The sequence below is a fragment of the Podarcis gaigeae genome (assembly GCF_964106915.1).
Source record: "Podarcis gaigeae genome assembly, chromosome: 16".
Lineage (NCBI taxonomy): Eukaryota > Metazoa > Chordata > Lepidosauria > Squamata > Lacertidae > Podarcis > Podarcis gaigeae.
Window position 1 is genome coordinate 21535158 of NC_139693.1, and position 60948 is coordinate 21596105.

The following is a 60948-nucleotide window of genomic DNA, read 5'->3' on the forward strand; positions in this document are numbered from 1 at the left end:
GTGGGAATGTTCAGGGGTGCAGGAGAGGATATATTGTGAGATTATATCCTAATCCAACTTGTGCTAACAAGTTCCCAAAATATCAGCAGAGTTTATGACATTCCCCTTTAAGTTCACAACAGTAACGTCTGCACAGGTTCACTAGAACCTCTAGAATAATTACCCTGGTAATTTCCCCTTTTGTTCCCTCTTAAAATACAAGACACGACACAGTCTTTATAAAAGTATAAAAGAGTTTACTCAAGTTCTGTTCACAATATGATCCCAGAAGGCAGACAGGCTTAAAAAGGTAAAATACATATAGAATATATTCTATTGGAAGATAGTCCTTTCCTCTCTTGGCTGAGAGCCAAGAGGGCATCTTTAGATACTGCTTCCTCGAAGGAAGATGGCAGAGAGAGAGAGATGGCTGCCTGCCCTGTGCTTTTGTCATTACCTGCACAGGTGAGGCCACACCCACCTCTGGTCACATGCGGAGGAAGTCTGTCCCAGGAAGTTTACCTGCTTGCTGGACAGACATCCCTCCCCATGTCTTAACATGTACACTCTAGGAATGTTGTCATTGACTGCTCCTGTGTTTTACATCCCACATCAGTTTCCCTGCCAGCCTAACACAGGCTAACTCTGCCTCAGTGCTGACTAGAGAAATATATGAAACCCTTTGATTCCTTCCAAGGTAAAACCTTTTCTCCTCCTCGCAGCAAAATTTACTCACCGGCACTCCCACCTGTTGGTGTATTAAGCTTTTTCATAGAATCAATGCCCACAGTCTCCATGAAACAACTCTGAAATCCCTCTTCAGAAAGCATTGTTTACATTGGTTAGGAAATCCCACCATGGGTGCCAATGAGGAACCCTCACCACCAAACCAAATACCAGCTTCAGAAAAGGGATTTTCCTGGGGATCTCAGCAGTGACAGAGAGGATTAGATTTCCTTTCCATCCCTGCTCTGATCCCATTAATTAACACTACGCTCCAAAAGAAAGAGAAAGTGGTTTACATTCAACACCTGCAATTTAGATGCAAAAAATAAAATAAAATGCACTCAGGTATAGTTTAACCCTGATATACTGTTGTGACTTAACTGGGCAATGCACTAGGCTTGAAACTCTGGGCCCACGCAAACTTGCCTTTGCCCCACTGCCTTCCCCCAGGGAAACTTGATCTTTACCGCTGAATTGGAGTAAATGTAAATCGGGTTTTCGCCGGACAGACCTTTGTTCTGATCTATCACTAAAGAGAAAGGGACGCAGGTGGCGCTGTGGGTTAAAGCCTCAGCGCCTAGGACTTGCCGATCGAAAGGTCGGCGGTTCGAATCCCTGCGGCGGGGTGCGCTCCCGCTGCTCGGTCCCAGCGCCTGCCAACCTAGCAGTTCGAAAGCACCTCCGGGTGCAAGTAGATAAATAGGGACCGCTTACCAGCGGGAAGGTAAACGGCGTTTCCGTGTGCGGCTCTGGCTCGCCAGAGCAGCGATGTCACGCTGGCCACGTGACCCGGAAGTGTCTCCGGACAGCGCTGGCCCCTGGCCTCTTGAGTGAGATGGGCGCACAACCCCAGAGTCTGTCAAGACTGGCCCGTACGGGCAGGGGTACCTTTACCTTTACCTTTTATCACTAAAGAGCATGTTTTCCTAGGGAAAGCAATGGGGCAAGGGCAAGCCCTCAAAGGATGTTCTGCTTCTTAAATAATGAGAGGGCAAGGGATTTTCTCTGCCTTGGCTTCCAGGTGAATAGACAACTCTTCCAAAACTCAAAGGATCTATCACTGCACCATAGAGCGGGAGTAGGAAACCTGTGGCCCTCCAGATGTTGTTGAACTACAACTCCCATTATCCCTGACCATTGATCGTGCTGGGTGGGGCTGATGGGAGGTGGAGTGTGACATCATCTAGAAGGCCACAGGGATTTCCTGAGAGGTCATCTGTTGAGGGCTGCATGCTGGCAGTGGGGAGCCAAGAAGCTCAGGGTGAGCTAACACTGTTGACAGGCATTGCTGGTTCAGAAAAATATTTCTGTGGACCACTAGAATGGACCACTAGAATGGACCACCATTGACCATAGTTTGAAAATCTGTAGTCTAGCAGATTGTAAGGCAGGTGTGGAAAAGCTTTGATCCTCCATATGTTGTTGAACTACAATGTCCATTATTCCTCACCATTGGCCAGAGCCGATGAGAGTTCAGCAACATCTGGAGGGCCAAAGCTAGTCCACACCTGTTGCAGGAAGTTGGATATTATGCTCTGTCACACCAACACATAGCAGTGAGTCAACTTGTGGTGTAGAGCTCTCACAAGAGTCAACATGTGTCATAGTTAGAACATTGGGCTAGGACTGTAGAGATCAGGGTTCAGATCCCCTCTTTGCCATGAAGCTCACTGGGTGAGTTTGGCTGTTGCTCTATTCTGCCTTAGCTAGACTTCCACCGGGAGTTCTGGATTCAAATTACAGTGGTACCTCAGGTTAAGTACTTAATTTGTTCCGGAGGTCCGTACTTAACCTGAAACTGTTCTTAACCTGAAGCACCGCTTTAGCTAATGGGGCCTCCTGCTGCCACCGCGGCACTGGAGCACGATTTCTGTTCTCATCCTGAAGCAAAGTTCTTAACCTGAAGCACTATTTCTGGGTTAGCAGAGTCTGTAACCTGAAGCGTATGTAACTTGAAGCGTATGTAACCCGAGGTACCACTGTACAAGAAAGGAGATTCCAGCTAAACATTAGGGAAGAGTTTTCTGGCAATAAGAGCTGTTCAGCAGTAGAATGGACAACCTCCGAAGGTGGTGGACTCTCCTTCATTGCAGGTTTTTAAACAAAGTTTGCCTGGACATCTGTCAAGGATTCATTAGCTGTGGTTCGGTTCCAGCAATGCAGAGGGTTGGACTAGATGACTCTTTGTGGCCCTTCCAACTCTACAGTTCGATGATTCCATGAATCAGTGAGGTAGATTATGCTGGGAAATGAAGATGAACAGGCTGTACCTATCAGCTATTCTCAAGCCACTGAAAGAGAACCATAAAAACATTCTCCTTGGCAGTTTATTACATTCTCTAGCCTACAACTGCCCTCCGGGAGATAGGAGATAATCACATCATTAAAGATACATCCAAAACCAGCACATTGCCTGATGGCGAAAGGCCTGCTTAGAGCAGAGCCGAAGAGCAATTGCAGACAAATTTGAAATTGGGCAAAATTTCAGCCCTTTTGAATTTCAGACAGGATCCAGTTTTGCACAAATGTTAATGACTGACTTGCCAAATTCCGTATTGTTATTATTTAGAAAAGGACACCTCAATATACAACAGGATCCAAAACTGGGAATGTAGTCTGTAAGGCAAGAGGAAGGTGATATAATAGTAATACTACTACAACTACTACTACTACTAATAATAATAATAATTCTATGGGGTGCTGTATGTTCTGTGTTTTTAATTTCTGTGTGCGTCACTTTGGATTTTTTGTGTTAAGCTGTTCATAAATACTCATAAAGAGGGACGCCAGTGGCGCTGCGATCTAAGCCACTGAGCCTCCTGGGTTTACTGATCAGAAGGTTGGCGGTTCGAATCCCTGTGACGGGGTGAGTTCCTGTTGCTCGGTCCCAGCTCCTGCCAACCTAGCAGTTCAAAAGCAAATCAGTGCAAGTAGATAAATAGGTACCACTGCGGCAGGAAGGTAAATGGCATTTCTGTGCGCTCTGGCTCCCGTCACGGTTTAGTCATGCTGGCCACATGACCCGGAAAACTGGACAAACACCAGCTCCCTCAGCCTGAAAGCAAGATGAATGCCGCAACCCCATAGAGTCACCTTTGACTGGACTTAACCATCCAGGGGTCCTTTAACTTTTTACCTTTATCTTACTCATAAAGAAAATGAACAAACTAGAATGTTTACTGGGGAGGGAACCAAAAAAAGGGGGGGAGCTTGAAAATGCATAAGAACTTGGGCCGATCTAAATTCAAAAAGAATGGGCAAAGGGAAATGGGTCACCTGACATTGTTGTCATTGTCAAGTAGCAGACCATAAGAGCTGAAGGAGCTGAAGGACTCAGCCTCCTGGCTTGATCCAGCTTCCCAGTCCTCCTAATAATGACAAAGTGTTTTTGTTTTTTTAAGGTCATAAATGAAAAGTAGGGATAGGCTAATCTGCCAAATTTGCTTTCGCTGAGATTCTCATTTCCACCCCCAAAAGAACCTTCAGTTCATTTCTTCATATTTCCACATCAGTTTGCAATTTAAAAAAAAAATCATGATATTTCATCAGCATTCATCAGCATTATTAGGATAAACACCTAATATACACAATTTTTCAAAATGGGTTTCTCTAATAGAATGCATTTTGGGAATTTCATTAATAATTTTTTCACATTCTTATGCACACCTTCCCTCTGTAGGTGCATTTTTGTGCCACATTCCTTTGTGGGAAAACTGCATTGCAAAATTTGGAGAAGTGCGGGTATCAAAGGATGGCTGTGTTTCGGTTCACGAATTGTTTCGGGAAAAGTACAAATGAGGTAGCTCTGACTTTCAATGCAACCTGAATCGAATTTCTCCCATTCCTGGGAAAGCCAACTGTCAGCTTGCTGAAAGCCTGGATTAGCAGAGCGGACCTCACTTCCAGCTTTTCACTGTGACTCTCTGGTCACAGAACTAACACAATCAAGCTCAGTCAAAACATATTCCTGTCATTCATCTTAATTTGGGAAGGGTTTGTGGGATCAAGAACCTGCCAGGGCTGTGGGTGTGTGTGTGTGTGTGTGAATAAAATATTTGGGGGATCCAGGTAAGCCCTGCCCCACATAATTGATCACATGACATGGCATGCGCACACCATTTGAATGGCAATGCCTATCAACTTTGGGGGGCCTGGCCCCTTCAAATATTTTACGGGGGGGGGAGGGAGCTTGGCCCCTAGGAGGTGGCACCTATGCCCCCATCTTTCACCCAGGCAGAGCACATCTGCAAATGTGAACACTGTTTTAGCACCACAGTAAGGTAAAGGGTGGATGCAATCCATGGCATATTCCTTCCTCTTCTTCCCACCTTGTCTTTTTAACACAGTTTGGAGAATCACAAATATTTTAGCATCTATCAGCACCAGCAGAATGTCAGTCCCTCTCTTGGGAGTGAGTTACTACAGGTCATCATGGGAGCATTCAGTGGCAAAGAGATGAGATGCCTCGCAGTGACTTGTGGACTTGGTTAGAGTACATCGGACTTTGGCCAGGTATGCGGAAACTAAGGTCCTCCAGATGTGCTGGACTCTTAACACCCAAAAGCCCCAGTCCAGATGTTGCTGGACTCTAACACCCAAAAGCCCCAGCCAACATGGCCAATAGCCAGGGATGATGGGAGTCATTGCTCAGCAACAGCTGGAGGACCACAGTTTCCTCGTCCATAGATGAGGGATACACCTCTAGATGATGTAGCAGTAGGTGTCACTTTCATTATCTTGAACCTCAGGTCTTTATAGGGCAATGGCTCAGTAGTAGAACATCAGCTTTGCATGCAGGAGGTCCCAGATTCACTCCCCAAAATCTCCAGGTAGGGCTGGGAATGTTCCTTCCCTGAAGCCCTGAAGAACTGCTGTTGACCAGTGTAGACAATACCAAGCTAGGTGGACCAAAGGCCTGACACAGTGCAAGGCAGCTTCCTGGGTTTCTATGTATTAAGAGGAGGCCAACAGCTGAGTGGTAGAACACCTGCTTTCCATGCAGAAAGTCACAGGTTCAGTCCCCCACATCTCCAGGCAGGACAAGGGGAGACTCACGTTTGAAACCTGGGAGAGCTTCCTATGTTGCTGTGATCGGGTTTCATTCAGGATTCACTGAGCGGAACATTTCTGAGAAATGTTCTGTCTTTTCCAGAGTCCCCACCCCAACAGTCTCCAACTGTTGGAGAACCTCCCCTGCCCCAAATACTCAGTGAAATGCTCCCACTTGCCACTGCTCCCCAATTTTATTAGATACATTTATGGAGGAGAGAGGGCCATCAATGCTTATTAGCTATGGTGGCTGTGCTCTGCAAGCTGCAGCTGAAGGCAGCAATGCTTCTGAAATACCAGTTGCTGGAAACCACAGGAGAGCTGCTCTTGTGTTCAGGTTTCCTACAGACATCTGGTTGGCCACTGTGGGAACAGGATGCTGGACTAGATGGGCCATAGGCCTGATTCACCAGAGCTTTTCCTATGTTGCTATCTACAAAAAGGTTGGAGAATTTCAGGAAGCTAGTTCCCTTCAGGCCTAGGGGCAGTTCCACTATGTTGTTGGTCCATTCACCCCCAATACATAAATGTGTGGGTTCCAGGCTCACTAGCCCGTGCATGCTTTCTGTCTTGTTGTCACACAACAGTGAGCAGAGAGAGAAAGAGAGGGATGGAGCTTTTATTATATATATATATATTCCTGCTGCTTTTTGCCTCTTTCCCACATTGCAATCCTTTGGGGATATCAAGGGCAAGCCAGAGAAGGGTTACCTGGAGAGAAGGGTTGCTAGGCAACCAAACACCCACCGCCCCCCCCCCCCAAGCAAGCACCAGAAAGCCAAAACGCGTTCCAGGCCTGCAACCAGATTAGCATATTAATGAGGTTGTAATTTCCCCGGAATTGTCTGCCTGTACACGTTTTGCTCCGGCTACACGCTGGCCCAGGAGTTTGCTATGCAAATAAACTGGTTTTTACAGGCTCTGGCTTAATTAACTCATCAAGTTCATATTCCTAACCACACACACACAGAAAAGTGAGGCTAACTACAATTTAATGGACCTGTGTTTTTACTCTTCCCTCACAACTCTCTGGGAAGGCCTTTGGTTGAAACATTCACCTTTTCTCTCACTTTCTCTCTTTCTCCCAAAGACCCTCTGGCAAAGTAGGAGCTGTCACTTTGACTTTTAGGTTGTCCCTATTTTCATTGGAGAAATCTTGGAGTATATGGCATTATCCAACCCTAAGCCATCTGAAAGCAATCCAGTACAGAGAAGGGTTTTTTAAATGTTTAATGTTTTATTATGTTTTTATATATGTTGGAAGGTGCCCAGAGTGGCTGGAGCAACCCAGTAAGATGTGTGGGGTATAAATAGTAAAATTATCACTATGGAAAGGGGATGTCCCTATTTTCAATAGAGAAATGTTGGAGGGTATGCTTTTATTGACATTCCACCATCAAATGGAAAATCCTAAATATTCCAAGAAAGGGAAGTTGCCTTTGGGTTCCATCAAAATCAGTTAGAATTCAATGGCAGGAATTAGCAGGGGTATGACTTCAGATTTGGGACCTGGGTGTCGGTGGGGAGGGTAGTGGGGCTGCAAGATTCTCCACGAGGCTTACAGATTGCTGTGATTTATTACTGATGCCCTCCTGTACCTGTTTACCCAGGAGTAAGTCCCACTGATGTGCTTGCGCATAGGAGTGCAGCCTATGTTTCTATCTCATCCTGAACACAAAGAGTGGCGCACAACCTTCTCTCCCCACCACGTCCTCATTTTATCCTCAAAACAAGCCTTCAAGATAGGTTTAAGGAGGGAGAGAATGACTCACCCAGGGTCGCTCAGCGAACTTGGAATTCCATAGGGATGCTAGGTGTCTGTCTCCACTGCACTCCACTCTGTAGATGGGTAGTCACATTTGGTCAGATCCTTAACTGGGAAGATAGCTATAGGGGAAAGTTTTTTCTCATGGACATCCAATAAAGCTTAATGTTGGAGTATTCAAAACAGCTAGAAGAAAGGACTTACTCATCTAGCACATAAACTATGGAACTCTCTTCCTCAGGAGGCAGTGTCAGGGAACTGCCATCGGAGCTAGAGGTGGAGGCAAGGCTCCAAAGCGATGCTGGAGAAGGGCCCAGCAGGGAGAGAGGCAGCTCATCGGCTGGGGAAGGAAATCAGCGTAACACCAGGGATAAAGGGGAGCAGATGGGGGAATCGGCGAGGGGGCTCCAGGACTCCTCAGCGGAGACCAGCGGGGAGAGCATGGGTCCTCCGCTGCCCACACCCACCCTGCGCAGAAGACTTCCGTGCAGGGAGAGTAGGCGGAGACTTGGCATCAAAGAACTTCTTTGCTGGAAGAGGTTCAAGAAACACCCACTGACGGATTATGCTAGCGACTGAACAGCCACGAAGTGAAGGGCTGTCCAGACAGAAAAGGTTTAACCAGGCAACCTAGCCAGGAGTGGCGGCAACTTATGCACGAGCAACCACTATAACCATTACAGGCAGCATGGGCTCCAACTCCTAGGGGCTGAGGTCTCCCCCCTAAATGTTGATGGGCATTGCCATTCAAATGATGTGTGTGTGCCACGTCATGTGATTGATTTTGTGGGGTGGGGCTTACCTGGGCCACCCCAATATTTTATTCAAGTTGGCACCCCTAGAAAGCAGTGACAGCCACCATCTTGGATGGCTTCAAAAGAGGACTGGAGAAATTCACAGAGGATGTGGCTACAAGCCATTATGGCTCTGCTCAGCTTCCATGGTTGGAGGCAGTAATGCTTCCTGAAGACTACAGGAAGGGAGAGTGGCCCTGTGCTCAGATCCTGCTTATGGGTTTCCCATTGGGACATCTGGTTGGCACTAGCCATTGGCCTGATCCAGCAGTCTCTTCTTCCATTCTTATCTTCTGCTTCCTCAAAAGATCAGGCTTTGCATGATAAGAAGAGTGAAGGGGGGAATGCAACAGAAAATGTGGAATGATGCTTGCTTTGACACAACGTCATCTAATCTCCCTGCCAAAGAATCAGAATGAATGGTCATAAAATAGCCACTCATCATCTAATCTCCCTGCAAGCGAACAAGGCTGGAAGCTCAATAAGTAGGTAATCTGGCACAATTATCATAGCATTAAAGTGAGCATATACATCATATACTTTCATTGGTTTAACAATTATTCTCTCTCCCCAAACAAACCTTGGGGACTGTAGTGGTTCTATGAGTCTAAGGATTTCTAAACAGAAATCTTAGTGCCACTGCCAAACTACAAACCCTGGATTTCTTGGAGAAGAAATCAAGACAAACATGCTGCATAGTTTGCCCTCAAACCATGTCCTCACAGAATCATAGACTTGTAGATTTGGAAGGGACCCTGGGGACCATCTCGTCCAACTTCAGAAATATGCAGCTGTGCCATACGGGGATTGAACCTGCAACCTTGGTGTTATCAGCACTATGCTTTAACCAACTGCACTATCCAAGCTTATGCTCAAAAGAAAGGAACCAATGGCAAGCGTGTGTGTGTCTGTGTGTGTGTAAAAAGGGAAAGGACCCCTGACAGTTAAGTCCAGTCTTCAACAACTCATCTTGCTTTACAGGCTGAGGGAGCAGACATTTGTCCGCAGACAGTTTTTCCAGTGGCCAGCATGACTAAGCCGCTTCTAGCAAAACCAGAGCAGTGCACGAAAATGCCATTTACTTTCCCACCGGAGTGGTACCTATTTATCTACTTGAACTTTGATGTGCCTTCGAACTGCTATGTTGGCAGGAGCTGGAACCGAGCAACAGGAGCTCACCCCATTGTGGGGATTAGAACCGCGGACCTTCCGATCAGCAAGCCCTAGGCTCAGCGGTTTAGACCACAGCACCACTGGCGTCCCAGCGTGTGTGTGTGTGTACCTTCAGACCTTTTTGTAATATCTTTGAATTACTACTTTATTTCAAAATGCAATTCTTCCTCCAAGGAACTCAGGGGAGCTTCCATTTTATCCTCACAACTGCCCTATGAGGTGTGTTAGGTTCAGGGCCACACTGGAATTCAGGATTTGAGAGTCCTCAGAGTAATGGCCTCTTGTCTGGAGAGTTTCCTTTTTCCATGCCAAAACCCTGTCCTAGAAGACTGGAAGTAATAATCAGAGGAGAAGAATCCTCTAAGTATGTCAAGAGTGCATTTTCTTCACCAGTAAGTAACTGAAAGTTGTTCCCCAATTTATCTGGGACTAAAACGTCAAGGAAGATTAGCATACATTCCTTAACACCTGGTATTCTCTCTTTAAAAGCATTAAGCACTTGGGACATTGTCTGAAGCATTTAGCATGAGAAGAACTCCTGAAGCTGCCGTAGCTCCCCATGTGTAAACCTTCAGGAAAATCGGCTGGACTCCTCTCCTGTTTCTGAGGCTCTGAACTGCACTCAGACTTCCCACATATGAAATGTCTAGACTCTGCTGCTGTATAATGTTCTTTCATTCCCTCTTCTCTTTGACTGAGATTATAAGAGGTTCAGAGATCATTCTGACATGCGGTCAGCAAAGCAGCTGAATAAAAAGTTATCCCTGGATTCCATTGGGCTGGTGGAAATGATTTGGCACTTTTGCTGTGGGGGAGGCTTAAGGTGGCAATGAATCATTGCAGAGCCACAAGAACATAAATGCAGACAGCCTAATGTGTTTAAAGTGAATTCACTGAATTGAGTATTAATAAAATGCAATCTAATCTTGCATTTAAGTGGCATAGGTAGGTAGGTAGGTAGGTAGGTAGGTAGGTAGGTAGGTAGATGATAGAGATAGATGATAGATAGATAGATGATAGATAGATAGATAGATAGATAGAGAGAGAGAGAGAGAGAGAGATGATAGATAGTAGATAGATGATAGATAGATAGATAGATAGATAGATAGATAGATAGATAGATAGATGATAGGCAGGCAGGCAGGCAGATAGATAAATAGATATTGGGCTGTGTACATGCAATACATTGAAAGCACATTGAAAGTACATGATTCCCCACCCCCCAATTATCCTGGGAATTGTAGTTTACCCCTCCTAGGGGTACAATTCCCTACAATTCCCAATATTCTTCGGAGGACGATATCTGCTTTAAGTGTGCATTAAATGGGCATTGTGTACACAGCCTAACTGTATTTGCCATCATTGGCTGGGATTGGAAGAAGAAGGGCAGGATATAAACCAACTAAATAAAAAACTTGCGGCCTTAAAGCATCTAGTTAGCCACTGTGAAATCAGAATTCTGGGCTAGATGAGTCTTTGGTCTAATCCTGCACTGCTCTTCTTATGTTCTTCAACAAGGCAGGATCCTGCAGGAATGCCTTCCCTTATAGTTCTAAAAGTACAAGGAGTGGTGGAACCTCCTTCTTAACATTAAAAATTAAAATCCTGGGATTGACCTGAAATTAGAGGCAGCGTCGTATAGTGGTTAGAGCACCCTCCTCCTCCTCCCTGCTTCCAAATTGGGTACTTTCCAAATGTTTTTTTCTACAACTTTCATCAGCCCCAGCTAGCACAATCATGCCATCTGAGGCTGATGGGGACCCTAAAGGTAAAGGGACTCCTGGCCATTTGGTCCAGTCGTGACCAACTCTGGGGTTGCGGCGCTCATCTCACTTTATTGGCCGAGGGAGCCGGCGTACAGCTTCCGGGTCATGTGGCCAGCATGACTAAACCACTTCTGGCGAACCAGAGCAGCACACGGAAACACCATTTATCTTCCTGCCAGAACGGTACCTATTTATCTACTTGCACTTTGACATGCTTTCGAACTGCTAGGTGGGCAGGAGCAGGGACTGAGCAACGGTAGCTCACCCCATCACGGGGATTCGAACCGCCGACCTTCTGATCGGCAAGTCCTGGGCTCTGTGGTTTAACCCACAGCACCACCCGCATCCCGATGGGGACCCTAGTCAAGGATAGAGGGCACTTGGTTGGGGAAGTGTATTAAGAGTGTCAGGGTAGAACTGGGAAGTTCTGAGTTGAAATCCTCACTCAGCCCATGAAGCTCATTGGGTGACCTTGGACCAGTAACTGAGAACTGGATGGGGCCAATGGACCATCTAATCCAGCATCCTGATCTTACAGTGACTGATCACTATACCTGCAAGCATGGTGTTTGTAGGACTTCTTCCTTTGACTCATCCTCTGCATGTTAAAAGTTCTCTTCCTGACTGAAGAATAGTCCAGGAGGAGATGCCCACGCAGAGTAACTGGCAACCTTGATTCCTCTTGGCCTTGCTTGGAGTCAGTCACAAGTGGGTAGCAAAACCAGTCTAAGTGGGTGGCAGGCTTTATAAATAAACCCCAAATTGTGCAAAGATGTTTTATGAACAACAAGTAAAGAAACATAGTTAAATTAATCAAATGATGGGGGATTAGAAGAGAAGTGGATAGCAGTGGGAATGGTTAATTTAAAAGAAATTATGAAATATTAAAATTAGTCAAAATAGAGGAAGAATTTGCTGAGACTAAATTGGAAATTTGAATACAGGAAAGGGAGATGTGAGGAAGTCAGGAAAGTAAGCTATATGAAATTAAGATCTGAACGTATATATTTTTGTTCGGTTTAGGTGTTTTTTATTGTTTATTGTTTGTTGTTGTGTTATTTTGTTTTGTTTGTTATTATAAATCTGTTGAAACTTTAATAAAAATCTTTTTTAAAAAATAATATATATATAAATAAACCCCAAATAATTGCTTTTGATTCTTGAAAGGTGACGAATACCACTTGCAACTTGCAACCCAACGTCGGAAATGCTCAAGTCTTACATTTCAGCTTTTGGGAACTGCTCTCTGTGGCTACCAGACAGTTCACCATGAGCTGCTCAGACAGGTTCAGAAAAGGGTGACTCAAATGACCAAGCAGGTGAAGCAGCTCCACTATGAAGAAAGGTTGCAGCATTTGGGACTTTTTAGAAGATGCCACAGAACAGAAGTTTATAAAAGGATGCATGGCATGAAGGAAGTGGATAAAGGAAAGTTTTTTTTTCTCTGTGTGTCTCATAGCACTAGAGCTTGCAAGCATCCAGTTGAAGCCGAAGGTTGGAAGTTTGTATGTGAATAGATGCTAGGAGAGAATACATTTATTGGATATTACCCTTCCCAGTGCTGGATTTACGTATAAGCTAAACAAGCTAGCGTTTAGGGCCCCATTTTCTTGGGGGCCCCAAATTAAAGGGAAAAAAAGCCTGGATGTACATTTCCAGAATATAAGAAAAAAACCAATAAAATAAAACCTACATACTGTTGGTTTGCATTGCCCCCTCCACAGAGGCTGGCCCCTCTCACTGTCCTCGGAGCTTGCATACCAGTAACCTCCTGTGGCTGATATCCAGACAGACCAGGGAGATTTTGATAGGCGACATTTTCCCAAGCGTGGGTAAAATGCACAACCCCTCCCTCCTGCTTCCGCAGGGGAAAGAAAAATAGTCAGAAATCTATTTACATGATGTTTATTTCTGACATTACAGCACTTGAGAAAAACACGTCCTTTCAGTTCAGTTCTTCCAGCAGGTCTGACAAACTTCCTGAGCATGTGCAGTCGGAAGGTTTCAAGTTACACTCTTCACAAAGACTTATCCAGCCTGTGAACGTCCTGGGAAATTCTTCTTTCCCACAGATACGCGCATCATGTGATGTCAACAATCTGGCTGTCTGCAGCAGTGATGTTTCCATATACTGACACATACAGCAACAGTGTTTTGTGTTGTGTAGGCTCCTATGATGTAAGTAATGGGCCCCGCCTGCTAGCCTGCTCCCTAAAATATCACTGGTTTGCTCATTTCTATATATAGGGTGCCTACATTCTGCATGGACTGGTTGCATGGCAACATGTAAAACATTACCTTCAGTAACTTAAGGGACCCCTGACCATTAGGTCCAGTCGTGGCCGACTCTGGGGTTGCGGCGCTCATCTCGCTTTATTGGCTGAGGGAGCCGGCATACAGCTTCCGAGCCATGTGGCCAGCATGACTAAGCCGCTTCTGGCGAACCAGAGCAACGCATGGAAACGCCGTTTACCTTCCCAGTGGAGTGGTACCTATTTATCTACTTGTACGTTGACGTGCTTTCGAACTGCTAGGTTAGCAGAAGCAGGGACCAAGCAACAGGGGCTCACCCCAAAGCGGGGAATTGAACCGCCGACCTTCCGATCAGCAAGTCCTAGGCTCTGTGGTTTAACCCACAGTGAAACCCGCATCCCTTCAGTAGCTTAGGGCCTCATAAAACCTAAATCCAGCCCTGACTCTTCCTCACATTTGTGAGCTTAAAAGAGAAGCTTAGATAGGCTAGTTCTAGCCTTTTCATTTAAGTAATCCAGGATGCTTTAAGGCAGACCAGATTCTCCTGGTATTTCCCCCTTTTTCCCCCTTAATAATCACACAAACAATCTTGTAAAAGGTAAAAATAACATTTACTCACTCTGAATACTTGAACAGTAACAGATACAGCAGCTTTGTTCAGTCAGGTTTAAGATGGTAATTCAGTTACAAAGACATGCTTAAGACTAGCTTAAGATGGGGTCTGACCATTGGAGCTCAGACATAGCAGATTCTTCTTCACGTTTCCAGCTTGGTAACGAGATGAAGAGTAAGAGTGTAGAGAGGCAAAGGAGCAAAGAGCGAAGAGGAAGTGCCCAGCTAAGTGAGGAGATTCCATTTTCTCCAACTTATCCTCCAAAAAACCCCTATCTCTGACATAGAATGCCTCATCATCTAAAAACAAATTATTGTTGTTGTTGTTGTTATCATTTATTAAATTTGTATACCACCCTTCATCCAAAGATCACAGGGTGGTTCACAATGAAAAAATGCAAACTGAGAACACAGAATATAATGGAGGGGTGTGCTTCAGAAGTATTGTTTTTACTCAGATCCAAAGAAATACACATTTACCAGCTGATTAACAGCTCGAGCCTGTACGGTTGTTGTTTTTTTCAGAAGTCAACCCTACTGGATTCAATAAGACAATCTCAGGAAGCTGTACACAGGATTATAGCTTAAGTAATAAATGAATTCGAACCACGATGTAGTAGGAAACACATGTTCCTGCTCCTTTCATTTCAATGGGGTTTGTATGGCAGAACTTAGCCATGGATTGCCCATGTCCTTTATGAATGATCAGATGTTATTATACCTGCAAACCAATCTTTTCTGCATGTTTTTTGTGAAGTACGTCCTACTGTGCTCAGAGGTCTTACCCTCAGATAAGCGTGCACAGGATCACAGCCAGCAGCAATGCTCCCGAACTTAACTGAGGTTTCACCAACACCGCTTACTGTTTGCTCTGATGGGAACGGGCAGAGCAACTCAGTCTAGCCTATCTTGCCAGGAACGTGAAGCGGGGTGGGTCACGCTGCAAGAAATCTGGAGAAAGCAGAGAGCGTTATTGGTGGTCGGTCCCTCTTTCGCGGACCTTATAGTTAAGGAACCTAGAAAACCAGGAACTGCCTTATACTGAGTCATAGTATTGGTCCATGTAGCTCAATATTGTCTACACTGACTAGCAGAGACCCTCCAGCGTTGCAGGCAAGAATCTCTCCCAGCCCACCTGGAGACACCAGGGACTGAACCTGGAACTTTCTGCATTATATACACACGTATCTCACAAATTCCTGCAAAAGAAAGAAGTATTTATTTCCTCCTTGCCCTAAACTCCGTCTCTTCTAGGGCTTAGCATCTTGGATGTTCTTCGTGTCACTTGTGATGAAAAGCTACAAGCAGACGCGTGTTAAGGTCTCCTGACATTTCCTTCTTCCCTTCCTTCCAAGGAAGCATGGCATCGGGGAACATTTAGCCCTTTCCCCTCCGGTCGTTTTCTGCTCCAGGCGCACGACCCTTCCTCCGCCAGCACTTGTTTCACCTGCGGGTGCCAGCGCAGAGTGGGAGGGAAGGAATGACCAGGAGGAAAGGGTCACGTAGCCTTTCCCCTCCATGGAGTTGCTCCTTAGCTAAAACTCCATCCTTCAACAATCGCCTTCCCTCTTCGGGGGGAAAAAAAGTCCTGGCGTCTGCAGTGTAACGTCTAGCTGGGCCCTGGAAATTCAGCCGGGGAGATGTTGAATTCCTCCCTACACCTCAGTGCTTCCGCTGCCCCCCGAAGATATCAGCAACACGTAAGAGTTAACCTTCCTGTTTTTAGTAGTAGCAGAAGTAAGATTGTCATCCTCTGGGCTCCTCGAGACCCAAAGTTTGCACATTTGTATTCCAGAACCCTAATTTTCCAGCCCTCTGAAAACTCCCTCTAGGACAAGCGGTCCGTTATGTTTCCGGGTTGTAGTTATACAACCTCCCGGCGTTTGTTTTTGATTACCTCCCCTTTTCCGTTAAGGGTATTAGCGTGGTTCAGCTAATGAACGACACGCTGCCTACCATAAACATTATGCAGGGGGTGGGGGAATGAGCTAAGTCATGAGGCAATAAAAGTTAGGGACGTCACGGAGCACTCTGTGGCTTCATTGTCGCCTAACTGAAATAATGAGGCTAAAATAGAGATTAAACACACGCACGCACAGACCCCAAAAGGGAAGAAAGGGATGAGCTTATGGAATCCTCATTACGGTCAATAGAGCGACTTCAGCACCCTGGTCAGCTCCCGAGCGCTCTGCGTGAGCGCGCCGGCAATAAAGGCAAGGAAGTATGATGGATCTGTGTCCATTCCCACCCCCACCCCTCCGCAAAAAGCTATCAGGAAGGGGTGGGATATGTCCCTCCCTCCCTCCTCTTTGGGGCAGTGAGAAAGCGGGCGGTATGTTATTTATTTCTTTTAAGGCGCAGGGTATTATTGTCAGCCAGGCGAGGAAACTCAGGTATTTATATACCAGCAGCGCTCCGGCAGTGTTCAGCTGTGATGGAAAGGAATAATAATTATTAGATCTATTTCAGATTAGGGCTTCACGACAAACAAAAGATTTAAATTACAGACCAATGGGGCGTGTGTGAGCGCGTTTCTTCATGAGTCTGCTTTGGTTAGGGGCTCATTCCCTGGCAAGCTTAAATATTAAATATTAAAGTAAATATTTTAAAGTAGGAAACCCATGTTTCTGAACACAATAATGAATATTAAAATATTGTTATTTATACTAATAATGGCATGGTCCAAGGGAATACAAACTCTCTTTAAATGGATGGGATTTTCTGTACTTGAAATACTAATACTAAACACTTTTCTTCTGGGATACAGCAGATTTTTAAATCCCTAGGTATTCACCGCCTGGTTGTTCTGGGTTTTTTGTTTGTTTGGGGTTGTTGTTGGGTTTTGGTTTTTTTTTTTAAAGGAGGAAATAAACTACAATATGAAGGTTTTCAAAAAGATTATTTTGGGGTGTCAGCAAAATTTGCCAGATTTCTACAGGTTCAAAATTCGTTGGAAGGATTTTGGTTATTTCACTTTCCATGGTAGAATTCTTCCCCTATTTTCAACAATGGGGAAAATGGAGGAAACAGGAGAATGAATCCCGAAGACAAATATGTGAGGATGTGACGTGAAGCGTCATTCGGATATTTAATGTGAAAATGCGAGGGGTTCAAACTAAGCCGGGAGAAAGAGCGCGTTGCTCGGGCTGTGCGATTTAACAGCGGCTGGGGGAGTAGGAGAGACAGCTCCTTCGCCGGCTCCCCGGCAGAGCTCTATGTCCAGAGCAATGAAAGGCTGCAATCCTTTGCCCGCTTACAAGAGAGTAAGCCCCATTGAACGCCATGGGATTTACTTATGTGCAAAGCCCGTACTCCGAGCGCAATCGGCCTCCCAAAGAACCGGCCTCATTGAATCTAACGCAAAAGATTGCTACCCATAATAACCCTTTCCTTCACCACCGTCACCACCACCCCACTCCTCCAAGCAGCTTCGTTCCAAGAGAGGCAAAAAAATCTGGTTTGGTTTCCCGCTTATAATAGGCAGAAGGGAGGAGGGAAAGAAACTCGTCTCATTACTGGTCCACCGATGTCTGCTATTGTCTACTCTGACTGGCAGCCCTTGAACACAGGATCTCTTCCTGAATGGAGATGGCAGGAATAGAAGCTAGGACCGCCTTGCCTTGGCAAGGCACGTGCTCTGTCACTTTGGAGAAAGAAAGAAGCTTACATTAAAACCCAACAATCCGGCCGGAGCTTCTCTTGCGCAAACCCACCCACCCAGAGCCGTTTCTTTTTATTTCGATGGGACTCTTCTGCGCGAGAACTTCCACCTCGCCCAGCATCCTGCCCCCGCCACAAGCCCTCCAAATCCCTCGGGTGCTTTTTAGGAGACCCGTGACACACACACACACACCAAAATTCCCCAGCGTTATGCTTCAGTCCTGATTTCGTTTCTTCCCCGCTGGGCTCTCTCGCGAGCGGAGTGGTATTGTGGGGAGGGGGAGTACTGTAGGAGTGGGCATCGCCTCGTCCACGTGAACTGCTCGACAACGCGCACCCCCACCCATGCAACAATCCCCGCAAGCCACACGAAACAGCAACATAGGACGTCCCCCCCCCCGCCTCCTGCCACCTCCCAGTCACCCACTCTCAGCCTGTTAACATTGAGACGGCCCTTTGGGGTGCAGTTCCAGCTCCGGGGGAGAAGGGAGAGGACTCCAGAAGGCCCCCTCCTCCGCTTCCCCACCTCTGCCACCCTTGTTGCGGATTCCCCTTGGAGGGGCAGCTGCTTAGCTCGGCCAACCCTCTCCGCCTTTCCCTCCCCCTCCCCCTCCCCCTCCCCCTCCCCTACTGCTGGAGAGCCGGTGAGTCGTCGATCACGGATTTCCCTTTTTCTCACCTTCTAAACAAAGGCAAACGAGGGCACCGCCGCGCAGGAACAACACGCAGTCATTAGCTGGAGCCTGGCAGGGAGAACGAGAAGGAGATTTCTCTTTTCCTCCACCGCTCCCAGCTCCCGTTTTCTCCACTCACACCCAGCCCAGACAACTCAGAATGTTCCATGGGCCATTCGCCTAGCTCGCCAGAATCAGCTCGTGTGTGTGTGTGTGTGTGTGTGTGTGCGCGCGCGCGCGAGTTTGTGTGTTATAGATAGATGGACAGATAAATTTGTTCTTGTCCACGGCCCATCGGAACGAATGGGGAAAAACTGCTCACCTTCCTTCATTCCAGTGACAGCTTGCCTGGGTTGGCGTGCCCGCAGCAGAGCCTTTTCTGTGGTGGCCACAGGTGCCAATTTGAACAAAATATTGTGGGGGCCCAGGTAAGCCCCGCCCTGCACAATCGATCACATAACGCAATGCGCACACACCATTTGAATGGGAATGCCCATCAACTTGGGGAGGGCAGCCCCCTCTTATATTTTATATTGACTCGTAGAGGTTGGCTCCGGTGGTGGTGGCCCCACAGGTCTATGACACCCTTGGCCCAATGACGTACGATTGACCCCCTTCCGTTCGGGATTTTTGGAGGGGGTGGTGTTTGTTTAAATCTACTGCATCCATAGAAGCCAACTCTTAGGGACCCGAGGTCCTTCGGCCCCGCCCCATAAAATATTGGAGCGCTCTGTCTGCCGCCGCGCTCCCCCCCCCCGCCCCCAGTCGATGGGCATTGTTATTCAAATAGTGTGCGTGTGCCACATCATATGATTGATTATGTGGGGCGGGGCTTACCTCCCCCCCCCCCAAATTATTTTATTCAACTTGGTACCCCTGACTCCATCTTGCTTTTCGTGATGGTTGTAGGAAAATGCTGCTGAATTTGTTTTTGTTTTTGTTTTTTGTTTTCAGATGGGGAAGCGGAAGGCCTTAAAGCTCAGTGGTTTGAGCATGCCCAGGTTCAATCACCAGCGTCTCCAGGGTGGTTTTGAAAAAGGCCTGAAACCCCGGCGAGCCGCTGCCAGTCAGTGTAGGCGATGCTGAGCTGACTCGAGATAAGGCCGCCTCCCGTGTTCCTGTAACTCTATATGGGGTTATCTGATGCCGGTTTGCTGGGAGTTAAAATAGCTGTTTGGGTTCAATGATCTGTGTGTGATGGTTGAATGAGCCTCAACAATAGTGTAGGAATGAAACATTAAAAATAAAAAGCCATGCTGGGTGACGTCCTGGCGCCATCCGATCCACCCCCCTTTCCTGTTTCCGGAAGTGGCCGAAGCTCCAGAAGCAGGACTTAAGGGATACGTCTCCTCTTTGCTCTCCCCACGCCACCGCAACTGTTTGTTGCAGGTACACTATTCCTAAACATGGAGGATCAGCTGGCACAGCTAACGTAAGAAGATATCTGACTAAGGGTATCTCTTGGTGCTGGAATTAGAGGGGGCCTGGATAGGTATTAGCAGTGCTTTTGAAGAAAAATGTTTAGGGGTACTCTCATTCTCCTACTCATATTGAAATACTGCCCCTCAATGAGGCCAAACTTAGATTCACAAAATGTTTAGGGTTTGCGTACCCCTGCGTACCCCCCAAAAAGCACTGGTTATTTGGGAGGGGGCTTTAATGAAATCAGCAAGTCCAGACTTCTCACCAATCTCTGCCAATGTATGTCCCTTCCTGTAGCCTTATTATTTAAAATAAAACATGGTTAAAATAACCCTGACGAGAAGCTGTTAAGGTTTGGGTGGCGAGATCCTTGTTTTAGGAGCAGTAGTGTAGCCGTCATATTCCAAGCCTGCTCAGGCAAAGAGAGTGTGAAAGGTGAAATCGTAGCCCTACCAGGCTAGAACTTCATCTTCATAGCTGGGTTTAAGGCATCTCTAGGTCTCCTCAATGTTTTTCACTCGTGGTCAAGAATTAGAGGCTCCCTGTCATGGAAGACCTCCAGGTAGCCGACAGCCTGGACACTTCTGCATAACAATTGAGAATGACCCTTCCTCTCTCGGAAAACTAAAGCAAAGCAAAAACAAAAAACGGGGGTCTTTTGGAGAGAGACGCCACTTCAGATTTGGGGACTTCGTTTTCAGCAGAGTTTTAAAAGCCCCTTTAAATTCAACCTAAAGTTGAAAAGGAAAATGAGTCTTAATGAGTATTTGTTGTCGTTGTTTTTAATGATGGTTTAAACTAATAAGTGATTTCTTTGTTGAAGGCCGGAGTTCAGCAGTTATAACAACAAATTAATGGCCACCTTTTGTGTATGCACCAAGGCTGGTTACACTGACCCATTCAGTTTTTTGTAACCACCGTCACACAGCTTCTAGTTCTGCAGTGGTCCTATCTATAAAATATGAGGTGTAGAGGGTGCGGGGCGGGGATCACATTGGTCTGAAACACAGGGGAAGGGGAAGAGAATGTTGACGTTGTGTTTAAAATTACATAAAAGGCTGCGAATTCTAATCAAATTGTGTCCAACACTGTAAAGAATGCTTAAGCGCATATCAATATTTTCCCATGAGGCTTGTGTAGAAGGCGATGTGAATTAGACCTTAGGACCAAACCACAAGGTTTGGATAGAGTTACATACTGTTTGCATATGTTAATAAAGTCCCCCCCCCCCCCCGGATCACAGAGTTTTTAGCAGTGCTTAGCTGGGTGTGGTTCAGCATGTATGTAGCTTGAAGCAGGAGAGGGAGCGAGAGAGAGAGAATATTGTGGATTTCTAGCTGGAAAAGCTACATTTTAGTAAAATATACTGTTAAGCGGACACTGTTCTAAGACTAAAACAAAATGTAACAGAATTATTCTTTTCGGAACGTTTAAACTAAGTTCTGCAAGTAAAGTTTGTGATTGTGTGTGTGTGTGTGTGTGTTGCAGAAGATTTTTTTCTACACAAATGGTCTGATCAGAGAGACATCTTGCAACTTATATTTTTATCTGAAAAGCTCTTCCTACATCGTGGTAATATATATATATATATATATACAGCGCTCCCGCTTTATTCAGGGGACTCCTTCAGCGCTTCCTTTGTCCGGGTTATTTTGCTGCGCTGGAATTCGTCTACAGACTTTCGTCGGAAGAAGGAACCGGAAGTTTGGGAAATAATCCGAGCAAAGATAAAGAAAAGCCCTGTGGCTATTTACTTTTTCTCCCCGCCCCCTAAACACACAAAAAGCCAACTACCGCGAGACCTGAGACTTCTGGCCCAAACCAAATGATTAGCTTTAAAGAAGGAAGGTGGATGTTAGCAGCACGTTCAACTGTGAACGAGGTGATCAGAGTAAGTGCTGGGGCCAGATGAACAAAACTCTGTTTAATTGGGGGAGGGGTGCTGGAAAGACTCAAGTGAGATTAATAGAAAGGTTTCTTGACTTTACACAGGAAAATGAATGGGTGGGTGGTCTGGTCCTCTGATGGGTTCACAGGTATACACTATGTAGATGCACACAACTTAATCAGGAGTGATGAAAACCATATGTTTCCCAGGTTCCAGTCCCGCCTGCATTATTTTCAAATGTTGCTGTTCAGGGGTTGCCTAAGCAAAGAGAGCTTGGCCTCTGAGAGGAGGAAGGAAAGCTCTGTGGCCCATCTCGTCCAGCATCCTGTTCTCGCAGAGCTCAGCCAGATGCATTATGGGAAACTCCCAAGCAGGACCTCTCTTCACTTGTAATTCCCAGCAGGCCACCACAGCAGAGGGGGAGAATAGCTGTCATAACAAGCAGCCAATGTTAACCAAGTCCTTCATGAATTTGTTGAGTGCAGGGTTTCCCAAAATTGGGTCTCAAACTGTTGTTGGACTACAATCTCCATCATCCCTGACCTTTGGTCCTGCTAGCTAGGGATGATGGGAGTTGTAGTCCAACAACAGTTTGAAACCCAAGTTAAGAACATAAGAAGAGCCTTGCTGCTGGATCAGGCCAATGGCCCATCTCATCCAGCATCCTGTTCTCACAACGGCCACCCAGATGCCTGCGGGAAACCAGAACCTGAGTGCCACAGAGCTCTCTTGGGGAATGGGGAGGGGGAGAAAGCACTTGAGCCCTCCCCACTCCCTCTCGGAAGCTCTATGCCAGAATTATCCAATAAGAACCAGTGTCTTCCCTCCAGGGTTTTGGGGTCAGGGCTTGCTTCTCCAATCTGAGTTGCATACTCCAGTTCGGATAATGGGGCTCAGTTATGAACCCTTAACACAAGCTTCCTCAACCTCGGCCCTCCAGATGTTTTTTTGGCCTACAACTCCCATGATCCCTAGCTAGAAGGACCAGTGGTCAGGGATGATGGGAATTGTAGTCTCAAAACATCTGGAGGCTGAGATTGAGGAAGCCTGCCTTAACACTACCCACCTGGTGCTACTGAACACTGGCTTTTCAGTACTGTTTGTGAAATTTCTAAGGAGCTCCAGTGATGTGAGTTGGGAACCTGGGCATGGTAGTTCTTGTGGGTTGATTATCATGGAGCAGAAGAGTGGGGCCTCTGCTTGTACTGCTTCCAGTTCCCTTCAACCCAAAGAGAAATGCAGGGGGTGGGGTGTCCTCTAAACCTCTGTATAACATTAACACCACTAATTTCAGACTGTTCCATTAACATAGCCGTGACTCAATAGGAACGAGCGAAATACAGATTTAAAGCAGAACGTGTTTGTAACGTCAAGGTTTAATTGTGGGATATGAGGAGGTGGTTGAGAGTGTCTCTAAGCATGTGCAGAAACATAACCATATTTTCACCACCTCCATCTCTAAAAAGAAACCCAACATGCTTGACGTTCAGTTTTCACCTAGGATGCGTATGTGCTGTATTCCAGGTCGAAGGGGTTGGTTTCCAGAGTTTCAAGCGTCAGGCGCGTTTATTTAGATTGTAAAAAGAAAACTTGTTTATTTCAATGGAAAATACTCCCAGGTAGGATATATAGTTCACTTTGCTGCCTTCTCTGTCAAGGGATGGACAGGGGGAGACACACTTCAGCGATGGAGAGGTAGTATAACATACGGTTTAGTAGTATACATGAGCCATTTCATGTGCACACTTACTTCATTTGATCTTTCATACAAGGGGCTAGTTCTCATTGAGGTTCCCAGGTTGTAACACTTCAGAATGGGGTAGCTAACCGGCACTGCTGGTTACTAGCATAACAAAATGCTCCTCCCGATTGGAGTAACACTTGTAGTTTAATGTTGAATTTTGGATATAATGGAGATGTCAAAGATTTGGATGCAGGAGGAAATGGTTAACAAAAGGACCCACAAAAGGGAGGAAGGAAGTCCAGGAGACTCTTTGGAATCTTGTTTTTATGGTGATTGTTGGATAATCAATTGTAAAACCATAAACTGAAAAATTATTATTATTATTGATGCTGCTCCCAACCACCACCACTACACTTTCAGTAAAGAAAATGGATAGATCAAGCAGAAGGCTAGGTCTGAATCTTTATCCTAGACCCCAGTTTTCTACCTACATGGATGTTATCCTCCTTTGCTCCCCTGTGGAGCAGCATTCCATCATACAAGTTCCCACTAGTTGTGCATTGCAGTGGTTCACCCCTGACACAGCTGCTTCTGTGCAAATGAGGCCTGGCTCACAACCTTGTACCAATGAATGTGCAAAGCTTATCATGAACCCTGGTATGACATCCAAAGGCTCTTCACCTCATCCAGAAGGAGGTAGGGGCAAAGTGTGGGAATCAAGCCCATCCTCTTACCAAAGTCAGCCAGAGAGGTTAAACGTTGGCATTTTACATTCTTTAGGTTGCACCTGCACCATACATTTAAAGCACTAGGATTCCATTTTAGGAGTCATGGATTCCTCCAAAGAACCTTGGAGGTTGTGGCCTTGCAAGGGTGCTGAAAGTAGTTAGGAGACCTTCTCAATTCCCAGAGTTCACTGGAAAGAGGTTAAAAAAAAAAAGGCAAAGGACTTACTCTGGGAACTATAACTGTGAGCAGAATTCAGGGGTCTCTTAACAACTCTCGGCACCTTTACTGAACTACAGTTCCCAGGATTCTTTGGGTGAAGCTGTTTAAAGTGTTATCATAGTGCCTTAAATGTATGGTGTGGAGCAGAGACCAACATTCATAGTAGAGACCAATATCCAAAGCAGAACCCGATTCACCCTGTATCCCACCCAACCCAGAATGCTTGTCCGTCAGGCTGGCTCACTCGTTTCTGTACATCGCTTGATTGCTGGCAGATAAGGTGTGAACCGATTCCATGGAAAATCATTGTGTCTGGAGACACGTGGGCATTCCAGCTGAAAAACCGATCTGTGTTTGAAGTTGAAAGCGATAAACTTCTGAAGATAGATCGCTGGACTGAGCCGCTTCAAAAAGTGTGGTATGAAGGCGCACAAGTTTTTAAAACTATCTGCGTGTAATAAACATATCTGAGAATAGGATTTAGCACAGCCTGATAACGATAATTTATTTTTTTTAAAAAAAATCTTTCTTAACTTGCACAAAGATAACACAAATCACTCCTGCTCTCTGCACTCTCTCTCTCTCTCTCTCTCTCTCTCTCTCTCTCTCACACACACACACACACACACACACACACATTCTGAAATGGCAGGGTCCAGATGTCTACTCTCTCATTCTGACTCACGTGCAGAAACCTCTCCCCCATCTTTGATACGGAGCAGCACATTCACACGTGCACGTTCACTACTTCGTTCACTACTACGCAGTCGCTTCTAGCCAGAGAGCAGATTCTTTTCAGAGACGGATCTGGAAAAGTTCGCCTCTAATTTTAGTAGCCAGTAGCGGCTGCCGCACAGAGACAAGCTCAGCACACGCGGGCACAGTTTCCCCCCGCGTGTTGCACCGGTTCCTTTTCCCCGTTCCCTCGGCTGACGAACGGAACAACAATCCGTCGATCACAGCAGTTTCGTCTGAGATCAGTCGTGATTCTATTGCTTCTTTCTTTTTCTTTTCTTTTTTAAAAAAGGAGGACCTCCCTCTTTTTCTTAGCTTTTTATAACCCCTCGAGGCGTGGGTGGGCGGGCAGACGCTATGGGTTCGAGGCTGCGCTTCTCCTCTTTAAAAAGCCAGAGAGACTGGGGGATTCTTTCTGCAGTTCATTCTTGCCGTCCGACGGCACCCGGTGGGTCCTTTTTCCAGGTACGCAGTTTATCCGACTTCGAGTGTCCTTTCTGTTTCTTCACCCCTCTCTGCCTTTCCTTCCAAGCCAACTGCGGAGAGTCTGTGCAGCTCAGAGAGAAGAATTGAGGGCGGGGGGGAGGGGGATTTGGAGAAGGGGCAGGGTGGGGTGGAAGCGGAGGAGGAACTCGAAATGAGCGCTCTCCTTCTTTAGCACGGCTTCCTCGTATACCAAGCAACCCGTTTTATTTTCCTTGGGTGGGTAGACGATGCTTCTTTAATGACACAATTCATTAGCAGGGTTCCATAAACTCGGTCCGCCTGCTCCTCGAAGCGCGCCTCCCCCCCCCCCTCTCTCTCTCTCTCTCTCTCACACACACACACACACACACACACACACACCCCTCCGTTTCCAGTAGGCTTGATGGAATTAGAAGGGGAAACCTGGAAGGAACCGTCAGCTCACTGGATCCACGCATCCCAGCCCAATTCCCGGGCGTGGGGGATGTGGAAAAGTCACACGAACTCTCGAGGTAACCCCGCGCAAGCTGCACGTGTGCGGAACGCGTGGGAAGCGGGGCCAGGATGCATAAACGCGCCCCAACTTAGCGCGCGTAATTGGAAATACCCTTCCAGCTTATCCTAAGATATACAGAGAAACGATTCCAGAGTTCAGAGGCGTGTACTGTCTGAATGTACCACAATCCGTTTACTTATGAAAGAACGATCCCTGAAATCCATTTAAGAATTCGATATCCAATGCCCAAAACAGCTGTTGTTATTATTATTATTATTATTATTATTATTATTATTATTATTATTATTACTGTTCTCATTATTTATTCTATTGCGTTCTTCAGATTTCTACACCAACCTATTCCCAGCTCAACTCTGTAGCACTTTCCGGTGTTGATGAGCGGTTCGCAAGCGGGGGTAAAGTCCCTCCATTTCTTTCCAAGCTCTGCTGACTAGAGATTCCTTTCGAAAAACTGTGAAATAATTTCTAGGTGGTCGCTGTTTTGGTAAAAGTGTGGGCTGGTGAGCGGTGTGTAAAAATGGAACAGAAACGGTGGACGGGGTGGCTGGGGGACTTTGCGTGCACTTTGCTGTCATGGGCTGGGAAAGGAAAGTATGAGATTTGGAGGTCCTGGATTCGTGGAGGCTCATTCACACGCGCGAGTCATCACGGTTGGTTGGTTGGTTGGTTGGTTGGTTGGTTGGTTGGTTGGTTTTGGCAGTCGCCATGTGATGAATATGCATGTCTGAACCAGCACCTACAAACCCCGGTGTGTATAGGCGGGGGTGGCATTATAAATGACACTATTGAACAGACGCCAAGATTCTTTGCGCACGCCGGTGGGCGTCCCTAAGTAAAAGCGAGTCCTGGTACTACGTCTGTGGCTGGGGTGGAGGGAGGGAAAAGGGGAGCATTATTTATTTCGGAGGCGACAGACGCGAGGGTCGCCTCCTATCATTCGTTTCAGAGCTATGAAGAGCCTGGAGTGAGGTCTCCGGAGCGCAAGCTGGTGGGAACGTCTCCTGCGCAACTGACCCCTTTTGCGCAAAGCGCCCGTTCTTTCCCGAAGGGCCTCCCGGCAGGAGATTCAACCCCCAGCTTTGAGAGGGGATTTCCTTCTCCACCTCTTTGTTCGCGGAGGGAAGCTTGTGAAAGTGTGTGAATGAACCCCTTTCAGCTTTCTTTTACGTTTTATTTTATTTAAAATTTTCCTTTCTCTCTTTCTTTCTTTTTCTTTCCCCCCGCTCGCACTCTCCTTTTAAAAATAATTATAAAAATGGTGTCGTTTCCATCTGCCTGCTTTATTCCCCCCCCCCTTTCCTGTTTAACCTTGGTATTAATTTCGGACGGATCTCCTTTAAATGCGCTCCGTAATGCATTCAGACGCCGCTGGACTTTTTGTACCGTAGGTTATATTTACACCCAAAACAAAATAATTACACTTTTGTGGGAGAGAGAGAAAGCTGGGTGATTAGGGCTGTTGCTCTTTGCGGCAAAACACTTTCGCAGTGGTACACCAGTAACAATTTTTCACGGCTGACTGAAATCAAAGGGAGGCAGTAATGAATCCGGCGAGCAATTTAAATTTACAATTTGTAACGCAGCCACTCAGAAAGAGCCCCACAGCCCACAAGCCCCGAGAACCTCGCTGGGTTTGGTGAGGTTGTTTAATGTTATATATCAAAAAAGAACCCTCCCCCCCCAACATCTTTTCCTTCCCTACCTATTCTTTTATTTTTCCAGAAGGAGATTTTAATGAGGAAAATCAGAAGTCATTCATACACGCACCCCACCACTCCAACGCTCTCATTGTTGCCAAACCTATTCTTCGCTTGCCTTTTTCTCAAAACTCCTCGCCTCCTTTTGCAGAAACAAGCACATTCCATTCCGCACCTACAATGTGCGCGCTGTGTGCGTGTGCGTGTGCGTGTGCGTGTGTGTGTGTGTGTGTGCAGGAATCAAAGACACGATCCTGCCAAGGTTAATCATTTTTAAGGCTGTCTCCTCCTGGGAACGAATAAGCCCCGCTTGGACTCCCTGGGACTTGGTTCCAAGAAGTGTGGAAATACAATCTAAAAAAAAATTATTTTATTTTTTATTTAGAGACTCTCCCTCCCGTCTTTGGAACAGGGGAGGGGTTTAAAGCGCGCCGCATACACATGCACCCTAGCTAAAATAAATGGAAAGTGAAGGCTTTATTTTCCTGATCGAGGCTGCTTAGAGAGAAAAGCCGGTGGAACACAGCGGTGTACACTAACCCTGCCGGGGATTGCGGCCTTGCGCACGTTTGCTTGGGAGAAGGTCCCACTGAATGCTGCGAGATCTGTTAATTCAGTGCAGGGCGGGGGGCGTAGACAGGGGAGCGGGGAGAAAAATGTCAAAGACTAGGCCCCATTCGACAGATTTCTGAGTCATACTTCTCTCTCTCTCTCTCTCTCTCTCTCTCTCTCTCTCTCTCTCTCTCTCGATTGTAAGTTCCTTGGAGGCAGAGACCTGCTTTATTGCGCCCTGCAAAGCATCGTGCAAGCAAACAACTAAACAAACAAGCCTGCGTTGGATTTTGGCCAAAAAAAAAAGCGCCTTTCAGTCTAGCTTTAACTCCTACTCGGAGTAGACCCACTGAGATCAATGGGCCGAAGGCATTTTTGTCTATTAACTTCAGCGGGTCTACTCTGAGTAGGACTAAGATTGGACACAACACAGAGACACATTCCTTTGGGGGTTTTGCTGGAAACGCGCTGGTCCGCCTTTAGACGACGCAGCAGCACTAGGGAACCAGACCCCGCAGAAGTGCAACTCCCATCATCCCGGACCTATTGGCCCTGGTCCTGGCTGCTGCCGCTGGGGCTGCTGGGAATTAGAGTCCCAATACCTGGAAGGACACGCGTTCCCCATCCCTCATAATAGACAGCTTTGGAGCCCCCGAAGCCACTAACGCGCGCGCCCACGTCTTTCCCCCTCCCTTCCTCCCCCATGTGTGTCTTTTAAACAACACTCCTGTAAGGTTGGCGGGGGCGATGGGGAGTGGGGAATAATTTGGAATATCAACAAAAGAAAAAACCCGTCGCAATGCCAAACAGATAGGTAATTAATTACAAAACTCAGGGGGGATATGCAGAGTGCAGCCTTACAAATTCTACAGAGCTTAACTGATTGGAAACAGATGATTATCTTGTTTGTCTTTTCGCTGTTTCCTTTATCCCTCCGCCGTCTGTTGCGCTGTAATGTTGATACACTTTACTCTCTTCAAAGGGGCGCTTTGCTGCTTTCTTTTCTTTTCCTTTCTGTGTTTTTTTTAATATAGTAAATTCCATCAACAGCGCGCGCCTCTTATTACTGTCACCGCCGCAGTTGCCAACGCGCAGTAGCTTTATGAACTAAGGAGAGAGAGAGAGAGAGAGAGAGAGAGAGAGAGAGAGAGAGAGAGAGAGACTGTAGGGTTTGATTCTCTCTAACCATCTGTTCCAGCGTGCTCGGGACCCCGGAATAGGCCTAGCGGGAGAGGGAGCAATGGAGGAAGAGCTAGAGATTTCGGGGGGGGGGGTTATGGGGGAGCTCTAATGTAGTACAATTTGGGGAACGGGAACAAAAAGATTCCACACACACACACACACACACACAGACCCCTTCTTTCCAATGGAAAAAGCTGAAGATTTGTGTGGAGGGAATTGGGGAGAGGGGGGGTTCTAATCTAATGTATTACAGTTTGGGGAATGGAGGTATATATAATATACATAAACATACACACGCGCCTCTTTCTTCCAAGTGCAAGAGGAGTGAAAAAGAGCTGAAGATTTGTGCGAGTGGAATGGGGGGGGGGTCCAATGGAGTACAGTTCGGGGAATGGAAGGAGAAAAGAACTATCTCTCTCTCTCTCTCTCTCTCTCTCTCTCTCACACACACACACACACACACACACACACACACACACACACACACCTTTCCTTCCCAGTGCATTAAAATGAGGAAGAGGGGTGAAAAGCCTGTTTCTCCTGGATGAGAGAGAACTGAAAGGGTGGGAGAAAGAGTTATCTCCTCTTCCCAGATGCTGATAGGGAGGGAAATTATCGATTTTGAGGACATTATCAGTTCTGATGTATAGATGCCCGGTGATGTGTAAGGAACCGTAGCTGGGTGGGGAGAGGGGCTTTCGCCTCCCCCATGCAGAGTTTTGAGTAGCCGATGATGATGAAGGCAGGGGGTCCAGTTCGGGGGTGGAGGATTTGTGCGTGTGCGCGTTTCTGAGAGAGCGAGGATTGGGTTTAATATGGCCAACCTTATTCGAGAGGGATGCTAGCGCCATAAAGGAAGAACCCCTCCGCTGCGCTGTGGCTGCGATCCCAGCCCCGCTGAAGGAAGGAGCGCAACCCCCTGAAGTCATCGGGACTTACTTTGAAGTAATTGCAATGCGATTAGGATTGCGGCAATAAATAAAAGAAATCAAGGTGGTGGTTGCTGCCGTTCCCCGCTCTTTTTCTCCTCCACCTCCTTCCCATAACACCGAAGAATAAATTGGAAGAAGCTGCTGCCAAGGTTGGGTGAAAACGATAAGAATCCCTACATATATCAAATATTTTATAGACGATAGAGGAGGAAGGAAGCACGTGGCCGGGAGATATTAACGATGAGGTTCAGGGTATTCTACGCATTCATAAACGCATGACCAAGTAACTGCGTATTTTTCCACAGATATCTCCGTATAAGGAAGGCTCTCTAGGTAGGACGTTCTTCATGCGGAATTGCACTGAAGTTGCACAAACTGGAATCCAGATTCAACCACCTTCGAGTACACTGCTCTAGTCTAACACTATAGAAACGAACCTTGAAGGCTTTTTTTGGGTGGGGGTGCATTAATTTTCAGGCTTGCGGCCTTTTTGAGTCCAAAGCCCCTTCTATCTACACACCATCAGGGTTTGAATGTCTTGTTCTCTACTCGTTTTTCCTTCGTTCCATATAGATTTATGGCGAAGTCTGTGCGTGAACGTGCGCGCTACCCTGTCTCCGCGCTCAGCACACACCTCGTTTATTGGTACATAACAACCTAAACTTCTGCGGTGCGTGGTAAATATAAACGCAAGGTAATTCCTCGGGGTTTTATTCATAGGTAAGGAAACACTCGCCACAGGCAAAGCCACACTAAAAAAGACACAACCCACGAGTAACAATGCATGTTCTACTATATTGTATACGTATATGTGTATATACGCGGGACTCGATTTTCCCTACGCAGGTAAAAACGTAGTTTTAAAACTGGAAAGAATTTTTAAAAATCGTTCCCAAAAAACAACCAACCTGCAGATAAATGCAAGTCCTATTGATATATTTTACCCAATAAAAAATATTTGCAAGAAAGGGCGCGCGGGGCGCCTTTGGAAATGTATGTGTACATAAAGGTCTTTGTTTTGCCTTGTGTTTGGAAGGAAAGAAATATCTAGAGTATTTATCCACGGATCTCCCCCCGCCCTCCAAATGTTTCTCGAGGCCATGGATTTCTGCGTGGGAGTCTTTCCGAGTCTCTTCAAGATTCAAAAAGATTTTGAGACCAGAAGGTAAAGGGAGATACGAACGCCAACATTAAATGCCACCAACATAGTCAGTAGGTAGGATACGGATTAACTTCACGTCTTACATGGCAGTTGTGTGAGCGGTATGTTAATAATAGGGATGGAGATAAGTGCACGTGTGTGTGCGTGCGTGTGATATATGTGTCTGGATGGTACATATAATTGAATTTCCGTTTAGATTGGAAAAGCTTTCGCTAGGAATAATACACCCACGTTTGACAAAGACCTTCACACCGTGCTAAATATTGGGAGAGGGTGGCTGTATCTCACACAGAGACCCAAAGAAAACAATCCAGAATCTTAAAACCGAAGTACACTGCTTTAAGTCGAATTTACCTCCCCACCCCCACCACCCACCCACAAACCTCTACCATCCTTAGACCTTTCCTTGGACACAGAGAACCCCTTCAAACGGGTGGAAACCTGGAAATATCTTGCCAAAGGGAATAAGCTTAAGGGTGAGAGTCTCAATTTACAATCATTCACACACAACCCTTTTCCTTTTTAAAAATCTCACTGCATATAGTCAAGACAGGAAACGATTTCTGTTTTAATAATAAAAAAATAGGTTTGCCAGACTGAATAATATTCCATTTTTAGAACTCTCCACTCCGGTCAAAGTCCAGCGTCTCCCTTGTTCTATAGCTGGTCTCTCTCACTCACATTGGGAACAAAAGTCTTGGCTGCGGGACTCACAGGACAACACACCAGTCCTTTGTTTTGAACAAATTTTACTGCGTTGGGTCCAGGAAGGGCCATTAATATTCCCTTCGCCACCGACTTCACAAACACACACACAAACACGACCCTCACACACCGAAGCTTTGCCATCCCGCCCACCCCCCTTCCCTCTTGCTCCGACGCGTATTTTAAAATAGGGGCCTTATCCAGCCCACCACGCTTCCTCCTTCCCCCCTCCAAAATTAGAAATTGGCCAATAGGCAAATTAAGTGGCTTGGGTTTTTGTTTTGTTTTTGTTTTTGTTACGAAAAAATAGATTCCATTTGAAAGAGGAAGGGGGTCTTCCTAGAGTAAGGATGTGGGAAGGATCCCGTTGAGGTCCCCGCCTGGCCTCCTAACGCACCGAGCTCACGTCGAGGAAATAGATTTTCTTTAGGAAGAACGAACGATTCCCATGTTCTCTCTTTTCAGATGGCATCTATTTCAGATGGCGAGCTCTGAGGAAAACGAAGGAAGGGGCATTTATTTGGGTTTCTGCCCTCCTCCCCCCCAGCTCTTCTTTGAAGCTCTGCTTCTCAGCTCCCCCACCCCCCACCCACCCACACTTCTAATGTTGTCGTACAAATGAGGGGGGGAGAGTTCTCTCTTCATTATCAGACTTAATGAAATGACTAACTATGTATTTGGGGCTCGGACCATTCACGGCGGCTTTGTGAGAGGCTTGTCAAACCCTCCCATTTCTAGAGAGCAAGGAATGGTTTGGGGTGTGGGGGAGGAGAGAGAACCTTGTAAGTTAATCTCTCCTGTCCCCCCTATTGTCCGTGCACCTTGCATGACAAAAAGAAGGGGGGCAAGCCCTCTCTCCAAATTCCTAGGCAACAGGCGCACGAGGCCAACGACCCCCTCCTCCTCCCCACTCCTGGATCATGCACTTCCAAAGTGTTCCTATATTAGGAATTTTATTTTATTTTTTAAGGGAAGAGACCCTGCCAACACAATCCCAAACCTTCCTAACTGGGCCATGTGGCGTTTCAATGGACCTTACTCCCAAGTAAGCCTTCCCCTTCCCCACCCCACCCCACCGATAGGCCTTGAGAGAATCGGGGCTCGGAGAAATCCAATCCACACAGGAGAAGTTAATGGGGAACACGAAAGATATCGCGGTCGATTCACTCTCGCTTTTTCGCACTCCCCCAGCCTCCGAGTAGCAACTTTAAGCATTCGAGTCTTGGTGAAAATTCTATTCGAACGCTCGTTTCGCGCGAAGATTATTTTATCCCTTTCATTTTCTGCCTCTGCAATTGCTTCCTTGGACAGTTTTCAAGACCCTGGAATTGGAGGGTGGCGGCGTGCGGGGGAAGGGCGGACTAATTGGCAAAGTTTTATTGCTATAATTATTTGCATTAGTATTATTCACTGGGAGGGGGAGATTCTAGGATTCCCAGTCCCTTTCCCGAGAAGTTAAGGAAGGAGGGGTTCCCAAAAGGTTTTATTTTCCCTATTTATTAATATTACTATTATTAATGAGGGGGAGGGAGAAAGAGAGAAAAAGAAAAATCCAGGGGTTGCATGACAGTCCTCCTCAGAGTAGACCCACTCGGAAGAATGGGCACAACGAACGCAAGTCCATTCATTTCAACGGGTCTACTCTGAGCAGAATGGGCATTCCGAGAATTACCGGTCTCTTTTCATTTTACTGCCGGGGTGGATTCGTCATCAGTAATATAGTAAATATAAAATAATAGTTTTACATACAGAGTCCCGAATAAGTGGCTCGATTTCACACAAACTTTACAGCCCAGATCCTCGCGCGCAACTGTTTCAGACAGGTAACGCCGCCTGCCCCTCGCAGCCCAAGCCCCCTCCCGAAAGGAAACCGCGAGGAAAACTATCCTTGGATGCTTTCCTTGCCCCCCACCTGACACCTTTTTAGAGATTTCTCGAGAGGGGGGCATAAAAGGGCGCCTTTTATTGCTAAAGCTAGATTGTTTCTTTGGGGTGGGGGCCTCCCCAGGACCGATCTACCGATACACACGCGTCCTCCAGCCCCCCGTGGGCCCCGATCCGCGAGCACCCCCTCCTCCCCAAGGCTCCTGAGGAGGCAAAATACTCACAGAGTACCCCGGCAAGCCAGGTGAAAATCTCGCCCCTCAACAATAGGGCTGCCTTCTTTTTTCCCCTCTGTGCCAAGCGCAAGGCTGGAGCCAATTTAGATATGCTATAAATTAAGAGGTTGCCATAGCCACCGGCTCGCCATTGGCCGCCGCCCACCCGACGTGGCGCCCGACGTCACCAAATCTGAATAAGGATGCGCGAATTACTAAAGCCGGGAGACAAAGCTGGGCGATGGGAACAGCATGAAAGTGGAGCAAAGTCCCGGGCAACCACCCACACGCCGGCGGAGAGGACCGCGGAAGGGGAGGAAGCGCCGGGCCTGCTGGGCCTCGTCTCTCTCCGCCGCCGCCGCCACCACCGCTGCCGTCGAGGCTCCCTGCCGGGCCAAGGATGCGTCGCTGCTGACCTGCCCGGACGGCGCCCTGCAGGCGGACCGAGGCGGAGAGAGGAGCTAGCGCGCTGCCCCGACGGCAAGTAGAGAGAGCGAGAGCGCACCGAGAAGCGCGCCGGAGAGGGAGCGCGCGGAGAGGCGAGGTGGGCTGGCAGCGGGGCGCGGCGCGGCGAGATCCCCACCACCCCCATCCGGCCGCGGCTATGATGGTTCACTGTGCCGGCTGCGAGCGGCCGATTTTGGACAGGTTCTTGCTCAACGTCCTGGACCGGGCCTGGCACATCAAGTGCGTCCAGTGTTGCGATTGCAAATGCAACCTGACCGAGAAATGTTTCTCCCGGGAAGGCAAGCTCTACTGTAAGAACGACTTTTTCAGGTGAGGGGCGACGTCTCTCCATCTCCTTCCCCCACCCTTAAGCCTCCCCCTCTCTTTTCTAACCCACCCCCCACCAACACCCCAATAGTCCCTCTTGGATGATGTGGGTTGTAGTCGTAACCCCACTTTCTTAGGGTCTGAGCCACCCCCCCTAAATGGAGTGCGACATCTCTGAGTTTAGAATTGCAGCCCCAGAAGTCTTCCTCCCCCCACCCCGGAAAATTGCACACCATAGTCCCCTTCAGGACTGCGGTTCTACTCTTCTCTCGACTCTCCAAAAAGTGTTGCTAGTTCGGTGTAGCCAATGTGTAAATAGACGCTAAGGGCCCTGACTCTGAACAACGCCCCTCACTCACACCCCACACAAAGGCCTGATCCCTCTATGGCTGTTTCCTTGGGGTTAAGCCAGGCATCGCCAAGCGTGCTCCTTAGGCATGCGTCCTTTACCCAGGAGTAAGTTCCATCGAAATGGAGGCTTGCTGCTGAACAAAGGGGCATAGGATCGGGCCAACCTAAATTCGGTTCCTAGGGAAGATAGTCCCATTGGGGGGGGGGCAATGGGATTTACTACCGAGTAAGAGGAAGAGGCTTGCATCCTTTGATTTAGAAACTCAGACAGAAAGGAGGGGGGGTCCTGCGATTTTTTATTTTGTTATTTTAAAGGTTTTTATATAGCTTGTTATTGGAAAATACTGGTAAATGGGGGGGGGGAGTAGCAAGGTCAAAACCTGCTCTCTCCACCAGCGATGGACTTATCCGAGAGGGCGCGAAATCGGGGTACCCGAATTACCCAGGAAAGACTGAAATATAAAGGAATACTCCATATTCAGTCTGACACAGGCAAGGAGAGCCTGTTTCCTTTAGAGAAAGGGTCGAAAGAAGATTTAGCCTGCCATTATGTGCGCGCTTTCCGTGGGAAGAACACCCACCCATCGAATTCACTAGGGCTTCCTTCCGAGTAAACTCAGGTCTGCTGAGTCCTGAAGTTCTTGCGTATGGACGTCCAAACGCCCCCCCTCCCCACCCCAACAATGCCAAATCGACGCAATCCCCTTCCCCTTGATTTTATATTTTCCTTGAAAATATAACCAGCAGGGCCCTCCTCCACCTCCTGTTAATCTGGGCAACTGAGGTTTAAATATATGCAGTCCGACCCTACTCGGGAGTAAGCCCGATTAATTTCAACCGTCTCCTTCACAATTTACAGCTGTTTGCGCAGAAGTTAAAGTCCTGTTGATTTCAACCGGGCTTACTCCCAGGTAAGTGGGGCTGCAATTATAGCCTATATAAGCAAAGGATGACAGTTTCGGGGGTATTTGGGGAGCGATACCTGTTCACCACCCCCACCTCCTAATATATACACATTTAGGCGAATCCATTTTTGTGGCTATTCATAGAGGCACATTATTTTTTCGTCCAGAGGAAAGGGGTCCAAGTCCCCCCCAAGTATTATTATTATTATTATTATTATTATTATTATTATTATTGAACAATAATATTTTTCAAAGCCCTCTAGATCTTAAAAGCCAGTTGTTTTCAGGTGTTGTCCCCCACCCCGCCAAAAACCTTCGGAGAAGGAGGTAGAAAACTTCGCCTCCTTTGACTGTGGCCCACCCGCATTTCCCACTCCCCCCACCTCCCTTCCTTATTGTCTTCGGGAAAATGAAAATCAACAAATAAACCCTCATTTTGCAAATGCAAATCCATTCCAGCCTTTTGTTTTCGGGCATTAATTGGAGGTAAAGCGCCTATCTGTTTAGAGATGGAAATGGCAGGCACGGGAAGGTGCGGTGCTGTAGGGCGAGAGAGGGGGAGCCGAAGTGACTTCAGCTCTGCGGGCATAGGGCCCCCCAAGGCAAACGCATATGAATGAATGGAGGCTAAGCTGCTTTTGCACATGTAAACGGGCCTGTAATGGCCATTCTGAATTCTTAGACTTTCCAGCCCCTCCCCTCCCCCACCCTCACTTTTTAAAAACTTTAAACCCCTTGAACGGTTTGGTTTAAAAAATAAAAAATAAAAAATTCTTAATAAGGTGCAGATGAGGCGACCGCCATACAAACTAACCGCACCAAAATGATTTATGGGTTGTAATGTTTTCACTAAATCAACGTCACCGTGGGCCATCCCGGGGAGAAAATGGTGCCAAGAAAAGGAGGAGGTGATGACTTAGAGCCTTGTACGCTCTATACCCCAAATTCGAGGTGTATGCGGGGGCAGACACACTGACACATCGATACAGAGACCTCGATTTTGTGTTTTTTTGGACCACATTTCAACAGGCGATTCTTACACGTTACACACACGCACGCCTAGCTACCCACACAACTCGCTGCAATAAGGAAAATTAAAAGCGTTTCCACAGCTCTCGTTTTCCCTAACGCAGCGCGCTTTGCAAGGGGGTGGTTCCTAATGCTTAGATCTAAAGGACCCCAGTTTGGGTCTTTCTACTGTGGCCCCGATTCAGTCCAACGCACCACACACGCCTGGGGGGAGGGGCGCACCCCAGCTGCCAACAAACAATCAAAAAAGGACCTAGTGAGAGTGTTGCTACAGGCCTCAAGTAGATCAAGCACCCGGGACTGGATCCGACGGGGGTTCTCCTGCGCAAAGTCGGCCGCAATGGCCCAATTCCTCTGGACTGGAGGCGGGAAAGATTGCGTTGGTCGGATCCTGTTCCTTCCCCGTCGCCAAAACTTCTCCAGGGCTAGGTAATAAAATGACCCTTCTGTTCCCCTCCCTCCGCTCCGTCCCAAAATTATTTGGCAGCGTCTACTGGGAAGGTCTAGAAGTTCCCAGCGCGCAAAAATACCATGGAGAGCGGCTCCCCGCTAAGACTCCTTTCCTTCCTTAGTGGGTCCTTTTCCTCTCTTTCTCTGACCTCCCCCCTTTTCCTCACCCCACTCTTACGCTATCTCTTTTGTATCCAGGAGGTTTGGGACCAAGTGCGCCGGGTGCGCGCAAGGCATCTCCCCGTCGGACCTGGTGCGCAAAGCCCGGAGCAAAGTCTTTCACCTGAACTGTTTCACTTGCATGGTGTGTAACAAGCAGCTCTCGACGGGCGAGGAGCTTTACATCATCGACGAGAACAAATTCGTCTGCAAGGACGATTACTTGAGCTCGGCCAGCTTGAAAGAAGGCAGTCTCAACTCAGGTGAGCCGACGGAGCCGGCCCTACCCTAGGGCAGGGGGAAGGAGTCGCCTTTGGCAACCGATATGGAGTGTCAGGAAAGAACAGCCTTTTGTTAGCTATTTGATTCGCGATTTCTCTCTGTGTGTGCGAGCGCGGGCGCGCGCCAGGGAGGAAGAGAAGCGCCTTAGTTCAGTGGTAGAGGATCTGCTTTGTGTGCAGAAGTCCGGGGGATCAGTCCCCGGCATCTCCGTATAGGGCTGGGGGAGATGCCATGTCTTAAAGCCTGGAAAGCTGTGGGTCGGTGCAGAGGCAATACATGGACCAATTTGTGTCTGATTCAGTATCAGACAGCTTCATAGGTTCCTTTGCTTTTTGCCTCAGCTGCCAAAGTAACTCGAACGGCCTGCAGTTGGAAAGCGTGCATTTGCTGCTAGATAGGGGCGGTCTCCTATAACAACTGTACTGTTGCTCTTAGTGAGCGGTACTAGGGATTTTGCTGTTCCTGTTATTTATTTTTTGCTGATTGATTGCTGATGTGTGGACACCTAGCCACACTCCTTTGGGAAGTAGGACCCATTGAACTGGGTGGAACTGATTTCCCAGTAAAGGCGCAGAGGCTTACGCTGTAACGCAGGTCCCTGCCCCGAGGTGCTTGCAAACCTACGTTGGACGGAGAACGAGCAAAGGGAGAGGAGATGGATGGGTCAGAAGGGACACATGAGGACGAGCGCAGCCCCCAGCCCAGACCTTCAGAGTGATTCTGAGGGCCTTCGACGTTGCATTTCTATCGCGCCTTTCTTCCGCCTATTGGAAGGTCCTTTTCTATATCCCACCAGGCGCCGCGCAGAAGGATTTCTGCGCGAGGCGGGTCTCTGCCTGGAGGAGCTTACAGTTTAACTTTAGACAAAGGGAAGCGGGGAAAGGAGGGAGACAAAAGAAGGACGAGGAGAGTGAAGGAAGGATTTCGCATGGGGAGGGAAGAGAAGAATGAGCCGCGGCGGTGAAGACCGTGGTTCCAGTTCTTTCTGTTTGGGAAATTAACCCGTCGGTGCAGAAATGGATTGCACAGCATTAGGGGGGGGGTGCTAGCAACAAGGGAGAGTGAAGGAGAGAAGGAAGACCTTGTATTTGTCTACTCTTAAAGCTTTACCCAGAAAAATATCGCTTGGAGGATCTGTCGAATTTGTCCCTTTCCTTCTCCGTCTTTGTTTTGTTTTTGTAAAAGAGGGGATTTGGAAGTCACCCTGTTTAGGAGTGCCTTCCCGCTTCCATCTGTGGGGGTATATGACCCTGGTCCCCTGCAGCAGCCGTCGAGGGGGAGGCATCTGGCGGTTCAATCCCTCCCCCCCCCCCCCAGACACGTTGCATTCGTTTGAATACAATAACTGCTTTTGCTGGATAGGATAGGACCAAAGACCCTCCAATCTCGCGTGTTGTCTCCAGAGCGTCCAAGCAGGCGCCTCTAGGGAGACCTACAAACCAGTGGGGGTGTCCCCAACGCCTCCCAGAGCCTTTTTGCTTCCTTCCAGCGGTATCAATAAGCGCAAAGCAAATTTCAGAACGGCTTCCCTCTCTTTAGACGGGGCGGGCGTCGATTAACAGGGCCAGCAGCGGAAGTTACCGATGAGAGCGGGGCCTCCAAAAGGGGCCTTGCATAGCAAGCCAAACACCTTACAGGAACGTAGGAAGCAGCCTTATATTGTCTACCCTGACTGGCAGCGGCTTTCTAGGGATTCAGGCAGGGGAATAGTGTCAGCTGTATTGGGGGGGGGGGCGGAAATTCAAGCAGCTAGCTCCCTTCTGCATGCAGAGCAAATGTTCTACCAGTGAGCAGGAATAAAATTAGAACTTTTAGAGCGGGGAGACAAGAAAATTCCTATTGAAAGTAGGTTGAAAGCGAGTGTAGTTAAAGTTAAAGTGTTGGGCCTGGGAGATCAGGGTTCGAATCTTCGCTCGGCCATGAAGCTCACTGACTGACCTTGCGTCGGTCTCTGCCTCTCAGAGTAACCTACCTCGCAGGGCTGTTGTGGAGGGAGAACCATGTGTGCCACCTCGAACTCCTTGCCGGAAAGGTGGGATATAAATGCAAATAGCAGCAGCAGCAAATTAGGAGGCAACGTACTGAAGAGGTTGCTGACGGTGTGACGTTTTTGAAAAACAAACCTCATTTTATTTCACAACTCCTGCAACTGGGACATGTTTCCCTTTGCTCGGAAGTCAACTCCCCTTACCTCCAACAGAGCCGCCTTCCCAGAAACGTGCGTCTCCGATTAAGGTGTGTAGAGAGCACATAGTCTGGGATTCTTCCCCGCCGCAATGGTCCTGCAACACCCCTTCCAAAACCAGACCTGTGCATATCCCTCCCTCCTTCCATTTTTCTTCTTCTTCAGGATCGGGACCCGGGTGCTTTGGGTTGGGTTGGATCTAGGGGAGAAAATGGGGGAAAGGGATCAAGAGGACTGGGGGTGGGGCGCCGCTGGCCTCTGCTTTTCAGACGGCTTTATTTGTTTGTTTGATTCATTAATGAATCAATTAATTGATTGCATTTCCCTCCGCCCTTGGGATCCTCGGTGCTCCTCAGGGCAGCCTGTGTCCTCTTCCTCCTCTCTTTTCTTTTCACCTTCTGCGTATTTCTTTCGAGGGAGCCCAACCAGAGATAGACAACTGCTTTTCTCTGAAAGCAGTACTTGGTGGCTCCCTCCTTAGTAAGATTGAATTGTTGGTGTCGTCCTCCTTTCCCAAAACGGCGCGCAAAGTTCTCCTCCCTGCTCTCACAACAGCCCTGCAAGGTAGGATAGGCCGAGAGGCAGTGGTCGCCCTGTGAGCTTCATGGTTTGAGTGGGGATTTGAACCCTGGTCTCCCAGGTCCATGTCTGACCACTACACCACACTTCCACCTTCCTTTCCAGGCCTTTCTTCTCTCCTACCCTAGGTCCAAACAGGATGAAAGCTGATGTTGGTGTTTTTTAAAGTCCTTGCAGGAGGGGAGGGGTCTTTGCATACCTAAGCCTGGTGACTGATGAACGCTGTCCTGCCAAGTGATCACTTTGGGAAAGAGAAAGACTGATACCCCTTTCCTTCTGTAAATCTGACCCGTGCAGCTGCTAGCCCTCTCTTCCCAAAGAGTGACGCCCACTCTCCCCTTTCCTTGTCAGTGTCCTCTTGTACCGACCGAAGTCTGTCTCCAGACATCCAGGACCCGATGCAGGACGACACAAAGGAGACCGACAACTCCACCTCCTCCGACAAAGAGACCACCAACAACGAGAATGAGGAGCAGAACTCGGGGACCAAGCGGAGGGGACCCCGGACCACCATCAAGGCCAAGCAGCTGGAGACCCTCAAAGCAGCTTTTGCTGCCACCCCGAAGCCCACCAGGCATATCCGGGAGCAGCTGGCCCAAGAAACGGGACTCAACATGAGAGTCATCCAGGTAAGAGGACCCGCGCCCGGTTGTTGAGTCCGAGCTCCGATGGGACTATCACCTTACCTGTTCTGCACTAGACCATAGAGGGGTTTGCTCATCTCTGTGCTTTTTGGTGGCCCTTAGGGGATGATAGAGCCACTGCTCTTTGGAATGCAGCGTTCTCTATATCCAGCCACGCACTCGTCTACCGAAAGGGGGTGATCTTTTACATGTTGCAGATTGCATCCTAGCTTGTCACAACTGACATCGGGAAAGGGTCTCCTGTGATGTGATGTCACCTGAGCTGCAGATGACGTCACACACTCACTCACTCACATCACCCAGCAACAACCAGGAAAGTTGGAAGGAGCTACAGAAATCTTCAAGCTTTTTGTCCTCCTTACCAGAAGGTGGTCATCATTTTACCTTCATTCTTCATCCTGAAATGTTTTGGGAAACCTTCGTTTACTTAAGTGTGGAATATTAGAATACTTGTTTTTATGGATAGTGGAAATCCGGATGGGTAGTACTAAAGTATAGGTTTTTTTGTTTTTTGCAGGCTATGTGACACTTCCCTCTCTCCTTTTGTAGAAAGGGCAAATTTTTCATGCTTCATCAAAAGGACATCGTACATCCCATTATTCCTATTGTCCCACCATGCTAGCTGCCTAGGAAAGCCCAACCTGAGGAACACTTTATGAGGAAGTAAACCCTACCAAATTCATGAGATTTACTTCCCAGCAGACCTGGCTGAAAATGAGTTAAGGGAAAATGTAGGCTCAAGTCCCTTTAAAATGAATGTGGATACCAGCCTATTCTGCCAACAAAGGTCCATATAGTTAAAGCCATGGTTTTCCCAGTATTGATGTATGGAAGTGAGAGCTGGACCATAAAGAAGGCTGATCGCCAAAGAATTGATGCATTTGAATTATGGTGCTGGAGGAGACTCTTGAGAGTCCCCTGGACTGCAAGAAGATCAAACCTCTCCATTCTTAAGGAAATCAGCCCTGAGTGCTCACTGGAAGGACAGATCTTGAAGCTGAGGCTCCAATACTTTGGCCACCTCATGAGAAGAGAAGACTCCCTGGAAAAGACCCTGATGTTGAGAAAGATTGAGGGCACGAGAAGAAGGGGACGACAGAGGACGAGATGGTTGGACAGTGTTTTCGAAGCTACCAACATGAGTCTGACCAAACTGCGGGAGGCAGTGGAAGACAGGAGTGCCTGGCATGCTCTGGTCCATGGGATCATGAAGAGTCGGACACGACTAAACAACTAAACAACAACAACAACAAACCAGCCTATTCATGTTTACTTTGAAGTAATAAGTGCTACGAATGCTCAGTCAAGCTTCCTCATAAGGATGCATGCCTAGAATTGTAAAGCCCAGCCCTATCCATGTTTGCAGAGAAGCGTTTCCTAGTAATTTCAATGAGATTTACTTTTGGGTAAATGTGCAGAGAACTGCAGCCTTGGTCCTTAAAGTGCACAGATAGTACTTATGCCCGGCAAAGTTAAATCACTTGTTGTTTAGTCCTTCAGTCGTGTCCGACTCTTTGTGACCCCATGGACCAGAGCACGCCGGGCACTCCTGTCTTCCACTGCCTGCTGCAGTTTGGTCAAACTCATGCTGGTAGCTTCGAGAACACTGTCCAACCATCTCGTCCTCTGTCGTCCCCTTCTCCTTGTGCCCTCCACCTTTCCCAACATCAGGGTCTTTCCCAGGGAGTCTTCTCTTCTCATGAGGTGGCCAAAGTATTGGAGCCTCAGCTCAGTTAAATCACTAGTCCCCTTGATTTCAACAGGAAAATGAATCCTTCAGTTTGGTGCTCTCCCATTGAAATCAACACATAGACAGGTGCTTTATATACCTAGTTGGGCCTTTGGTGCAACTAGCTCAGTATCCTCACTGACTGGGCAGCAGCTCTCCAGGGTTTCAGGAAGGAGACATTCCCAGCCCAGACCTACCAGGACCTTCTGCCTGAGAAGCAGATGGTCCACCATAGAGCTATGGCCCTTCCCCCAGCAATGTACACTGCCCCCATGAGGTTGGAGGTTAGACTGCAATCCTGGGCACAATAATTATGAAGTTACCAGTAAGTCTTGCTGAAATCAGCAGGACTTCCTCTTGAGTAAACATGCATGGTTTTGAGCTGGTGTTAAGACAGACATGATGTTGTTGTAAGTTTACTGTTTATCTGTTCTGTCCAAGTAAGTCATACTCAGAGCAGACCCACTGAAACTATTGATTGATTGATTGATTGATTGATTGGACTTGGATTAGTCATGCCCCTTTATTTCAATGGGTCTATGCTGAGTATGTCTCAGTTTAACACAACCCTGTTCTGCTGGAAATATTTCCAGCATTGCAAGCAATCTAAGGGAGGGATTGATAAGCCATTTTAAACAATGGGAAACATTATATAAATGCAATATTGCAATAATATAGAGGCAAGTGAAAGGATAGCAAATTAATATTACATGTTTTTTTGTTTTGATTTGTATTGTGCACAGAATTTGAAGGAACTCAAAATGGAACAGTGGTACCTGGTAGCATTCCTATGCAGGGCATTTCAGCAATTTTTATCACACTCCTGTATGATGGCCTTATGTTTTAAATTGGGATGGGGTGCAGGCCAAAAGAACAATGAGTAGCTCTGGTGAGATTCAGGGACTCTTGCTTGACTTATAAAGCAGCCTCTCTTACAATGACTTGTTTCGACCCCGAGTTGTAAATTAAACATTAATGGAGCCACAGGGTCGTCAGTTGTATCAAGAGTAGACCCACTGAAAATTAATGGACATGGCTAATTTAAGTCTATCGTTTTCAATGGATCTAGTCTAACTTAGCTGGATACAGCCCTCAAATCCATCAACTTGGCTCCAGTTATCAATACATTATGATGGCAATATGGATTAATGTCATGAATTTTAGAATATCATCACATAAGTGGGTTTAAAAAATTACTGACTAAAAAAAATAGTACAATATGATCTCTACCTACTAATAAGTAAATCCTATTGAGTTCAGTGGGGCTTACTCCCAGATAAGTGGACAGAGGACTGGGAAAAAGTCATAAAATCATATAGGCATTAATAAAAAATATAGTCATCAGAATTTAGCCATAGAAATGTAGAGAGAGAGACCTCCAAGGTGGAAAAGATGGGTTGTAACTGTTGATAGTCCTACTCAAAGTAGACCTATGGAAATGTATGTATTCTGTGTAAGGCTTGCACTGGATCCAATCCTTTGATGTTTACCTCAATTCAGAGGCCAAGGCTGAAAATTAATAATCCAACCACAGCCCCCCCTCCCCGAGGGTTTTTCAAGGATTGTGGATTTGAAACATGGGATCAGTGTTCTTTTGCAACGATGCCATGTAGCACCCATCTGGGTGGTCCGGTAGCATCATGCCACATGGAGTCTACTGAAGCAAACCCTACTATTATTATTAGCAGTAGTTTTATATTTTATTTATATGCTGCCCATCTGGCTGGGTTTCCCCAGCCACTCTGGGGAGCTTACAGATCAGATTCCTCTAGTTCCCCCTGCCTTTTCCTCCTGTCCATGATGAATGAAACAGCCTGTGTAGGACTGAGTACAGTGGTACCTCAGGTTACATACACTTCAGGTTACAGACTCCGCTAACCCAGAAATAGTGCTTCAGGTTAAGAACTTTGCTTCGGGATGAGAACAGAAATCGGGCTCCGGCGGCGCGGCAGCAGCAGGAGGCCCCATTAGTTAAAGTGGTGCTTCAGGTTAAGAACAGTTTCAGGTTAAGTGCAGACCTCCGGAACGAATTAAGTACTTAACCTGAGGTACCACTGTATCTTGCAAGTGTGTGTTCTCTCTCAGAAGCAGTTTAATAGAGAATGACAGTGGAGCTTCCAAGTTCAGAGGCACTATACCTCTTAAGTTCAGCTGCTGAGGCCAAGGAAAAGAGAAGGGTGTTGCCTTCATGTTCTGCTTATCTGATTCTCAAAAGCACCTGCAAGGTCTAAATGGATGCAGGTCTAGATCAAAGATGGGGAAATGGTGGCCTTTTAGGTGGGACTCCAACAACCATCAGCCTCAGCCAGTATGACCCATGACTAAGCATTATGGGAATTGCAGTCCAACCTGACCTGGCAGCCCACAGATTCCCCATCTCCAGTTCGAATGGACCTTTGATCCCATCTAACAGGAATAGTCTTATGGGTAACATAGGACAGAAGGGAATCCCATTCTGGTACTTTAAAGCACCAGGTTTCTGGGGATTCCGGAGCAAAACCAATACAAACACCACCAAGAAGTATTAAAAATGCAGTGGGAAATCTCTAGGATATTCTAGTACAGGTCAACATGCTTTTTTTAAGCCGGGGAAAGTGATGAAACAGGAGCTATTTTGGATTGTTTCCCCACACTGCTAATTGTACCATTTAGTGCACACTACTCCTAGTAGTTGTTACTCCTAGTAGTTAAAACAAAAGAATTCCTTCCAGTAGCACCTTAAAGACCAACTAAGTTAGTTCTTGGTATGAGCTTTCGTGTGCATGCACACTTCTTCAGATAAACAAAAGCTCATACCAAGAACTAACTTAGTTGGTCTTTAAGGTGCTACTGGAAGGAATTCTTTTGTTTTGACTATGGCAGACCAACACGGCTACCTATCTGTAACTCCTAGTAGTTGTTACTCCTAGTAGGTATTACTACAGACATTTCTATGTAGTAGTAGACTGATGCTTAATTAGGGCACAAAACAGCAGCAGCAGTCATAGCAGCAGAGCCATCATGCAACCTTTCACCCCACAAATTAGCGGGCCTACCCACCCTACTACCAGTCTATGGCAATATAACATCATTTATTAGCACAGTAATACATAGGGACTTTTCAGTGTCCTAGAGTCATAGAACTGTAGAGTTACTTGGAAGTGACCCAAGGGTCATCTAGACCAACCCCCTACAATGCAGGAATCTCAACTATTTAGTCTTCATGGGCAGATCCTGAACCCCTCTCCTCCAAACCAGGTTTCCTCTTGATGGACCTACAAAGAAAACCCTTACGTTTTTCTGCAAGCAGGAGGAGGGGGTATCTTTTTGTCATTGAATGCCCTCCCCCACTTTCTCTTCCCCTCCCCGCTTCCCCATCTTCTCTTCCCTTTATGTATATTTTGAGTTTGATTGTGTGGTGTGCGTTTTTTTAATTCTAATTTCCTGCCTCTCCATCCGTCGGCCTTTCTTTTGGGTGTCTGTTCGGGTTCAGTCCGGCCGGAGGGCGTTACCGTGGCCTCTCTCCTTCTGTGCCCCCCGCAGGTTTGGTTCCAGAACCGACGGTCCAAGGAGCGACGGATGAAACAACTGAGCGCGCTGGGTGCCCGGAGACACGCTTTTTTCAGAAGTCCTCGACGCATGCGCCCTCTGGGAGGCCGCTTGGATGAATCCGAAATGCTAGGCTCCACCCCTTATACTTATTACGGAGGTAAGAAGGTCCCCCCACCCCCGATTGGGGGTGGGCGGAATCGTGGTGGGCGCCTTCCCTTCCTTTCATCCATTGACTTTTTTCGGAGTTTTGTCCCCAAAACATATTAGAATCCCAATCAAACAAGGATCACCATTCTAGAGGCATTTACCTGGGCCTCCTTACCTGATGCAGATCCACACTAGTTACATTTAAAGCACATGACGTTTCCCAAAGGACCCTGGGAACTTTTTTTCCCCTCGGGGTACCGGAGACGGTAGGTCTGTGAGTGAGGAACTACAATTCCCATCATTCCTTGAGTAGAAGTGCTGTGCTTTAAAAGGGGGTTGAATGTTGTGAGCACAGCCAGATTTTACTTCGGAGTAAATGTGCATTTAGGGACTAACTTGAAGTCAATACTCTCGCTGCTGAAATTCCGCCCCTTTTGGACATCCCATCAGCTCCTGAAGACGCGCCTCTCTAGACAAGCTAGCCTTGATCTCCTGGCCACAACCTCCTTGTTTAACCGTATTAATTGTTTTTTCAACCATGCTGTTTTAATGAATTTGTCCTCTTGTATATTGCGCTTATGGAAGGTTTGATTAACTGGTTTCATTCATTGTGCGTTTTAACTGGGCGGATATAATTTATATCATTTGGTTTACATTTGTAAACCGCTTAGAAGCCATTTTCTGACAAGGAAGCTGTATATAAATACACATATAAATAATCACTAGAGCCCAGTTTTCCCTTTCTGCGTATACTGTAATGTTTTATTGTTGCTATGGCCATTGGCTAATGCGAATAAAGTTTTATCTATCAGTCACTAGAGCAAATAACTTTGGGGCTACTTTGAGTAAAACCTGGACCAATCTTGGCTTTGGAGCCAGCCTCTTTAGAATCTGAACCTCCTGCTCCCTGAGGGAGAAAGAGTAAAATTTTCTTTCTTTCTTTCTTTCTTTCTTTCTTTCTTTCTTTCTTTCTTTCTTTCGTAGTTTTTCATCTACTTCTTCTCCCTTCCACACAGATTCTTCCTTTTCCACCTCTCCCTGTCTTCCGCTTTTCTTCCCCTTTCCTCCCTTAATCCCGCTCTTTTCCTGCCTTCGCTAAAATCACTGAAAATCCGAGGGTGCTCGGAAACCAGGGTCGCCGGTTGCTTGAATTTGCCCGCCCCCTCCCCCCAAAAAACACACCCTTTCCCCTGCTTTTTGCTGCTCCTCTCCTCTTCGTTCCTCTTCCGCCATAGTTGCCCCCCCCTGTTGGTGACTCCTCCCCTTGGTTCCTCTTCTTACCCTCCCCCTTGTTTCCCCTACCCCCGCCCCCCCCAGCTGGTTCCTCAGTCTAACCCTTTCCGAAGGCTTCCCCGACGTTTTTCAGGCCAGCCTCTCCCTCCGCCCCGTCAGTTTTCCTCGACGGGGAGGAGGCGTGGTCCCTGCCTGGATCTCCTCCTCCTTCCCGCCGCCCCGCCCGAGAAAGGGGGCTTTGTGCGGGAGGGTCCGGCTGTGCCCGACCCCTTTGACGCCCCGCGCTCCCTCGCCCTGCGCTGCGACGAACAAAGCTCCAGCTGCCTCGCCTTTGTACTCTTTTCAGACGGCATTTGTTCCAATTACGGCCGAACCCCAAGCGCGTATGGAAGGCTGCCGCCGCCTCTGGCCAGGGCCCCGGACATTGGTCTTCCAGGCACCGCGTCCCCGTTTCCCCGCACCCCGCCACCTTCCAGCTCCCTGAAGGCGAACCCCGTTAAAAAACAACCCCACCCCAAAAGGAACCAAAGGCCGGGAGGGAAAATATTTATTTACTTCTTTGAGCAAGGTTCGCCTGGAGGGAACCTAGAAACCCCATTTTCCCGAGGATTCCCAGGTCTGTCTGGTTTCCTGCTCCTTATACCCAGTCTTTGGAGGTAGGGGGTGTTATTTGGCATTCTTCCTCCCCCTAGGGGTCGAGATCCCTTGTCCCCCCATAAAATATTTGATAGGGCAGGGCCCTCCAAAGTTGACAGGTACCCGTGGAAGGGCTGTAGCTCCGTGGCAGAGCATCTTTCTGGCATGCAGAAGGCTTCAGGATCAATCCCAAATGGTACCTCCAAATCCCTTGTCTAAAACCGTGGAGAGTCGCTGCCAGCCAGTGCAGGCAAACAAAGCTTGAGTTTAGCTGGTCGGACTCGGCATCAGGCCGTTTTTATGGCTGTGTGCTCCTTCTCCCCTTAAATCGCCAGGGGTAGTTTTCGGGTAGTGACGGGAATGATGCTAAACTGGTTTGGGAAGTAAACTTACTTGAACACAGCAGGACTTATTTTCCAGTAAGCACTTCAGAGGGTTTTCTCGTGTGTTTTACGCGTCTCCTTAGCTCTAGTTGTTCCGTGCGCGCGGGCGCGGGTGTTGTTAGGAAGAGGTATACACGAGTGTTATTAAACAATTAAGTAAATAATTAATTCAATGTACATTCTATGGAACTATCTTCTGGTGTCAGAAATAAAAAAAAGCATGCAAACTAATAAATAAAGCCACAATTTAAGGTCCGAGAGGAACGGGAACAGCCTGTACGTTGGATATTTAGCATGAGAAGTGAAGTCAAATAAGATACATTAAAATACACTGCTACAACGTGGTGCCCTGCGGGGGTTTCGGGCTGCCTGAAGAGAAACTCCTGTTCGCTGGCGAATTCTAGCTGTTCCTAGAAGTTTCTCCCTTTCTTTCTGAGAGTGTATGTGTCAAATTATGTGCAGGAAATGCCCTCTTCTCATGAAAAAAAAAACGTGTCTGTGTGAGTGTGCGTAATATAAATGTATACTTCCGGGAAAAGGGCCTTTTTTTCTGTGGCAGCTCCTAAGCTGTGGAATGCCCTCCTCAGAGAGGTGCGTCTGGCGCCTTCACTACGCAGCTTTTTGCGGGAATGCTGAAGACCGTGGCCTTTGACACTTTAGTGTGTGCTTCCAGATCCCGCCCTCTTCTTGTGAATCAATGTTTTCAACTGTGTCTTTTACTCTGAATTTTAAATAGTTGCAACTGGCCCCGAGACCTGCTGGTGAAGGGCGAGTGATGAATTATTTTTAAAATTATTATTATGAAAAGCAATAACAATAATTAGAGCGGCAAGATAATGCGAGTAACCTCTTCCCCTCTAGAGGATAAGCGTGCGGACTTGGCTCCGGCTGAACACCTTTGTTCTAGGCTTGTGTGGGCCTTCTCCCCCCCCCCTTTTTTTTTTTAAAGGAATGGGTGTATCTTTAATCGAATTAACGTCCTATCCGCCACTGGCGGAGGATGATGGGCGGGGGGGGGGTGAGGAAGGCGCAGACCGGGAGAGAATTGATTAACTCCAGCCGGTTTAAAGCGACTGCTTCTGCCCTTGCTTCCTCCTAGTTTTCCGAAACTAAATTTGCAGCCCAATCCTAAGTGCGTTTACTCTGCGTTGAAGTCCCACCGCATTTTAAGAAGTTTTTTTTTTCCTCCTCCCACCCGGGTTCCTGCTAGTAAAGATTAACTCATTTGAATGTGAAGCCCCAATTTCTGGAGATTTAAGATTTTTGTATTTTTTTAAAAAATAAATAAATGTTACAAGCCCATCTTTCCCTCCTGCGCGTATTTTTTTTTCTTCAGGCTTGGAGCGTATATACGGAAGGGCGTATAGAATCAGGCGCGCATCTGATAGTAGTCCATAAACAAACGAACGTTAAGGCGGCTCCGGGCTTTGATGTGTCTGCTACTTTCTCCACGAACGTTCTATTTGGAACGCCGTGACGTATCGAATAGAATTCGATGCGGGGGGGGGGGGAGGCGGATGTCCTTTGAGGATGCTTTGAGTGTGTCGTCAGGGGTGTTTGTTTCTGAACAAAAAAATCGGGAGAGGTTTGTGGGGCGTTTTAAACTGTTCCATGACAGTTTAGGCAGGCGGTAGTAGATAGTTGGAGGGTGGAAGCGCCTGTCTGATGCGTCAGGCCAAAAAATTTCCAGTTTTTGGCTTCCCACATCCGCGGAACACGCCAGCAAAGCGCTTAGGCAAGAAAAGCAAAACAAAAGGAGCTGGCTTTTCACCGTCCTCTTTCTGCCGTATTTATTTCGCGGTATACTGCCTCTGGGGATGGAGGTTTTGTTTTTGAGCTCCGCAGCTCATAGTCGTGGCATCCGCCATTAAATTGTCCCAATGATTAAGACAAAACTCACCAAAATTATTGCTTAATTTATTATTGAATGCATTTACTTATTTCTTGTTTTTAAACCCCACACTTTATAAAGAACAATCGCCATAGATTCACACTGTCTTGTTTTCGGTGACCCCAAACCGTCCACCCCCCGCCTCCGTGCGTGCGCACACCGATCCCACCCTCACAGGCCCTCATCCTCATGCGGGAAATGGCACAACCGTCTTGCGCGCCATGGCTGCGATCCTACACCCACTCACTGGGGGGGGGGCGCTATTGAATTGAGTGGAACTTTTGAGTTTACCTGTACAGCATCGAGCTATAAGTGGGTTTCTGGCCTAAAGGCCATGTCCGTGCCTAGGTTTCTGTGATAGAAGTTTATCCTTTGTATAAATGTCTCTGTGTATGTTTCTCTCTCTCTTCTCTCTCTCTCTCTCTCTCTCTCTCTGTGTGTGTGTGTGTGAGTGTGTGTGTGTGTGTGTGTGCTCACTGATTTATAATTTGTGCTGTGAGCTGTTTTGGGGGCAGATCAATGTGAAAATGCAGCACCCGAGCAATAAATTTAGTAGCAGTATATTATAACTGTTGTTGTTGTTGTTTTGTTGTTGTTGTTGTAGTAGTAGTACGTTGTTGTTATTACCATGTTATACTAATAATAAAATTATTAGTAGTATACCATTATTATTATTATTATTATTATTATTATTATTATTATTATTATTATTATTATCATTATTACAGCATGCTGTTGTTCTTGCTGTTGTTGATAATGCATGCAAATAAAATATCTGCTGTTATTGTACTACTACCAATAATAATAATAATAATAATAATAATATATTTCTATGCCACATTTCTGCTATTTGCAATAATCGTGGTTGTTAATAATCTTTGCACTTCTCCTGGGGTTATGTCCTGGCCTGTTTCATCTGGCCCACTGTGGATAATTTCAAGTTTGAATCCTGCCTGGCGTTTGACCATAGCTGTCAACTTTTCCCTTTTCTTGCGAGAAATCCTATTCGGAATAAGGGAATTCCCCCTTTTTTTAAAAAAAAAAAAAAGGGAAAAGTTGACAGCTATGCGTTTGACCCTTCTCGGGCCTTCCTGAGTGTCCTTCATTCTTTTACGACTGTCCTGGCTTCTGCAAACGTCTTTGTGAGCCTCCTTCTGTTTATTTGGGGGAGGTCAGGGGGTGTGGAGCAGAGAGGGTTTGCTTCTGAGCAAAACAGCCGCCCAACAATGCGCAGGCCTGCAGCTTTACCTCTCCGAGGTGTTTCTCCGGAAAGGAGTCGAGCTGGATTCAGTGGCGGAGCTGATGCTTGAACTCGGTTGCGCGTAAAGCAAGACTAACATAAACGGCTCTTCCTTCCTTCCGGGAGGTGTCAATGGCCAACTATGCTTGCGGAAGGGCTTTTGTCCCAGGTCCCATCCCCGATGACCTCTCCGGGTTAGTGATGGGAAATATTCCCTGCCTGGAACCCCGGAGAGGAGCCTCTGCCAGCCATTGCGGGCAGCACCGAACTACATGACGCGCAATGGTCTCAACTCCCCAAACTGGCAAGACAAGGCAGTTCTGTGGGCGCGGCTGCCCACCTGCCCTGGTCGTCCAGGAGAGAAATGGCAAGAAGCCAGCGGTGTCTTCTTCTGTTTCCTAGCCCAGGGCTGGCAAATCCCGTTGCCATCGATATGTTGATGTATTGCTTTTTTTGTTTGCTTGCTTATCCCTTCCTCCACGGAGATTGCTTTGTCTCCCCACCCCTCAAGTTTATCCTCACAACAACCCTGTGAGGTAGGGTAGGTTGAGAAATAGTGATTTGCCACAGGTCGCTCACTTAGGGATTCATGGCCGAGCGGGGAATTGAACCCGGACCTCCCCAACCTCGGTCCAGAGCTCTAACCATTGCACCACACCACCTCTCCATCCATGGGATTTTTTAATGGTTAACTGAGGGGAGGAAAGCTCATACTAATAACAAACTTTTGTTGTTGTTTAGTCGTTTAGTCGTTTCCCATTCTTCGTGATCCCATGGACCAGAGCACACCAGGCACTCCTGTCTTCCACTGCCTCCCGCAGTTTGGTCAGACTCATGCTGGTAGCTTCGAGAACACTGTCCAACCATCTTTCCCAACATCAGGGGCTTTTCCAGGGAGTCTTCTCTTCTCATGAGGTGGCCAAAGTATTGGGGCCTCAGCTTCAGGATCTGTCCTTCCAGTGAGCACTCAGGGCTGATTTCCTTAAGAATGGAGAGGTTTGATCTTCTTGCAGTCCAGGGGACTCTCAAGAGTCTCCTCCAGCACCATAACTCAAAAGCATCAATTCTTCGGCGATCAGCCTTCTTTATGGTCCAGCTCTCACTTCCATACATCACTACAGTGGTACCTCAGGTTAAGTATTTAATTCGTTCCTGAGGTCCGTACTTAACCTGAAACTGTTCTTAACTTGAAGCACCACTTTAGCTAATAGGGCCTCCTGCTGCCGCCGCGCCGCCATCGCGCAATTTCTGTTCTCATCCTGAAGCAAAGTTCTTAACCTGAAGCACTATTTCTAGGTTAGCGGAGTCTGTAACCTGAAGCGTATGTAACCTGAAGCGTATGTAACCTGAGGTACCACTGTAATAACAAACTTAGTTGGTCTCTAAGGTGCTACTGGGAGGAATTTTTTGGTTTTGAGGGGAGGAGGGGTTTTCTCCTTGTAGGATCTCGTCAACCCGGTTTTAGATCCCGTCTCACCTGCTCTCGCTCTCTCCTCTCTCCCCTCCCCCCGCCGCTCAGATTACCAAGGCGACTACTACGGCCCTGGGGGCAACTACGACTTCTTCCCGCACGGCCCCCCCTCGCAGGCGCAGTCCCCCGCCGATTCCAGCTACATCCCAACCTCGGGGGCCGGATCCACGCCGCTCGGACCCCTGGAACCTCCTCTTCCCGGGCACCACGCTTCCGAGAACCAAAGGTATACGGATATGATCTCTCACCCCGACACGCCCAGCCCGGAGCCCGGGCTGCCAGGCTCGTTGCACCCCATCCCGGGCGAGGTCTTCAGCGGGGGTCCCAGCCCCCCTTTCTCCATGTCCAGCTACAGCGGGCCCCTCTCGCACCCTAACCAGGAGCTGAACGAGACGGCCGTGTGGTAGAGCCACCCCCTGGCGGAGGGCGCGCGCCTGACCTCACCGGACCGAAAGAAGAGTAGCCCCCTTTTTTTGTCCAGCTCCGCCCGCTCCGTCGGGGCGAAAACTCCGTTTACCAAAAGCGCCACCACCGTGATGCCAAATCGCGCCTCGCCAGACCTCCTCTTCCCCCCATGCCCCTCGGGGGCCGCTCAAGGACCGCGCGCGGCCCGCTGTCTGGCCCCGGGTGGGCTCACAGTGGGGACGTTGGACATGGCTGGCGGTCCCCCCCAACCAACAAACCAACCCACCCACCCACCCCGGTTGCAGCGCCCAGAAGTGGTTCGCCGTCTTTGTTCGAGGAACCTCTGGCAGCGAATCTCTGGAACTCGCCCATTCGTTGGACCAAAGCTGGACTCGCCTGTTTCACAGACTGGAGGATGTGAGAAAGAGGTTGGGGAGCAAAACGACCATCACCTGTCCCCGCCCCGTCCAGGATTGCGTCTTGGGTTGTTGTTGTTTTTTTTTGGGTTGTTTTGGGTTTCTGTTTTTCCTAAATCCGAAAAAAAGAGAGAGAGAACCAGTTTATTTTAATTAAAAGGTTTATTTTGTGCGTGTTCGATGGTGGCAGGAGAAGGGACTTTGGGAAAAGATCTCCGGAAAGGAGGAATGTTTCATTGGTGACACGTCGCCCCCTCGTGGTAAGTGCTGGAACGACTTGCAGGACTTATTTAAATATGTTGAGAGGGATTTGGGGAGGGTGTTTTTTTGTTTTCTTAATTATTATTATTATTAATATTATTATATTATAATTATAATTATTTTGGCGGAAATATAACCACAACTACCAATAAAAGTTTTTTAAAAACCCAATTTTGGAATGCCACTAGCAAACGCCAATCCAGTCTAAACCTTTATCGGAGGCAACACACCTGTTTAAGAATGTATTATAGTTTTTTGCTCCTAGTTTCTTTATTTTGTATAAAGAAGAAACAAATAAAGTATGTTTTTGTGTTTATTGGTTATTTATTGTACCTTAGTCATCTGAAGTGTCAATTTGCAAATGAGGTAACAGCATAAGTAGGAGTACTGGAAAGATTCTCATTCTACTGCTGATTATTTTATCATTTAATGCGGTTAAGAACAACAGCAATAATTACAATTATTATTAATTGGAATAATTCTCATTATTATTATTCAGTGCAAAAATGATTACTGTTAATTGCAATTAATTGGTGCTGCATTTCTCAGAGTAATCATGATCTGCCTCAAAGAGTGGGAGAGAAATGCCACTGTTTTTAACACATACACAGCAACTTGGGAGTAAACCCCAGAGATCTAAAACTTAAAGGGACTTACTTCTGAAGAAATGTTCAGATTACAAAGTACCGTATTTTTCTGCCTATAAGATGCCCTCATGTTTAAGATGCCCCCTGTTTTTGGGGACTCAAATTTAAGAAAATGGGGGGGGGGAGATGTATCTGTGTATAAAACACCCACTAATTTTTGACATTATTTTTAAGGGGGGAAAACTAATCTTATTCACGGAAAAATATGCTTGCTCTATCTAAAACACGTTTTTTGTTTCTTTGAGCCAATTTAGCACATGGCGGCAGCTTTCAAATATTTAAAAACATCCCAGACAACATAGGCCAAAGGTGGTATCTCATTCAGGAATGGAGAATCTGCGACTGGACTCCAACTCCCATCAGGCCCAGCCAGTGTAGGTTATGCTTGCGGGTGATGGGAGCTGTAGCTCAGCTACATTCGGAGGACCATGGCTTCCTCATCTCTTCTAGAAGAAATCCCAGAAGGTGTAGATTTTCTCTTTGCTGAATGACAAGATGACCTTGCCGAGATATCTTCCTTGACCTCTCTTGCATCCAGTCATCCTAGGTTTTAAAAAAGCAAAACAAAACAGGAACAGGGGCATAGATGGCTGGTCCAAAAATTAGAAGTGGCCTCATTGCACAGGTTGTAGCTAAAAGCGGGCCTTGCGTCTGCAAAGGTTGGTGGTGGCTGCCTGACATGTGGGAGCTACAATAAAATATTGCAGCATGGAGTACTCCTGTCTAAGGTCCCAGTTAAGTCAGCCATGACTTCCTGCAGGATAATCCATTATCTTCCTCCCTGGTTTTCTGCCCCCCCCCCCAAAAAAAAAACCACACACACCATTATTCCCTAAGTAGCAAGCATGTTCTGCTCCTATTGAGCTGATTTGAGAATTTATTTTCCCCAGTTGTGGGGGGAGAGGAGAGAAAGAGATTTCTGCAAAATTTGAAATCCCATACCCTCTTGATAACCTGCAACCTGTGTGTGGGTTTTAGCTCCATAATGTGCATTTACATACCGTCCAACATTTCTCCCATGAAAACAAGGATGTCTGTTTTAGCTACACAAGCAGTGGTGCTCACAGCGCTGAAGAACAGTGATGAAAGGAATGGTGATAGATAAGATGCCAGGAAATGTGTTGTGCTGTCTTGAAGATCCTGGTCCGATTTACTGTGGCAGATGCTTTCATGGACCAGAGTCCATCTCATCAGATTCTTGGCGTGTCCTCAGTCGGCTCAGATACACACACACTGCCCCCTTTCGTGTGTGTGCGTGTGTGTGTGTGTAAACTGGCAGGCCATTAAGGCCTCAGACCCAAGAGGTATACAGTCTGCAATGTTTCTATGCAAAAACACACAGGTATCCCAGATAAGTGCAATGAAAATAAATGACCTTCCTACTTTGGGTGTGTTAATTTAACCTTTGGAATGTGTGAGCGAAAGCCCTGCTCCAGAATGAGTCCTAAACAGACAGCTTCAACCTTGCCAACAAAATCTGGTTCGGTCGTTTCACACCGGAGTCCCCCTTAACAGACAAGCCCCACATTTGTGAGACTTTTGCTGTAAGGTACTTGTCTTAGCAAGAAGATAACAGCTGATGTGGCTACTGGCCATCATGGCTATGTTTCTGAATACCAGTTGCCAGAAACTGCAGGAGCAGAGGGGGTTCCTTTCTGCTTGGGTCCTGCTTGCTGGTTTCCCATGGGCATCTATCAGGCTCTTCTGATATTCTTATGATAGTCCCACTTTCTAGGAATTGCCTCAATCTCAGGCATGTACTCAAATGTAAGTCCCAACAGCTCATCCACATTTGAGGGTTAGGTAAAGGTAAAGGGACCTGTGACCATTAAGTCCAGTCGTGGCCGATTCTGGGGTTGCGGTGCTCATCTCGCTTTATAGGCTGAAGGAGCCAACGTTTGTCCGCAGACAGTTTTTCCAGGTCATGTGGCTGGACTAAGCCACTTCTGGAAAAACCAGAGCAGCGCATGGAAACGCCGTTTACCTTCCTGCCGGAGTGGTACCTATTTATCTACTTGCACTTTGATGTGCTTTTGAACTGCTAGGTTGGCAGGAGCTGGGTCCGAGCAACGGGAGTTCACCCTGTCACAGGAATTCAAACTTCCAGCCTGATCGGCAAGCCCTAGGCCTTGTGGTTTTGACCACAGCACCACCCATGTCCCTACAGCACCACCTGGGTTATTTAGCTGTTAATCCACCCCCCCTTCAAATTAGGCCAGAGTCACCCACACTCATCCGCATTTGATTTTGTATCTGAGAGCAACTTTGGTCCAATAGGCATTACCCTATTGTTGTTTGTACCATATTTGTTGGGTCTGTTATGTCCATTAAGTACCGTCAGGGCATGTATGCATGTATGCAAATAATTACACGGTTAAAAATGAAACACTCCCCGTCCCATCACGAAGTGTGCAAAAGCACAAGTTGGGCAATTGTTAATTTGATTGTGCAGTCTTCTGACTTTTCCACAAATCCACAGGATCAGTGGCGTAGCGTGGGTTGTCAGCACCCGGGGCAAGGCAAGTAATTTTCACCCCCTAACCCGTGCATTTGCCCCCCCTAACCCTAACCCCCAGATGTTGCGCCCGGTGCGGCCGGGCCCCCCTGCACCCCCCACGCTATGCCACTGCGCAGGATCAAAAGTATCTTGTGTTTTTATACTGTGGTTTTATGGTGTGGAGCACCCTGAGAGCACCCTGTATACAAATTAAATAAATTATAATAGTTGGTGCTTTTTTCTGGGTACACAGTATTGGCACCTGCCCACCCCTAAATATTCGGAGTGTGGCACTTACTGCAACAACTTCATGGTTGCAGTAACTTCATGGCATCTTTTTCTTCCTAAAAAAAAGCACTAATAATAATAATAATAATAATAATAATAATAATAATAATTTATTAAATTTGTATACTGCCCTATACCTGTAGATCTCAGGGCAGCTTGAAGGGTTCACCACCCAGCGCAACTCATTACTTTCCCCCTCAAATACCAGCAAAAAAAAAATTTTTAATGGGCAAAATGAGAAACATCCTGTACATTTTCTCTGTTTGTGTCGTTTACACATCTTGCAGAATTCAGTTTTTCTTGGAGCAGAATTTGAACTTCCAGAATGCAGAATGTTAAGAGGCTTTTAAAAAGGCACCATGTATACTTAATAAAAAATAACATCATGATTATTATTATTTAAGAAGGCACTATGCATATACACCACGGTGCTTATACCGCGAGCCTTTACTGTGTCTTACAGCAGTGAGTTGCAAAGATGTTTGCGCTGGGGGGTGCAACTATGTGTCCTCTTTGTTCGTTTCAGGTGCCGTGTATTCTGTTCTTTGGCCAACCTTCAGTTTCTAATCTTACACAGCGATCAGCAAGTTACCAGCTCAGTGGTGATAATAGATGTTGTGACTGTCACCTCTCTTCCCCAGAAAGAGGATGGCGGAAAAGGAGGACGGGCGAAAGAGAGGCCAGCAATGGCAAAACCTAGGAGGACAAGTCGAGACTTGTATAACAGCTTGGGGAAAAAATGAAAGAGAAATGCAAGATGCTTGTTTTTAGTTATGCTTTCCAAGGCTGACACAGGGCCTTTGGAACAAGAGGCCTGGTTAGCTCAGACCTCCTTATGTAAGGGTGGAGGCTGGTCCACTGAAGCAAATATCTCCAGTTTTGCTCCCATCCTGTTTCCTGAAGAGTGCTCTATCATGGCAAGACAGGGGCTAAGAAGGAGGAAGCTGGCACACAATGCCAATCCACCAGGGTGAAAGTACATAGAAAGGCAGGCGGGTGGGACTTGGCAGAGGGCAGAACATAGCTAATTCCACATCCTCTTCTCAGAGAGGCCAACCAGATACCTCTGGGAAACCTGCAAGCAGGACTTTACAGTAGAAACATAGAATTCTAGGGACCCCAAGAGTCATCTGGTCCAGCCCCTGAAACATAGGAATTATAGCCTTTCCAGTTTGTGATCCCTAGCAATTCAGAGACAAGGTTTTATTTTATTTATTTCATAAAAAATTATATAATGTTCTCCTGTTAAAAAAAAAGGAAGAAAAAAATTCTCAAGACTAAAACAATGAAATTATAATTTTTAATGAAAACAAAACCCCAGGTAAAAACAGTTATTTAAAACATTCAAAAGTAATTAAAATCAACAATAAGCTTAAACCCAGATAAAAGCACACGCCAGTGTGTGACTGGATAGCTTCCCTAAACAAATGTTTTTGGCAAGTGAAGGTACTTGCATGGCGTTCACTAGGCAGGGAGTTCCCAAGGGTCAGTGCTGCCACACGGGAGGGGGGGGAGATCAATTTCTTACAAACCTGAAAGGGGGTATTACATGGCACCTGCAGCCGTGCCTGTTCTGCAGATCGAAGCAACTGAGAAGACATATACGGGGTTAGGTGATCTTGCAGGTAAACTGGTCCCGAGCTGTTAGGAGCTTTGTACAGTCATAGTAGCAAACTGGCCGCCTCTGTTGCCTCTGGTCCTTCCTGGAGTTAATATAGAGCCGTCATGACTAGCGGCAACCAGTAGCCTTATCTTCCATGACTTTGCCTCATCCCTATAAGAAGACCAAAGGCACCTAGTCAAGCATCCTGTTTTCACAGCGGCCAAGCAGACGCCTCTTCTAGGAAACCCACAAGCATCACCTGCGTGTAACAACTCTCACCACTTATGATTCCCTCAGACAGGTAAGATAAGCTGGTGCCCATCACCACGTCTTCTTGCAGCACTGCATCTGTAGTTAAACTATGTGCCTTCCTGTCAACACCCGGTTGGCCGCTGTGAGAGCAGGGTGCTGGGTGAGATGCTTGGTTCTCATCTAGGATGAGTGGAAGGTCCATAGCTCAGTGGCAGAACATCTGCTCTGAATGCAGAAGGTCCCAATGGAAAGGGCTTGTGGGGAGGTTGGAAGCATACAACAAAGGCACACATTTTGGAAACCTCTGTCTTAGTTCTGAGCAGGGATTGCGGCCCCACTAGGGTTGAGCCAATGCGTTTTTCTGGTTGAGGTGGAGCTCGCAGTTGGCTTGCAGAAAATGGCTTTAAAGGAACATTGCTATTTCAGATCTGTAGTTAAAGGAAACAGAACTCATATCATTGTGCTGCCTGACTTCTCTTTGCACGAGGCCAGAGATATGACCTCTGCAAAACAACAACAAC

At 47.1% G+C, this 60948-nt stretch overlaps 1 protein-coding gene and 2 long non-coding RNA genes across 4 annotated transcripts; 1 reads left to right on the forward strand and 2 right to left on the reverse strand.

Annotated features, from left to right (window-relative positions):
* Positions 1-15313: 15313 nt before the first annotated feature.
* Positions 15314-18583, reverse strand: LOC310834355. Its single transcript, XR_014559219.1, has 2 exons — positions 18457-18583; positions 15314-15564 (listed from the first exon to the last, which is right to left on the reverse strand). It is a non-coding gene; the product is annotated as an uncharacterized lncRNA (long non-coding RNA).
* Positions 18584-34683: 16100 nt separating this feature from the next.
* LHX5 (LIM homeobox 5) lies at positions 34684-55392 on the forward strand. Of its 2 annotated transcripts, none has more exons than XM_083717473.1 (5): positions 34684-35216; positions 38147-38370; positions 41538-41782; positions 47049-47214; positions 54107-55392. In XM_083717473.1, the coding sequence occupies exons 1-5, from the start codon at positions 35044-35046 to the stop codon at positions 54463-54465; spliced, it is 1167 nt and encodes a 388-aa protein (XP_083573599.1). In that variant the 5' UTR covers positions 34684-35043; the 3' UTR covers positions 54466-55392. The 2 variants fall into 2 exon arrangements, with proteins under 2 accessions (XP_083573599.1, XP_083573598.1); XM_083717472.1 differs by having other exon boundaries at positions 34688-35216; positions 41505-41782.
* Positions 40827-41947, reverse strand: LOC310834363. The gene is made up of 2 exons (XR_014559227.1): positions 41840-41947; positions 40827-41277 (listed from the first exon to the last, which is right to left on the reverse strand). It is a non-coding gene; the product is annotated as an uncharacterized lncRNA (long non-coding RNA).
* Positions 55393-60948: the final 5556 nt, after the last annotated feature.

Excerpts from the sequence above, each read along its gene's own strand:
- LHX5 (XM_083717472.1), top strand. The coding sequence starts at position 35,044 with ATGATGGTTCACTGTGCCGGCTGCGAGCGGCCGATTTTGGACAGGTTC. Across the intron at positions 38,371-41,504 it reads AGAAGGCAGTCTCAACTCAG|TGTCCTCTTGTACCGACCGA; the intron begins GTGAGCCGACGG and ends TTTCCTTGTCAG. Across the intron at positions 47,215-54,106 it reads CCCTTATACTTATTACGGAG|ATTACCAAGGCGACTACTAC; the intron begins GTAAGAAGGTCC and ends CCCGCCGCTCAG.